Below are 72,089 nucleotides of genomic sequence, written 5' to 3' on the forward strand. Positions count from 1 at the left end.
AGAAAAATCAGAACAGAGAGGAGAGGGAAAAAAAAAAGGAAGAATTAAGATAGAAAGAAAAGAGGGGAGATATGAGTTTAAAAACTAATTTTTTGTGTTTTTCATAAGTAGACTAATTTTTCAACTTGATTTTGAGTTCATTTTTAAAAAATAGTCCTATCAAACCAGGATTATTGACTTGAGACTCAAAAATTGTGTTTGAGTTTAAAAAAAAAAATCAGATTCAAGTTAAATACCAAACATATCTTAAATATTTTATTTAAATTCAATCATAGTCTTTTTGTTTTTATACCAATAGTTAAATAACAATCGAGGTTGTCCATTGTGAAAATAGTGGAGCTACACTGGGCACATTGAGTGCCTATGACTCCAACAAATCCAATGTAACCCTCTTGTTACTTTGTCCATACCCCTATAAGACGTTCAATAAAAGCAATGTTTAGTAGGTGATTTTTAGCATTTTTGGCCGGCCTACTACACTCCAAGCTCTTCCTATCTTAGTTGTTCTCCTCCTTGTAGCAACCACCACTTTATTCATGTATTTTCTTCTTCTCTCCTCTATCTCTCTTCCTCTCGAACTTAAATTAAATCTCAATTTATTGATATTTCTGATTCGAATTGTGATGTATTTCATATTTTGAAAGCCTTATGGGAAGGCATATTTATACATAATACAAAGAAAGCTGAAAGCTTTACATCCTACACACTTGTAATCTGACAGCACACATGCACTTGCACTTTCCTTGCTGTGATGTTCTTGCTGTGCTGTCTGAGCACGTTCTGTCTGTGATGACCTTGCTGTGATGTTCTTGCTGTGCTGTCTGAGCACGTTCTGTCTGTGCACGCTGTGCACGTTCTGTCTGTGCACGCTGTGCACGTTCTTCCAATACTCCCCCTCAAGCTGGATCCAGTAGGTTGATGGATCCAAGCTTGGAGAGGAGTCTTTGAAATTGATGAGAAGCCAGAGGTTTGGTGAATATATCAGCCAGCTGATCGAGGCTTTTTACATAATGTGTCTGAATCACCTGCGACTGCACTTGTTCACGGACATAATGACAGTCGACTTCAATATGCTTCGTCCTTTCGTGAAAGACGGGGTTTGATGCTATGTGCATGGCAGCCTGGTTGTCACAAAATAAGGTCATTGGTTGAGCTGTGAACACACCTAAGTCACATAAAAGTCCTTTTAGCCATATCAGCTCACACGCGGTTGAGGCCATTGCACGATATTCAGCTTCGGCACTTGATCTTGCGATGACAGTTTGTTTCTTGCTTTTCCACGTGACCAGGTTTCCACCAACAAAGGTACAATAACCAGTGGAGGACTTGCGATCGATTGCGTTTCCTGCCCAATCAGCATCACAGTACCCCATGATTTGAGTGTTGTCATTCTTTGCCATGAGGATGCCACGACCAACAGACCCTTTTAAGTAACGTAAGATTCTTTTGACAAGGTTCAGATGCTCGATGGTGGGAGAGTGCATGAACTGACTGGCAATACTTACTGAATGTGAGATGTCTGGTCTGGTGATCGTTAGGTAGATCAGCTTGCCGACAAGCCTCTGATATAAGCTGATATCCGAGAGTGGCGTGCCTCCCAAGTCAAGCTTGAGCTTGCTATCAAGAGGGGTAAGTGCAGGCTTGGCATCACTCATATTGGCATCTTTAAGTAGGTCCATGACGTACTTTCGTTGATTAAGAAATAGTCCCTTGTAAGAAGATGCCATTTCGATTCCAAGAAAATACTTCAACACCCCAAGATCTTTAACCGCAAATTGTTGTTGAAGTGACTGTTTGAGTGTGGTGATTTCAGCAGCATTATCACCTGTAATTATTAAGTCATCCACATATATCAACACAACTAATTTGCTTGCAGCTCTTGTGCGAACAAATAATGATGAATCTGCATTACTCCTTTTGAAACCAATGCTATGAAGAACGGTACTTAGTTTTGCATACCAAGCACGTGGTGATTGCTTCAGTCCATAAATTGACTTATGTAACTTACACACCAAATTAGGCTCTTGGCTTTGAGGGTGTCCTGGTGGCAATCTCATATAGACTTCTTCTTCAAGATCACCATGTAGAAAGGCGTTCTTCACGTCCATTTGATACATAGACCAACCTTTATTGACGGCAACAGACAATAGAACCCTTACTGAGTTCATTTTTGCAACAGGAGCAAATGTTTCCTTGTAATCCACCTCAAATGTTTGAGTGAATCCTCGAGCCACCAGCCTGGCTTTATGCCTCTCAATCGAACCATCAGAATTAAACTTGATCTTATAGATCCACTTACAGCCCACTGCCTTTTTTCCTTGTGGAAGTTTGGTGATGCTCCAGGTTTTGTGTTGGTCTAGTGCTTTAAGTTCTTCTCTCATTGCTTCTTTCCACACAACTTGATTATTAGCCTCATAAAAGTTTTGAGGCTCACTGTGACTTGAAATGTTGTTAAGAAAGGCAGCATGAGATGGAGTTACCTTTTGATACGACACGTAATTTGAAATTGGATGCCTCGGTTTATATGTGACAAAATCTTGAAACCTTGTGGGAGGTTGTCTATCACGCTGAGGATTGCGTCGAGGTACTAGGAGGTTTGTCTCATCCTCATTCAAATTGTCATCCACTCCTTGAGGATTTTCTATGTTGCCATTGTCATCATCATGCACCGAGTCATCATCATGCACAGAATTATCAGGATGAGTACCTTCATTATTGACTTCAATGGGAGGTGTAGAAGTACAGATTCTTGGTAGAGGAATTAGGTCTAAGATGCACTCCCCCTGACTTGTGGCTTCATGTGATTTGCTGAAAAAAGGGTTAGCTTCATGGAATCGTACATCTTTAGATACAATTATTTTTCTTAGTTGAGGATCATAGCACTTATATCCTTTTTGTGTTGATGAATAACCAAGAAAAATACATTTGAGAGCTCTAGGATCCAACTTATCTCGATGGTGTGACTGTATATGAACAAAACAGACACAGCCAAAGACTCTAAGATGTGAAAGGTCGATTTTTCTTCCTTTCATGACTTCAAGTGGAGATTTAAAACCCAAGACTCGGCTAGGAAGTCTATTGATGATGTACACAGCCGCCATGACTCCTTGTGACCAAAATCTCTTTGGTACGTTCATTTGTAACATTAATGCTCTCGTTTTTTCCAGAATGTCACGATTTTTCCTTTCAGCTACACCATTTTGTTGAGGTGTGCCGACACAACTTGTTTGATGCATGATACCATGCTTGCTCAAATATAATGACATGATATGGGACATATATTCGGTGCCATTGTCAGATCTTAAGGTTTGAATTTGAGAGGAAAAATGGTTCTTAACAAGATTGTGAAAATCCTTAAAAACTTCAATCACTTCACTCTTAGACTTTAAAAGGTACAACCATGTGGCTCTAGAGAAATCATCAACAAAAGTTACATAATACTTATAACCATCAAAAGATTCAAACGTTGGTCCCCATACATCTGAGTGAACTAGTTCGAAAACTTTACTAGTCCTAGATAAGGATGATGTAAAAGGCAATCTGGTGGCTTTAGACAAATGACATGTTTCACACGAAATTAAATCATTACCTAAGTTTGGAAACAAGGAAGACAAAACAGGTTGGGAAGGATGAGCTAAACGTTGATGCCATAATTGACTATCTTGGGATGGACTGGACTTGGCTTGAAATGCTCTGGGACTGTTTTTTGATATGTAATAGAGGCCATCAAGGTAAAACCCTTCACCAATCGTCTTCTTGGTGAGGCAATCCTGAAAAATGACATTGTGAGGAGAGAAAATGGCCAAACAATTTAAGGTATTGGTGATTTTACCCACAGATAGAAGTTGAAATGGAAAAGAAGGAACAAATAAGGCTACTGACTCAATTTTGTCCGATATTAAGTTGACATTTCCCTTCCCTAAAACCTTAGAACTCTCACCATTGGCAGTTGAGACTTGAGACGGTTTTGAAAAATTTTCAAACTTGTGAAACTTAGAAACATGGTTGGTCATATGATCTGTGGCACCCGAATCAACAATCCACAAATCATGCATCATATTTACATTAAGAGCAGTTTTAAAAGCAGTCATGATACCTTGCATGTCATCTTGGGCCATGTGTTGTGTTTCTGTCAGAAATCCAGCAAACTTGCCTAGCAAAGCTTTTGAACTTCCATCTTCAAAGCCAACCGTTTGGTCACTCTTAATCCTTTCTTTCTTGCTTTGAAGATACACTGCAAACTCATTTATAAGTGCAGCTGGATTTGCAGTGAAGCTCTTGAGTGCATCAGACCTATGAGAGGTTGAGGTAGTTGCATTGTTGGCTCTATGTGGTGCACGGTTCAGTCTTTGTGAGCCCTTGTTATCCTTCATGAACTCTGGCTTTAATTCTGGATGTAAAATCCAGCATGTCTCCTTAACGTGACCAGTATAGTTGCAGTGTTGGCACTTTAAGTGTGGATTCTTCACTTTGTATTTTCTTTCGTTGGCTAGATAAGCCCTTGCTTCAGTTACACTGGTTTTTGTGCCAGTGTTCATGACTTTCCTTCGTACTTCTTCACGTTGGATTGTTGCACATACGCTGGTGAATGAAGGTAGTTCGGGGTTCATGAGTATGTGGCTTCGTAGGTCTTCGTATCCTGGATCGAGACTTGACAAGAGTTGAAATATCTTGTCTTCTTCTGCCCTTTTCAGTAGTAAAGACGCCTCAGTGGTGTGAGGCCGATACATTTCCAGCTCATTCCACATGCTCTTCATGCTGCCTAGAAGTTGAACAAAGGGCTTTCCTTCTTGTTGTATGTTGGAAATGTTCTTCTTCAATTGAAACACACGTGCAGCATTGTTCTGGCTGCCATACATTTCTTTGACTGTCTGCCATAGTTTGAATGATGATTCAGAATAACTGAATATTTCAGCTAGTTTACGTTCCATGGAATTTAGGAGCCATGACATAACTAGCTGATCCTTGCAAAGCCAGATTTCATAAGTTGGTGAAGAAACATCAGGAACTTCGATGCTTCCATTTATGAACCCTAGCTTGGACCTTCCACCTAGGGCAAGACTCACTGCTCTTGACCAAGGTAAGTAATTAAACTCATTTAACAAGACCGAGCTTAATCTTTGATTTGGATTGACATCCACCTCAGACATGGTTGAGGAGGAAGATATCTGGGAATCTCCAAACGAATAAGAATTCTCTTCTGCCATATAAAGACCTATAAGAATAAAGAAAGATTTTTTTTTTTTTTTTTTTTTTTCTTTCCTTTTTTTTTTTCGGATTTTTTTTTTTTTTTTTTTTTATAATTTTTTTTTTTTTTTAATTTTTTTTTTTTCTGATTTTTTTTTTTTTTTTTTTTTTTTTGAAAACTAATATAAAATTAAATTAAAAAACTAAGGGAACAGAAAATCAGCTTAATTCCCACGCGTGCTCGATGAACTGCCCGGATCAAATCTTCTCGAGCTTCTCGGCTGGCGATCTCCTCCCTCCCGAGGGTCTTGAAATCGATCGAGCAAGCGTGCTTCTCGGGGTACCTGTGAAACCCCACAGAACGTGGTCCCGCACCTGCACTTGAACCTGGTCAACCCAACCCGTTTCCTGCAAACGGTGCACCGGTTCGGCTGCGACACCACCACGGAGTTAGTTTGGATCTGGCTTTTTCAGAATGCCCATGTACGCCGAGGCTTTGAGCAGCGTCTCGAGTTCTAGCTCCTTTGCGCCGTCGACGGTCACCAGTCGTTAACTACCGGCGTTGACTACCGGCGAAGACGAAGACAGCTCTCTCCCCATTTTTCTCTGGTTCATTGACTCGGCGTGAATGCGAACGACATGGATAAGATGATGCAGAAGCAGGTTATTTTTCCTGCTCTGATACCATATTGATATTTCTGATTCGAATTGTGATGTATTTCATATTTTGAAAGCCTTATGGGAAGGCATATTTATACATAATACAAAGAAAGCTGAAAGCTTTACATCCTACACACTTGTAATCTGACAGCACACATGCACTTGCACTTTCCTTGCTGTGATGTTCTTGCTGTGCTGTCTGAGCACGTTCTGTCTGTGATGACCTTGCTGTGATGTTCTTGCTGTGCTGTCTGAGCACGTTCTGTCTGTGCACGCTGTGCACGTTCTGTCTGTGCACGCTGTGCACGTTCTTCCAATACAATTAAATGCAATACTCGAGCTAAAGAACATACAACTTGCTACACTTTTATTAAGGTCGTTTAAAATCAAGTTCCACCTTTGATAAAAATAATTCCCCCGTTCTTCTTTATTGTGTCGTGACTCGTAGTCTTCTTTTGGCTATATAACATTAGTAGTTTTTCCCCATTTGTCTCTTGGTTTAATATGATGTTTCTGAATTATGATAACATATCAATGACAATTTGAATGAAAGTGTCATCAATTTTTTAGAGCTTATATTATAATCCCATTATTTTAAAATCCTAAATCGTCAACCCGTGAAAGCAATAAGTAAATCAGTTGATTGGTGGTAAAATGTTAAAGTCTCATATGTTACTTTCACCACAATTTTAAAGCTTATAATTGTTTCACAACTTTTAATCATGGAAGCATTTGTCTCTCGATAAGGCATTATAAGCTGGTTTGGTATTGCTGTACTTTTTGAAAAAATTGTTTTTGCTATGCTATGAGAATAAACAGTTGTAAAAGTTGTTGAGTGTTTGGTAAACTTTTTTATTTTTTTGTAAAGTGCTTTTAAGTTTTTAACAAAAAAAGTGTATGAGTGTTTGCTAAGCTTTTATATAAATTGCTGTGAATATTTTAAATGACTGAAAATGAAATGATATTTAATGTGATATAATAATTGTCAAAGAGAATAATGTAGGGGTAATGATTGTAATTTTGTAAAATATGAGAGGGTATATTTGCCATTTTGAAAATTTTATTAAATGGGCACTGATTACTACGCTTTGAAAAAAAACAATTTTTTTTAAAGAATGGTATACTCTACTTCTGCTTTTCTATGTTTTTCTACTATCTTGGCAGCAGTTTTTTTAATAAAAGCACTTTTTTGTTTTACCAAACATATTTGGTGTTCCAAATTTTTTTAATAAGTTGTTTTTCTTTTTAAAGCACCACAATCTCAAACCGACACTATATTTCATCAAAACTTGGATTTGCAACATTGTTAGTAAAAGAGGTGAAAGACTTTTCTGGTATTGGCAAACAATATACTATTGATATGCTTTTATGTCTAAATATTTTTTTCGATTTAAACTTCCCACCCTATCTCAGTTTACCCTGAAATATTTTTTTTTGGCACCTAAATTTAAAAAAAAAAAAAAAAAACTTGGAAAAAACCATGCATAACCCCTGTGAGTGTGATACCCTGTCCTAAATTTTTACGTATTTGTATTATTAAATGAGTGAATTTACCAAATTGCCTTCGTGGCATGAATGTGACTTTCGTTGATCATCTCGTCATGACGCGTATAACTAATTTTCTTAATTTATTCTTTTTGTACTCATTGCCAAGAACATTTGGGAAGCAGATTTGAATTTAGAGCTAGAACGTAGTTTTTATGAATTTCGAAACGTCGAACGTACTTCAGTAATTTCACGTTTCGTCTTTAGTGGCCTTAATTTGTGAGCCACTGGGACCCACTTCTACGCCTTTGTTCCCCGGCTTCCCCTTCTTTCTTGTGTGACCCCTCAATCCCTTAAACTGTCATTTCTCTCTCTCTAAACTCTCACTTTTCTCATCTCTCTTTCATTTCTTTGTTCTCTTTGTCTCAACACTCCCCGAGGGCACACAACACACAACAACAACAAACAACAATGACAGCACCCCCCACCATCAACCACCCTAGTTGTGAACCTAGAACGAAGGAGGAAACCCATCAAACTCTCTATCTTTCCTCTGCACCATCATTGTTCACCAAGCTTCTCCGGCGAATGTAAGCCTAAAACCTCGTCCAAAACTTATAGATCGTGACTCGATGTATGTTTGGGAGTAGTTTTGAGAAGTTTTGGTAACCTTTGGATGTAGGAAACTCATAGGGAAAGCTTCCCCAGTTTTCTGACAAAGACAACCAATTTGTAGCCATTTTTTGGCCAACTCTGGCCACCACTCGGTCTCAAATTGGTATAAATCTCTTCTCCTCGTGTCAAGCTTCATTTTGGCTTTTTTAACATAAAAAATGGTTGAGAAACGAGCTCGAACGAAGCTCGGGAAGTTGAGCCTAGAAACAAGCTAACCTCAGGCCTCGCGAGGAAGGCGAGTAGGCCTATACTCGACAGCAAGTAAGGATGCGCGTGGTGCAATGGTGGCCAGCATGTGGAACACACACGCCTCCTTGGAGGTACCATGGAAAGCAACACCGGCGATTTTTTTGGCCAACTTTCCGGCGACCCATGTTGGCGCATAGGGGAACCAGAGGTCCTTCCTTAGGTTTTTTGACGTCCTGAATTCGAATACGACGTCCATTTTCTCAAATTCAATCCTCTTGTTAGGGTCTACTAATTAGTCCTCTTTTGTGCTTAGGTGCATCATTAAAGGTGATCTCGTCCTCCCTATTGTTGAATGACACTTTGGTAACGGAGTCACTGTGAGTGGACCCTTTCCAAAATGCATGATTTTATTACTAGAAATGCATACATGAAAAGCATGATTTTATGAAACGTTTATGAGTTATCGGATTTACACTTTGTGAAATATTATGCTTTATCGAATTTACGTTTATTGAAATATTTATGAACATGGATTTATGTTTGAGCTATTGAGCTCCAATGATATATATATATATATATATATATATATATATATATATATATATATATATTGAATAGATGTTCATGATTTTCTATGCTTACTTAGCGGGTGTTCATACAATGTGCCTTCCGAGGGGGAGTGATGAATGTGCCTTCGGGCAGGTGATGTATGTGCCTTCGGGCGGCGATTTATGTGCCTTCGAGCAATTATGATACCACTACTAAGACCATATCCAACCCTAGCCTAAAACCTATAATTGCCCTTCCCCCCCCCCCCCCCCCCCCAAAACCAACCCAACCCATGGCCTAAAACTAACCTAAAACCTAAAACTCATCCAGGGGCTAAATATCGGCCCAAGTTTAGGCCACAAATTGGAGTGAACCCCAGCCGGTGCGATTGAAACCGGGGCTGTGAAGCCCAGACGCGAGTAAGACTTGCTCTACACGCAGACGACCAGAGACTCAGCTGAGGCGGACCCTACCCATGTGGGCATGTCCCCCGGCTGTCAGCAGCTGTCTGTAGCCGTTAGGCTACCTTTTTCAATCCAACGGCTGTGTTAATTGGACCATTGGTTAATCCAACGGTCCACGTTCAAATGTTTTTTTTTTAGTTTTATATTTATATATTTATTGAATCCAACGACTTAGATCGAATATAATCAAATTTAACGGTAAAAAAAAAAAGATCTAACGGTCCAAATTTAAATCTAACGACTAAAATTATTTTAAAAAATTCACCCAAAAACTCTATAAATACCTATGTATTTGTTCAAACATCCACACAAAACTCACTTTTCTCCTACAATTCTTCCAATTTTTCTTTACAGTTCTTCCAATGTTTCTTTCTACCATTTCTTCTCATTTCCAAATTTTTCAAGATGGCAAAAGAGCATGCTAGAGTTCCAAATCCACCACCCAACTTTAGGCCACAAATTGGAGTGGACCCCAGCAGGTGCGACTGAAACCGGGGCTGTGAAACCCAGACACAAGCAGGACTTGCTCCACACGCAGAAGCGCCAAAAACTCAGCTGAGGCGGACCCCACCCATGTGGGCGTGTCCCCCGGCTGTCAACAGCTGTTTGTAGCCTTTAGGCTACCTTTTTCAATCCAACGGTTGTGTTAATTGGGCCATTGGCTAATCCAACGGTCCACATTCAAATGTTTTTTTTTAGTTTTATATTTATATATTTATTGAATCCAATGGCTTAGATCGAATATAATCAAATCTAACGGTAAAAAAAAAAGATCTAACGGTCCAAATTTAAATCCAACGGCTAAAATTATTTTAAAAAATTCACCCAAAAACTCTATAAATACCTATGTATTTGTTCAAACATCCACACAAAACTCACTTTTCTCCTACAATTCTTCCAATTTTTCTTTCTACCATTTCTTCTCATTTTCAAATTTTTCAAGATGGCAAAAGAGCATGCTAGAGGTCCAAATCCACCACCAAGTCAAGATGGTGGATATCATTATTAAGTTTATGCAGTTTATGAGTTTTTGATTGTATTAAGTTTATGTGGTTTATCATGATTTTCATGTATTGTTTTAGTGATTTTTCAAAATTTATCAGAATTTAAATATTGTTAGGCTAAAATGTTCATAAAATTAATTTAGGATAGTCTACATAATTTTTTTTAAATTAATTTAAAAAAAAATTAGCCTAAATTCATTCTTTAATAATCTCGAGCTAAAATTTTATGCCATAAGGGTTGGAGCAGAAAAACTATTTCTAGGCTAAAACCTAAATTTTCTGGGCTAAATATTTTTAGGTTTTAGGTTAGGGTTGGAGATGGTCTAAACACACTATATATGATATATGTTTTACGAAAGTTTTATGGCTGCTAGGGTTTTCGGAAAACCTATTACTTATTATGCTATATGAGTTTTTCTAAAACTGGGGGTTAGTACATTTGAAGGGTAATTGCTTTTAGTATTATTTTATATTAAACTTAGTATGCTCATGTTTTGTTTTGCACCCCCTTCAAGCAGTGGCGGATCCAAAAAAAAAATTGTCTGGGAGGTCACGTGATTTACAAACATTTTTTCAACAAAAAATAGCCGTAAAAAATAAATCATAACTCCATCATTCATAATTCATAAATAAACAACATTACAAACTACAAGTGTTCATTATAAGCGACAATTGTTCACAACACGGTTTCATATTTTGAAAATATCATATTATAGCTTCATAATTATTATTATTTAACTTTACTACTATTAATGGAAGGGAAAGCGATTCGAAATTCTTACAATAATTTCATTATTAATACAATGAATATTAGAATTTTATAGATCGTGAATTTGGGTTGTGAAGAGATAGAAATTCAGATTTTAAAGATTTGGATTTATATATGTCTAGATTAATTAGAAGCTTAAGTTTTTTTTTTTTTTTTTTTTTTTTATGTGGCTAGGTCTTATTTTTAAAAAATATATCAAATGACTTGGTTTTGCTTCAAAAGCACACTTCCAAATGAGGGCCAGCACTGCATCAAAGTGAATAGGGTTTGGTAGGAAGTGGCAGCTTTGGACTTGAGAGTAGCAATATTCTAGCTCGAGGCATCAAATATGTATCTCCTTGTTATCCACTTCTCTTTAGGAAATTCTTTGGTGGGTTGAGGCAAGTTCGAGAAATCCTAGAGGTGGAAAAACAGAGGTTGCAGCACCAAACTCTGTTGTAGTACGTAGTAGTATCATTGAAGCCAAGGGCACGATGCAGCCTTCACCCATGTTGTACACAATGCCTACCTTTCCTTGCCTTGCCCATTCATTGAGGCATTTCATCGAGCAGCTGGAGGGTATATCTCAAGGACAACTCTAAATATCAAGGGGGCATCATATAGGTCTTCCATGGAGGTATGCCAAAGTTGGGAGGGTCAGCTGACCCCTCCTGCCCCTTAGTGGATCCGCCATTGCCTTCAGGACCTAGGAACAAGGCATACGATCTGAGCTTCAAGGCATTCCCATATCAGTGACTTTGTGTCATCCCCTCTATGTAGGGCATTTCTTGTAATCACACTTTTTAATATCCCTTTTGCTTATTTTTCAAATTAGTAGTATGCTCTGAATATGTCCATGCATTATCACTTTTTAAACATTAGCAGTTGAATATGTTTCTTCAATCAGTGATCAGTACCTTATTATTATTATTTCGTTAAGGTGTGTATTTTGATTTTACCTTGCGTGGTTGGGCGCGAAATTTATATGCATGTTTTACATGTTCTCGGCATATGCATTAATTAAGTGGCTTGCGTCATCCTTGGGTGTCGGCTAACTCGTGGCCATCCCGTTGTCCTTCGAACACCGTGATCGGGGTGTGTCAGTGAGACCATGATTTTCTAAGGCCAGAGTAAACTGCACAAAAGGATCAATGGTGCCCCCATCATCCTTTGTTCCAAAAAGGTAGGCGAAGTCCCCCGACTTCGCCGAGATTGACTATTCTTATTATGCAAGACATGGAAGACAAATGGTAGACCCTGCTTCTACTTTTCTATGTTTTTCACTGTCATTAACATCATTCTTTTAATAAAAGCATTTTTTTTTTTTGTTTTACCACACATATTCGATGTTCCAGATTTTTTAATAAGTTATTTTTTTTTTGTTTTAATAGCACCACAATCCCAATCCAACCCTATATTTCATCAAAACTTGGATCTGCAACATTGTTAGTAAAAGAGGTGAAAGACTTTTCTGGTATTGGCAAATAATATACTATTGATATGCTTTTATGGTATTGGCAAATAATATACTAGCACCTAAATTTCAAAGGAAAACAACCTAAAAAAAACCATGCATAATTGTTGGAAGACAATGATTTTCCAAGGCTAGAGTACGTTGCACAAAATGATCAATGATGCAACCATCATCCTTGTTCCAGAAAGGTAGGCGAAGTCCACCGACTTCGCCGAGATTGACTATTCTTGTTCTGCAAGATACAGAAAACAAATTACCCTGTTTTTCCTCCCACCTCCCTCTCTCTTCCACATTTTCCTCCCATTGGTCTTTCTCTCCTCTCCTAAACTTCCAACTCATTAAAAACAAATTACTACTCTCGCAAAAAAAAAAAAAAAAAAGTCTGTTTCTCTCACACATTGAGTGTGTGGCATTTGCTAGTAAATAACAATCATTACCATATATTTAAGATTGAGTAGCCTATTATTATAGGGGTAGATTTGTCCGCCAATAAAATATAAAAATGATTTATTTTCTTAAATTCTTAAACCTTGATTATTTATAACCTAATAAAGAGAAACGATTTTCACACACTCTTATTTAATTTTAATTATTGATTACTTATTCACTATGATGACCTTAAATAATGAGATGTGTTTGATAAACTAAAAAAACTAGTGTGAAAATCACAATTCCACATAAACAATCGATACGACATAATTTTTGTACTCCAACTACAATTTTTTGTTAGATTTGTCGACCATGATTGGTGTTGGTCAGAGAAAAATGCATCATTGTAGAACAAGTCTGATTTTTGTTATTTAACTAATTTCACCATTCGGTTGTTTTCTTTAGTGTTGCAACTTCGGCAGCAGTTGGCATGATTTTTGTGGTGGTAACCATGGCAGACGCTGTTTTCTGTGGTTGGAGATTATGGATTTAGGTTTTCATTTTTGCTTATTTAACTGAGCTGGGCTTTTATGTATTTGGTTCCCTTTAATATATTTAGGTTATTTTGTTTTCCTCTATGTTGGCCTATAACCTTGTTTCAATTTGATGAAGTTTACAATTCAGATCCAAAAAAAAAAAAAAAAAAAAACTAATTTAATGCATAAAGAAGAGGAAGATAATAGAGGACGACATTAAAAGTCTATTATCTTGTTTTTAAGGCATTGTTGAAAAGCACAAGTATATGCACCGAAACACGTTGGGATGAGATGAGATGCTCTCGTTCTACCTAAATTCCCCGCAACTAATTTTTTGAACCATTTCTTCGTTGTAAGTGAGAGGTTTTAAATTTAATTCTCGTCAAAGAAGAATTTGAACCATGTTATTATTAGTCCATTGTGAAGCTGAGTCCACTCTCCCACCCCCTTAGTATAAGTACTATTGTTTGTTAAAAAAAATCATCACAAGTTTTAGCTTTCATGGAGTACTAGCCTCTCGCCACACACATGTGGCAATTTGCTCGTTTACAATTATTTTTTTCTTTTTTTGTAATTTTATTCTTTTATTTTTGTTTTAAATAATTTTTTTTTACAAAATTAGAAGAAGAAAACTGCCCACTACTGCACTACATGGGTAGTTTATTCTATTAGTTTGAAATTTTAGAAATTAAACTGTTTTATTATAAAATCCTAATTAGAAAAGGGTATTTTTGGAATTACGTCTGATTCACCTTTTTTGCCTTCTAGCTTCATATATATATATATATAGATAGATACTAGAACTCCATTAAATGGAACTAGCTGGGTAGTCAATTTAACATTAATTAATTTTAAATTTATATTTAAATTTCTATGCATGCGTATTTGTTAGAGACAAATACGGTAATACATTAGTTACAACCACTTGCATTTAACCATATAATTTAGCAAAAATCAGTACACCATAATACCGATGAAAGTAATTAAATGGAGAAGATTAGGCGTTGATCCATGTTAGTTCAACAACCTGAAATAACTTGTAACCTCATGTATTAATATTTTGTTCGAAGAGAGACGATAAACATAAAAGGATTGTGCTAACATCAACCTACAAGTGATTTCAAACATCTTACTCATCATTTATTTGTACAAACTTCACACAATGTCATAATAATTGACTCTTGCAGCGAACAATCATTAAAGGCTATAATAACCACAAACACTTAGCATGTTGTACAAGCTAGCACAATTCCATCTAAAGATACAAAAAATATTTACTTTTTCCACAAGTAATGCAAAGCTAAAAACTTACATAACGACATGACAGTTGAGAACTCACAGGGTAACAAAAATTTAAAGACTCAGAAGTGCATGTAAATTTGCCTTGTGAGATCTCGTCCCCAGAATTTCATTATTTATTTTACATACTTCGTATCTGTTAGATTTTATTAACTACATTTTTGTTAATATTATAATTTAATTATTTAGTTACAAAGTTTTGTTTTTTTTATAATTAGTTAAAAAGAAAAAAGAAAAAAAAAAGGAGAAGAAAGACTAGAATCTGCCAGATGGCAGTGGGAGAGAGAGGGAGAAAAGGAGAGAAAGGAGGGAGAGAGGGACCAATCAGAAAGGAGGGAAAAGAGGGGAGGGAGGAACCGGCCAACCTGGACCCCCCTTCGACCTGAGTGACCCGACCCAGTCTTGCCATCTGACGAATCACAGTGTTTCTCCAATGAATCACGGAGAACCACCACCACCAATTAACTCGGCGCTGTCCCAACTTCCATCCCACCCAAACTTGATGACTTTGGTCGTGATTTCACCACAAACGAACTTAATCTTCTTCGGCACATCAACCTACAAATGATTTCAAACGTCTTACTCATCATTTATTTGTACAAACTTCACACAATGTCATAATAATTGACTCTTGCAGCGAACAATCATTAACGGCTATAATAACGACAAACACTTAGCATGTTGTACAAGCTAGCACAATTCCATCTAAAGATACAAAAAATATTTACTTTTTCCACAAGTAATGCAAAGCTAAAAACTTACATAATGACATGAAAGTTGAGAACTCACAGGGTAACAAAAATTTAAAGACTCACAAGTGCATGTAAATTTGCTGTGTGAAATCCCGTCCCTAGAATTTCATTATTTATTTTATGTACTTCGTATTTGTTAGATTGTATTAACTACATTTTTGTTAATATTATAATTTAATTATTTAGTTACAAAGTTTGGTTTTTCATAATTAGTTAAAAAAAGAAAAAGAAAAAAAGAAGAAAGACTAGAATCTGCCAGATGGCAGTGGGAGAGAGGGAGAAAGGGAGAGAAATGAGGGAGAGAGAAGGACCAATCAGAAAGGAGGGAAAGAAGGGGAGGGAGGAACCAGCCAACCTGGACCCTCCTTCGACCTGAGTGACTCGACCCGATCCTGCCATCTGATGAATCAGCACGTTTCTTTGATGAATCACGGAGAACCACTACCACCAATTAACTCGGCACCGTCCCAACTTCCATCTCACCCAAACTTGACGACTTAGGTCGTGATTTCACCACAAACGAACGTAATCTTCTCCGACACATCAACCTACAAATGATTTCAAACATCTTACTCATCATTTATTTGCACAAACTTCACACAATGTCATAATAATTGACTCTTGCAGTGAACAATCATTAACGACTATAATAACGACAAACACTTAGCATGTTGTACAAGCTAGCACAATTCCATCCAAAGATACAAAAAATATTTACTTTTTCCACAAGTAACGCAAAGCTAAAAACTTACATAACAACATGAAAGTTGAGAACTCACAGGGTAACAAAAATTTAAAGACTCACAAGTGCATGTAAATTTGCCTTGTGAAATCCCATCCCCAGAATTTCATTATTTATTTTACGTACTTCGTATCTGTTAGATTTTATTAACTACATTTTTGTTAATATTAGAAATTAATTATTTAGTTACAAAGTTTGGTTTTTCATAATTAGTTAAAACAAAAGAAAAGAAAGACTAGAATCTGCCAAATGGCAGTGGAAGAGAGGGAGAAAATCAGAGAAAGGAGGAAGAGAGAGGGACCAATCAGAAAGAAGGGAAAGGAGGGGAGGGAGGAACCAGCCAACCTGGACCTCCTTCGACCCGAGTGACCCGACCCGGTCCTGACAGAAATTCTGACGCATTTCACGGCATTTCTCCGACGAATCATGGGGAACCACCACCACCAATTAACTCAGCGCCGTCCCAAATTCCATCCCACCCAAAGTTGACGGCTTTGGTCGCGATTTCACCACGAATGAACGTCGTCTTCTTCAGCACTCACGGGGCAATCTTGTCGTTTTGGCTTTTCCCGATGCTCACTACCACCTCCACTCATCTCTCCTCGAACTCAGGAGCAAGACTCATTCATGGTTCGAGGCATCGGAGTCCAAGTGATGTCGATTTAACGATCACCCATTCTAGGGTTTTCTGGTGAACCGTGTCGGATTTCAAGCATTTCCCGGCCGAATTGGACTTCTGCTCAGGTATAAAAGTTCTTCCCCTTGTTGTGTTCTACAATTCTGTAAAATTTGGTAATTTTTGGAGTTAATCGGAAAATTGGGTTTCCGTTCACTAGAAACCGCTGCATATGGCGGCGCATAGCTAGTCGGTTAACTTTGTCTTTCTAGGCTAAATTTGATATTCTGAATTCAATTTTGACAGCTGTTTGATATGATTTCATTGTTTAAGCCTAGTTTCGGAGATTGCCGCCCCTTGATCTTTGTAGTAAACGATGAACCGACCGTTAGATCATCACCAAATCTTAGTAAGAATTTATACGTATTATTTAAGGACCTTAGAAACTTATGGATTGGAAATCCGGTGGGCAGATCTTCCTGATTGATTTACTAGGGTTGATTTTGATCAAAATGTTCTTATTTGTTCTTAAATATTAAAATTAGTATTACTAGAGACTATGTAGGCTTAGTGGGCCTATATTGGTTAGTGAGTTATCCCTGACATTATATACCTCAATTTATGTGTATGGGATGCCTTATTGTGATATATATGTATATGTGTATTTATCTTCTTGAAAATATGAATGATAGGTATGATGACTGTTATGACAATGTGAGCCTAGAATTATATTAAGGGGGCGTTTGTTTGCCTTCACTAAGTTGGACTGGACTGGACTGGACTAGCTATTAGTCCAATACTGTGTTTGTTCCATGCTGGGACTAACATTAATGAGACTAAAGGGGACTAGTATGGACAAAACTTTTCACTAAGAGGTCTTAGCGAGACCCCCCAATAACCATGGGACTAGCTAAGACTATCCTCTCTTTCTCGTCATCGTCATGCTCAACGACCACTCCCGACAGATTCCTCGTCATCTCCGGTCACCTAGATCAATCATTAACTTTCCGACTCTCTTTCAGATCCATTTCACAACCAACTTTCATATAAAATATACCAAATTGAAGCTGGGAGTGACAAGATTACGATTTTATCTGAATCGAGGCTAAAATGTGGTTGAATGTGGCCGGAAAATGGCCTGGAAGTCTCGGCCTGTATGGGCTTCTTCAAATCCATGACAGATTCGAGCATTCAAAGCTAAGATCTCGGACCAGGGAAGGTGATGAATTTTTTGGCGGTGCTAACTTCATCCAATTTAACGAGGGTTGGCCGGAAAACACATCGGGAAACCTGCAACTCGTCGGGAAAATTGAAGCCGTGAGGTTCCGTTCGAACAACGCATAGCTAGAAAGAGGGGGAGGACAGAGAAATAGAGACTGTAATCAATAAGGAGTTTGACCAGGAATGAGAAAGAGACATGAATTGAGAGGTCTAAGAGGAAAAAAAGAGGGAGAGGGTGGGACGATGAGAGAAGAGGAAAAGAGTGGGACGGAAATGGTAGGAAAAAATGGAGAAAAAGATAAGATCATAATAAAATATTAATAATTTATATATTAAATAATATAATATTAGAATTTGTTATTATCCAGCTTCTTAGTCCAATACTGCATCAAACGCTTCACTAAGTTAGTCCAGTTTAGTCTAGTCTAAGCCAGTCCAGCTTAGTCCTTGAAGCTAATCCAGTCCGAGATAGTCCGGCACAACAAACGCCCCCTAAAAGTATTATGTAGAACTTTTATGCTTGTGTGACATGTTACTGGCCATGAGAAGTTCATAGTGCAAGTTCCTATGTTGTAACTCCTAAGGGTAGGTTGTGTGTTGAACTTACTACACCATGAAGCAGTGGTACATGGATGGTCCTGCTTGGTATATCCGTGATAGGGGACCATACATATTACATGGGTGATCATGCTTGGTATATCCGTAATGGGTGATCACCGACTACACGATTATACTATGCTTATGGTTCTGCTTGGTATATCCGCAATAGGGGACTATATGCATTCTAGGAGTGATCATGCTTGATATATCCGTGATGGGTGATCACTACATAGAGCTATAAGATACAGTCCTGCTTGGTATATCCACAATGGGGGACTATTAAGGGTGATCATGCTTGGTATATTTGCGATGGGTGATCACTGCCTACGTTATTAGACTATGCCTATGGTTCTGGTTGGTTTATCTATAATGGGGAACCATACACATTCTAGGAGTGATCACACTTGGTATATCCGCAATGGGTTAGCACTACGTAGAGTTAGGATGTGGTTCTGCTTGGTATATCCACCATGGGAGACCATACATATTTCAGGGGTGATCATACTTGGTATATCCACGATAGGTGATCACTGCCTGCACACTGAGATTATGCCTATGGTTCTGCTTGGTTTATCCGCAATGGGGGACCATAACCAGGGGTGATGAAGATTAGTTATACGTAGAACACTTTGATAGGCGACCATATTTTAGTTTGATTCCGTTAAGTGGTTTGGAATCATTACTCTTGCTCATTTCCATAAAGTTAGACTGGAACCCTAGATTCAAATGAATGGGAATTACCCACAGTAGACGTTATGAGTATAAATTAGATTTGCCATGTTATTATTTATAATCCAAGTAAGGAATTGTGTAGAGTTCCTTTATTAAATTTTGTGAAATGATTTGTGATCTTTTTGATTGATTAACATAGTTAAATGTTAATATTGTGCATCTTTGATTCATGGAATTGGTTAATTAAAGTGATTGTGGAATGATGTTGGATATGATTGTTATTAATATGATTAGATTAGGTGATCAATGTGACTAGGGAATAATAATGTGCTTTGTTGATTTTTTAGATATGTTACATGTTATGGATTGCGGTATTATGTTGAAAACATAGTGATTTATATGATTGATGGAATGGAAATCTTGAATATCATGGGGTTCGTTATGTAACCTGAATCAAATAATTCATGCTTGTCAAGTCCCAATAATTGATTGAGGAATGCTATGCCTTTTTGTTAAAACGTACTAGGATAAACGTCAAAGTGTAGTGGATGGTGAACTACGAAAGGCTTGATCCCTTCTTAGGGTATGTAGGTAGTCTAACGCTAAGGTTAGATGCATTCATGAAATAAAAGAAAATGATTGCGTGGTTGAATCATTGATTGAGTTTTGGTTGTTTTGGAGGCAAGACATGATGGATAAACAAGGATGTGGTGATGTCCTGTGTCGATCTTAGACATATGTTGGGATCGGGGCGTGACATGCTGAGTTGGTCAGGCCAATGTCTATCTCTTTGCACCTGAGTTTAACCTATATCACTTAAAATTGTAAGAGCATCTCCGACAGAGAAATGCAAATCTAAGACGTAAAAGTTAATTTACATCTCATTTTATATTTTAGGGAGATGTAAATGTTAATTATACTCTCGATGAAAGAAGATGTAATTTGAGATTCCATTTGTTGTTCTCTCTTTGATTGTCAAATCCCACCTCCAAAAAATTGTAAAGAAAAGTGCAAATTTTCATTTTTATTTAAATCTATTAGCGGAGATGAATATTTTACATTTGGCCATTGTAATGTTTTCCAGCCAACAAAAACTGTAAAATGCCAATTTTACAATATTTTGCATCTTTTATCGGAAATGCTTTAATAGTTTAAGGTAGTGCTCCACACACTCATATTTACCTCTCACACCCCCTCAATTTCCGACCATCAAATCAAATAAATTGAAGAAAATCAATGGACAAAAATAAACAAAAGTATGTTAAAAGTAAAAATGAGTGTGAATGGTACTACTCGTAGTTTATCCATCACAAACAAAACAAACACACAAAATGATTAACAATAATGAGTTTGTTTGAATGTGTTTTAAAAATGATTGAAAATGTTTTTAAAGAATGTTCTTGGGTTCCAAAAACACTTTAAGTGCTTTTTACAATAAATATAAGTTATGTACTTCTTCCAGGAAACACTCTAAGTGTTTTCCCAAGATTTATTAGCATTTTTACTAAAAATTATTTCCAAAAAAATTTTCACTAAAAATACTTTCGATCATTTTAAAAGTACATTAAAAAAATAAGCTCAATATTAATTTTGGCCACCGCAAACAGAACAAACACAGTAGACTAACAATAATATTAATTTTGGCCTCTATATAAACTTGTCCTAAACGGCCGGCCACAATTATTCCCGCTCATTCTCAGCGTATTTTATTTTTCAAAGTCCCCTTTTTAATTCACAATACGCGCGGTTGCCCATCCTCCAAATTAAAATCCCCCGCCACGTCACCACAGTAATTAATTATCTATTCTTTTTCAAATTTTATTTTTCATCCACTACCGTCGTTCTCACTCGTCCCCCCCCCCCCCCTTTTCTCTCTCTCTGCAACTCTCACTTTGCCTTTAAGAAGACGAAACACTCTCTCTATCTCTCTCTCGCTACTTTCTCTCTCTACTTTCTCTTTCTACAGTCGCACACATTGCAGAAAAATAGTAGCAGAAAGATTTGATTAATTTTAAATAATTAGTAAGTAAATAAATTAAAAAAGGGAAAACAATGTTCTTCGCTTTCGGTTCGCGAGCCATGTGACCGCTCTGACATATTCTCTTTGTTCTTCTTTTACTTCTTCTTCTTCTTCTTCTTACTTCTTCCATTTTTTTTGTTTTTTAATCGCTGCATTTTTCCAAATCTCTGTCACCGAGTCACCGTCCGAGTTGACTCAGCTGGATGGCCTCGTCCTCACGAGCCCGCAGCAGCTCGCCTTTCTCTTACCGGAAGCCATCCAGTCCCTACTCCTCCACCTCCTCGTCTGCCGCGTTGATCAACGGTCGGATGATTCCGCGCTCCTGCTCGACCTCCGCCTCCTCGTTCTACAACTCGGGAGGTGGACTCGGGTCGCGATCCATGACGCCGGGTAGCGGCCGCTCCGATTCAATGCAGTACGCTTCCGGGGGTTACAGTGCTCGCTCGCCGGTCGGGTTCGCGTCCGAGGAGCTTTTGGCGGAGATGCTCGAGGCGCCCAAGGGTGGGGATAGCATATCGGTGACGATTCGGTTTCGGCCGCTGAGGTAAGTGTTGGTAGATCTGAGCGTATTGGATCAGATCTATGAGCTCTGGGATTGGAGGATTTTGAAATGTTGGATTCTAGGGTTTGGTTTTGAGGCAATGTGATTGAATTGGTTTCGTTTTTTGGGGGTTTTGGTTGCAGCGAGAGGGAGTTTCAGAGAGGGGATGAGGTCACTTGGTATGCAGACGGCGATAAGATTGTGAGGAATGAGTATAATCCAGCTACGGCCTATGCATTTGGTAATATATTAGTTAGTATTCATTAAATTTGAAAATTTTGATGTGGGGTTCATTTCGATTTCAGTTTGTTTTGGGAATGAAAAAGAAATTGTGTTGGAATTAATCTGCATTTAACGTAGAAACGTTTTGAAAACTGATTGGATTTGGGGATGATTTTGTTGCGGCAGATAGAGTTTTTGGACAGCATGCCAATTCGCAAGAGGTGTACGAAGTTGCCGCTAAACCTGTTGTCAAAGCTGCCATGGAAGGTGTCAATGGTATGACATACTTCTCTTGTTGATCACAAATGGAGAATTTGATAATCCCTAACAAGAAATGTTGATATTGTTTCTGTAGGAATGTGTATAATTTTTTTAATGAAAAGTCGAGACTGGTCCAAAGTCCATTAGGTTTAGTCGAAAACGGATAGATTAAGTAAATTATGTTCAATTCTCTTGTTAGTTTTCCATTTCTTACGGCTTGAGTATTGACAATGTAGGTACCGTTTTTGCTTATGGTGTGACAAGTAGTGGAAAGACACACACTATGCATGTAAGTTCCGCTTTCTTTTCTTGGGATTATGCTACTGAAAGTTAAAGAATATTGAAAAATCATGTTCGCTTGTTTTTTCAGTAAAGCTCTGTTTGTGAGTTGTGCAGAAAAGGTTATAATGACCAATGTTTACACTCTGTCTCTTTGATCCCACACTAGGAGACTAGATTTAAGGTTGCCTTCCATGGCCCTGAAAATATTAATGTCTAATGATTAATGAGAAACTGCGTATATGGAAGTTATTATACCATAATGATAGGGGTTGTTTTCAATGTGAATGCTTTATCTGTTTTTTTTCTCCATTACAAGGATTTTTTGAAGTTGAAATTTGATGGCCATGTGCTCATTTTGCTTGGATTTGCAGTAATCCAACATCTAAACAGACCTAGCACCCATCTAAGATTGATCTAGTTGTTGTTCACAATAAAGGAGTTACATACTTGGAAACCCTTGTATTTGCTTGTAGATTGTTAGTGGGGGGACGCAAGAGTGGTCATGAAAACCTGATAACAAATGGGCACGTTGTTTGTGCTTTCTAATCTTTATCAACCCTTTACAAAACTATCTTCGTTTAACTCCAGTAAAAATCCTGCACCAGCACTTATATCCCCTCTTCCCCTTTAGATTCAATGCACATTAATACATAATGTAAAAGAACTTTGTTAAAGGCTGAAGGACAGAAATTTAGCATAGATGTATATCTGGTAAACTAAAATGACAAGCCAAACCTCAAAAGCCATCTAAACGATGGAGCCTAAGCTTCATCATGGAGTGTTCCACTCCCTCAGAAGCTCTTCATGTCTCAAGTCACAAGAACCACATAAAACTTAAAGGATGTCTTCTCCAAACAGCTTTATTTTTACATTTCTACCATATAGTAACCCAAAAACAAGACCTGGGCCTGACATACCCAATTGACTCCAAATCCCCAAAAGCTTGACTTGGATTCTTTTCTGCATTCTTACAAATATATAAAGAGATGCACTCTCAGGCATGATTCCATTGATCATCAAATTATCCAGAGTCATTTGGATCTATTTATTTGAGCAAGTCAAGACATCACTGGTAGCACCTAAGTATCAGTATCTAATTTAACTAAGCTATAATGATTTAATGAAGCCATAAACGATTAAAGATTTTTAAGGTGCAGCTGGGTAAGTCCTAGGTTTGGTTTGTGATTAGCCGAAATGTAGATGAACAACTGTTCATGCACTGACATATAGCTATGTTTAACTTGTTTACTTTGGAACATTGTATGTGTCGTATGTCCCTAATACCATTCTATCTGGCAAGGTCACATTAGATTCTGCCAGAATATGATCTTTTGAACTTAGTTTGTTCATCCATAATTTTCATCATATGTTTGTGTTGTACCTTACTTTTGTTCTTTATGAAGTTTTTTGCCATACTTCATATTGTTTGTTTGGGTTCCCTTACTGTTGTGTTTACTCATTTCTAATCTACACAGGGTGATCAAAATGCTCCAGGTGTCATACCGTTGGCGATAAAGGATGTCTTCAGTATTATTCAAGATGTAAGAGCTCCTAAGAGTTTTGTAGTTCTGAAGTATGACTGTTAAATCTTAGTTTTCCTTTATTCCTCCCCCTTCCTTCAGTTTAACATTACACTAGGATATTTCTTGCCATTTTTTTCTTGTACATTCTCAGAAAGTAAATTTATTTTTGTACAGCCACTACTCCATTCCCTCCCTTCATTCCCACACTGGTTTCTTAGTATTACCTTGGGAGTTACATATATGTTGCATCTATTTTAATAGTTTGATTTTAAACATACTAGTCCAGATGTGATTTGTTTTCTTCAGCAATGTTATTGTGATAATTTACTTCTAAGTGCTTTTATTGCATATCCTGTCTGTCTTTCAGCATCAAGGTGTCTATTTGTTTTCTGTTTCTGTTGATACAAACACTAGAGACAGACTTGAGTTTCCTGTTTGGTGGCTAATTCATAGCTGCATTCATTTTTCAGACCCCAGGAAGGGAATTTTTACTGCGTGTCTCATACCTAGAGATCTACAACGAGGTCAGTGGAGCTATATGTATTGGCAGTCACATTTTAGGGCTTGAGATTATATGGTAGCTCAGTTTTTCCTGGGTATAATGTACCTGTCATTCCTCTGTGTTTTGAAGATATTTCCTAATAATTTAAAGGGACTTTTGCATCTAGGTCCAAAAACATAGGTAGTTTTTGGGACTGAGTCCAGTTATCCAATTAAATATTTTGATATCAATTTTGCCCCTTTAGATAAAAATATTTAAATTCTTTAAATTTTTTAATCATTTATTCAGTTTTTAAATTTTGAATATTTAAATACTCAAACTAAAATATTGTCTAGTAACTACTTACTATTTATGAAGAAAACAAAACCAATATAATCTAGTAACTACCTATTGTATAGGAAGAAAGATGCTTTATACCTACAAAGCAGATATAATCTACCTGCAAAACAAGAATAAACTACCTATTGAATTGGAAGAAAAATGCTGGGAACCTACATGGTGGAACATAGAAATATAAATATGATATAATATACCTCCATTAAAGGAACGAATTTGGAGGGAAAAACAAAAAAATATAACCCATGAAAAGAAGAGACAAAAAAAGGAGGATTGATTCCATGATCTAACAGAGGGAATTGTTTGGAAGAAGGAAAAAAAGGAGGGATGAAACGGATTGGGGTTGAGGTGATTATATGGCTATAACTAATCCTACAATTAAGGGATTAGTTAAACCACAAATAATCCCATATTTAAGAAATTTTGTGTATTTACTACAATTCGTAAGCCTAAGGGGTAAATATGGTACAATCCACAAATAAGCATACGTGAAATCTTAATTATTGGACCTATTTCAATGAAGTGGACTAATCCTATTAATGGTTCACAAAATTGGATCTATATCAAGTTATTCCTAATTTAAACTCTGGGATTTCTTCCAACCATCATTTATTTGTATATTTTCATCTTCATGATCTAAGTTTTTACTTGACAGATGTTTCTTGATATCCTTTTTAGTTTTTTCCTGAGTGAAAGTTTTTTCTTTTATGTTCAATATTCTTATTTGTATTGATTTAAGGTGCTATTTCTGCATCTGGTATCAGGTGATAAATGACTTGCTTGATCCAACAGGTCAAAATTTGCGTGTTAGAGAAGATTCCCAGGTTTGTAACTCATCTTTTAATGGCTTCCTGATTTAACTGTATCTATTTTGTTTTATTTTTAGGGCCTCTGAAAGATTCCCACTTATATTGTTTTAGGGGAATAATAAATGTATATTTTTATCTTGTATTCATAAGCACATTTAGTTTTTGCTGGCCTTATCATTTTTCTCTGTTTGTATCCTTGAATTTTCAGGGTACTTATGTTGAGGGTATAAAAGAAGAAGTCGTTTTGTCTCCTGGGCATGCACTTTCTTTCATTGCTGCTGGAGAAGGTACTTGCAGGGATGACATATTTGGCTTTTCTGTTTCTCCCAGTTTTATTAGGTTAAAAATGATTTATTGACTGCATTTTGAACCGATGCATGGGAATGGCAGAGCATCGTCATGTTGGATCAAACAATTTTAATCTGTTCAGCAGTCGAAGTCACACCATATTTACACTGGTAAACCTTCTTCATAACATACTTCCCTGATAAGTTTTTATATACTCAATCTGTATTTAATGTTTTATCTTTAAATAATGTTGAGGAACCAAATTCTGAACACATTGAGACATGCATCAATTAAACATAGCAACAGTTTTAAGTCAATTTTAAAATGCAGAGTTTTGTTGTTACTTGTTGGAGCCTTGGATATTCCTTATGGAACGTAGCACAAATTTTTTCGAGTTCATTTGTCAATACAATATTTGCCTGGGGAGGTACAAGGCTTTCAGATAAATTTGTAAATATTTTGACTGTTGTATTTGTTATTTCCTACTTTTCTCTGTAAAAATTTCTTCGTATCAGTATTTTTCTGTTTCTTTATATAAGCACATGACATTGTGACTTTTGTGAAACATTTGTGCTAATCATATTTAATTCACCGGATGCATTTGCAGATGATAGAAAGCAGTGCCCATGGTGATGAGTATGACGGAGTGATCTTCTCTCAACTTGTATGATTCAAACGGATTGTCATCCCAAATATTAGATTTTTAGTTTCATACATGTTTTTAATCTTATTATTTGTTTGTTTGTTTTCTTTAGAATTTAATTGATCTAGCTGGATCTGAGAGCTCGAAAACCGAAACAACTGGACTAAGAAGAAAGGAAGGATCATACATAAACAAGAGTCTTCTAACTCTTGGGACTGTAAGTGCCTTACAATTTGATTAACATTAACTGCATAATTTGTGTTATCTATGGTCCTAAGGCTAAGTAAAGCCTTAATGCACACCATTCTAGCCACATGAAAGAATGTATATAGTGACAATTTTTTCTGCAACATGATGCTGATGCACTTTTCATTTTAGTTGAGGAACTTCATGAATGATCAAGTTTTACTGTTTAGAAAACAAAGTGGCCACCATTTTTATAAATCATGATCAGGTTTCTAATGAACAGAAAAGCAATATGATATTTAATTCATAACTTGATGTTATGGTTGCAATGAAGGTAATCGGAAAGCTGAGTGAGGGAAAGGCATCCCATGTGCCATATCGAGATTCTAAGCTTACCCGTCTTTTACAATCTTCGTTAAGCGGGCATGGACATGTTTCAGTGAGTTCCAATACTACAACTGTTAGCCCATGTGCTTTGAAATTTGCTTTTTGAATCAATTATTCTGAAAAAATTATGCAGTTAAAAGTTACAACTATCATAACTTTGCTTTTCATATTTATTTATTTATTTTGCTTTTTTTTCCTTGCCCATGTTTCCCAGCTTATTTGCACGGTGACTCCTGCATCAAGTAGCATGGAGGAAACTCATAATACATTGAAATTTGCAAGCAGGGCAAAGCGAGTAGAAATCTATGCATCGCGTAATAAGGTGTGCAAAGACTCATAGCATGAATACAGTTTTAAGTCAATACTCAACATTAAACACTTAAGACTCACTATTCTGCCCTTTGGCTTTTCTTTGAAATTATTTCTAGCAGATTATTGATGAAAAGTCATTGATTAAGAAGTATCAAAGAGAGATTTCGGTCCTGAAAACAGAACTTGATCAACTAAGGCAGGGGATGCTTGTTGGCATCAGTCATGAGGAGATTGTCAGCTTAAAGCAAAAGGTTTTGTTCCTAAACTGAAATAAGTTCTTTTGGCTTAGTAATGAGTTTATATTAAGACTTACTTATGATTGTTTTGGTTTGGAAATAGTTGGAAGAAGGTCAATTTAAGATGCAATCAAGATTGGAGGAAGAAGAGGAAGTGAAGGCTGCTCTTATGAGTAGAATCCAGAGGCTGACGAAGCTCATCCTTGTTTCTTCGAAAAATACCATCCCTGGATTGAGTGATATTCCCAGCCACCAACGCGGTTTTTCTGTTGGTGAGGATGAAGTGAGTTCCTTACTCATTTAAGCTGTATATGGTCTGTACTGTTTTCTTCTCCTTTTTTTGACGTTAGTTGTTTGAGCTTGAATGTTGATTATATTTATGCCAAATGTGACAAGTCAGTACAAGGAGAAACTGTGTTGAAAGTTTGAGAATTTATTTTTGTTTTGCAAGTTATGCAGACAAGGATGTTTGTTTCATATTACTGTTTGGTTGCTTAGCTTTAGCAAAGAAAAAAAGGATTTATTTCTGATCACTTAACTTCTAATGTTAATTTTATGTTTTTCTTTCCTTTCTAGTTAATATTCTCTTAAAAAGGTTTATAGTGTCGTCAAACTTGATCTTTCCTACTTGTTTTCTGGAGTGGAAAGCATCGTACAATGTTTACTTTTTGTGTGGCTTTTGTATGGCAGAAAATGGAAGTAATGCGAGATGGACCCTTGCTTCTAGAAGGTGAGAACCAAAAGGAGTCACCGTCTTCCGCATCTGCTGTTCCATCAGATATGGCTTATGATTTTAGACACAAGAGATCTTTGAGCAGGTGGAATGAAGAGCTCCCACCAGCTGGCAGTACAATTACAGATTCAACTCAAGCGGGTGAACTTATCAGTGGTTCAGGAGTTCCAATGGTAACTACTTTTCATATATTTTTGTTCTGTTTCCATTTCAGCATATAAAGCTTGGATGCATTTGTCGAATTATCACAAATACAGTTGATTTCTATTTTAAGTCTTGGTAATAATAATTTGAAATATATATGAGGAAGCACTTTAGTCTTTTGGCTAAGTTAATTTTGCGAAACATTTCTGAGGCCAACGGTCTGAGGAAGAGGGAATTGGAACTTGCTTGTTTCTTTCCCACATGTTCGCGCTTGCGTGTAACAAACATATATATATGGGCTTATGCACGCTTATACAAGCATATACACTTGTAGGAAATTGCAAATAAGATACATGAGGATTTATCTTGTCTAGTTTTCAGAGTTCTTACCATTCTTCCTTCAAATACTTTTCCTGTTCAGAACTCTTATTCAATGATCAAATCAGGATATGCCATAAAGTTTCTTGTATGTACTATTTGATTTTGCCACATACCACATAATAACTATTATTTCTTATTAACAGACTTATGGTAAGTAATAATTGCCCTTGGGCAAGTTCTATATATAATTTACTTAGACACTTCAGTATGAATTCGTTTGTTGGCTCCAATATTCATTTATTTTAAAGGATTTATTATTCAATATTATGATGTAATTATGATTGCTTATTTTAATATACTTTAGGGAGGGATGACAATGTCAGATCACATGGACCTGCTGGTTGAGCAAGTTAAGATGCTTGCTGGAGAGATTGCACTGGGTACCAGCTCCTTGAAACGATTGGTGGAGCAGTCTGTAGATGACCCTGAAAGCTCCAAAACTCAAGTATATATTCTATTCTTATCAATCCTATTCTGCATACTTGGAAGTCCTAATTATTGTCTCTGGAATGTTGTGAAAGCTTGGTTAGCAAAAAAAAAAAAAAAGACAGTGGCTTGCACTTGTTAGTTGAATGTTGGTAGGGCCTATTTAACACAATATTAATTGACAGTTGGAACTAATTGAATATATCTGCGGAGTTTGTCATTTGGATCCATCTTACTGTGGTATTCTGGCTAGTGGCTATAAATGAGGTCATGTTCATTTGAATCTGATCAGTTTTTACAAGCAATAATGTAAAATTTACGGGCCTGTCTAGTTCATGATCTCCATTTAACACTCAACATCCTAAGTAGTTTAACAGTTTACAGCTTCATTTGAGCAGCAGCTGAAGTATGTTTATTTTACTTAAAATGATTGTGATTAAAAATCCATGCTTACAGATTGAGAACTTGGAATGTGATATCCATGAAAAGAGAAGGCAAATGAGGGTTTTGGAACAGTGCATTAATGAAAGTGGTGAGGCTTCAATTGCTAATGCATCTATGGTTGAGATGCAGCAGGTAGTTTTGCATTCTCATCATCTTAGTTATTATTATTCATAAGTAGTACTCCAATTTTGTTTTACTATTGTCAAAAAATTGCTGAAATTTTGTTTTAATCTGCAACAGACAGTTAAGAGACTGACAACCCAGTGCAATGAGAAGGGATTTGAGTTGGAAGTGAGTGCATGCTTTATATCAGTTTTTGATGTACACAAAATGGGCAATGTTTAATTTTAAATTTTTCCTATTGCTTTAGCTGTTATCTGTGTTTGGGGATATAACCCTTGCTCATTACATTCTAATTGCCGTGGAACTCATCTTTAAAGTGTACCTTTCATGCAGATAAAATCAGCAGACAATCGTATTCTCCAGGAGCAATTGCAAAATAAGGCTAGAATGCCTTCCTTAGTTCCTTTTGAGCATTATCTTTTGTTAACTTTTTCTTCCATTCAGCTGATCATTTTATGTTTTACTTGTATCAGTGCAGGCTTTTAAATCCTTAAGTATATTGCTGAGCTTTCTGTGTATTTGCAGTGTGCAGAGAACATGGAATTGCAAGAAAAAGTGGATCAGTTAGAGCAGCGTTTGGCTTCGGTATCTGGTGAAAGATCATCACTGTCTTCCGAGCAGTGTGTATCTGAAGAGTATGTTGAGGAGTTGCAAAAGAAAATTCAGTCTCAGGTGGTTACTGAAACTTTCTGGCTCATCAATCTATAGAGCTTAATGGATTAATAAATGCTAGCTACCACCTTTAGTTCAAGTATATTTACATACTATTGACTAGCACCCTCTCTTTTGTTTTAGTTTATTGTTCTTGGTTCATGTGTACTTTATGTAGAAGTTATAGTTTCTCTGTCATCATTACTTGGCAGTTGAACTTATATTTATTTATTATTTAGAATGGTGAAATCCATAGGTTTGTTTAGTTATATTTTCTTTGTACTTTCACGTGAATTGGTTAATATTAGGAGTTCTCTTTCTTGTGTGCTTGAATATATTGTTGTGGCAATGTAAGATGTTGAAGAGACGTTGCTTCAACTTTCATGCTATACATCTAACTAATTGATGCTTTTGTTCCTTCTCATAGGGGATTGAGAATGAAAAACTAAAGCTGGAGCACGTGCAGTTCTCAGAGGAGAGGAGTGGGTTACATGTGCAGAACCAAAAACTGGCCGAAGAAGCTTCTTATGCAAAGGAACTGGCATCTGCTGCTGCTGTTGAATTGAAGAATTTGGCTGGTGAAGTGACAAAGCTCTCATTGCAGAATGCAAAACTAGAAAAAGAGTTGTTGGCTGCCCGGGAGTTAGTCAATTCTAAAAGTTCTTCCTTGCAACCTGTTAATGGCATTAATCGGAAGTACAATGATAGACCAAGAGGTGGGAGGAAAGGGAGGCTATCTGGTGGTGCTGATAACTTTGAGGCATGGAATCTTGATTCGGATGATTTAAGGATGGAACTCCAAGCAAGGAAACAGCGAGAGGCAGCTCTTGAGACTGCCCTTGCTGAAAAGGAATTTACAGAAGAGGAGTACAGGAAAAAGGTTGAAGATGCAAAGAAAAGGGAGGACGCTCTAGAAAATGATTTAGCAAACATGTGGGTGTTGGTCGCAAAATTAAAGAAAGAGGGCGGGTCTATCCCTGAGACACACACAGAAGAAAGGCATAATGATGTGATAGAAAATAGTAATGGTCTAAAAGCAACTGTGAATGAGATTGCCACCATAGAGAGACAAGTTTTGGATGCTTCAAAATCCGCTGATGATGAAAGTCCTAAGGAAGAACCTCTTGTTCTTCGCCTTAAGGTAACCTGAGAATCTGCATTCTCTTTTGAAATAAATGTTCTAGGATTGTTTCAGTATTCCTCTATGATTTGGATTGGGGACATTAAAAGGCTATCGGTTCTGTTTTAAGGTTCCTTTAGTTTTGTAAAACCAACAAGTCAAAAGCACAGTTATGTTTGAATGGCGCTGAGGACATGAAAAAGAAGAGTCAATTGGTACTTTAATTTTAGGGCGTTGCTTTCTTAGGTCATAGGTTTGGTTTGGAAACATTTTTGCATAGAGATTGTGTCCTTCTTGGCTCAATCCAAATGGTTCTGTTTCATATGCTTGGCTGTACTATGTATGTACAGATCTTTCGATGAATTCACGATGTTATCATATGCTTATTAGTATGAGGGGTCAACCATTTTTTTGTTCTTGTGAAAAGCATGCGGATGCTTAAGTTAAAGACATAAGCATTAATGAATTATCGTCAAGTTGTGTGGTTTGAAGTAGAGGAATCCTTTTGTAATCCTAAAAATGTTATAATTGGAGGCCATTTATAATATACCCCACTTTTATGTTTTCAGGCTCGAATGCAAGAGATGAAGGAGAAAGAGCTCAAACACCAGGGAAATGGAGATGCCAATTCCCATTTGTGTAAAGTATGTTTTGAATCACCAACAGCAGCAATTCTTCTCCCTTGCCGGCATTTTTGTTGTAAGTCATTCTGAAGTTTTGTGTAACAAAAGTTTCAATTCAACCCTAGTTACTCAATCATTTCTAATAGTAACTCTGGTGTACCTTTTGCAGTGTGTAAGTCTTGTTCACTTGCATGTTCTGAGTGCCCAATTTGTCGTACAAAGATTTCAGATAGGCTTTTTGCATTTACTTCGTGACAGTCTATTATTCCCGGAAATGAAGGTAATGCAAGTTTCTCATTCTTTGATCAATTCGTTGCTTGGATCACTTCGATCAATTTGCAGTATTGGATGTGTGATCTATTCATATTTTAGCGAGGGCGACTCTCAATTTGCTTTCCTGCGTTTCTATTTTGCAGGGCTTTTATGAACATTCTTTTTTATGTGAAATAGTGGGTGAGATTCTTTAATTAGTTTGGGTGTATGTAAGTAACTGTGTAAAAGAGTGGGTGTATGTAAAAGAGTATATCGGTATGTTGTTTGTGTCGCTCTCCATTTGGGTCCTGTGAAATAACAAGGGACAAAGATGGGGAAGAAAGAAATGAGCACATTTGGGAGTTTGAGATGCAGAAGGGATGATGTTGCTTTGTTTTTTTAAGTATGCAGCAAAATGTTGTGATTGAGGGGTCCTGTCCTATATAAAACATTTCTTTGCCGTGTATAGAAAACAAAGTACGCTTAAGAAGCATTATTCTTCCACCTGTTCAGGTGTTTTCTTCATTATTTCACTGTTTATTTTCTTCTGAATTTTGGACACGCAACACTTCCTAGCATTTCTTTTCCCTTTTGCCGCCACGGTGGTGTTCCAAGCCGTTAATACAAGCCCAAGTGGAGATACTTTGACACATGGTCTTGTACTAGTGGTTCGGTATGCCACGGTGACCGTGAACTTGAGTCCATGTGAGTAAATTTTAGTTGTCCCTAAGAAAGGGCGGCATGGTTGGTGACTGCTGCTAACAAAATTGGTATTACGTTTAATTCTCTGGACACATTTAGTTGGCTTTCTAAGACAATGATGTAGTGTGGATGCAAATATCACATAGGTTGAGAACGGAATTGATAATCACGTCTTTTTTTTTTTTGTCTTTTTTCTCTTACACTCTTAATTTATGGATATCAAAATTGAATAAAATGAACGGAAATAATGGACAATGTTTTATAAGAGTGGAGAGGGAGAAAACAAATAGGGGTTCATATAGGGTCTTTTGTGTAATCTGCGCCAATCCCTGTGAAAGCACAAGCATCATTGTTTGATTCAAGAAAGAATAAGTTTTGTATTGCTTATGTATTGAACGATGCACATGAGGTTAGTGCGAACGGTGATTATCATTTTCCATGGGTTATTATTAGCTGGTGAACTATTTTTTAGATATGTAATGGTGGATGTTTTCGCCGACAGGGTCTCCTTCTTCAATCTATTGCATTTTGAGTCGAAATTCTTGTCACTCTCTAATCTAGCCTAATATAGTAACCCCGCTTGTAATTTTTGACAAACGAGAACATTAGTAGATTAAATTCTTAAACAATAGCTTAATATAGTAATGCTGCTTGTAATTAAAATTAATTTTTAAATACGCAATCAATTTCTCACACCTCAAAGATGGAGTACTTGCATGCATGATTCTCTCCAGCACATCATTTTTTTATGAGTGAGTGTATTTATTGTCTTTTGATGTTTAGGAGAGCAATGCTCGCACTTTCATAGTTTGGGTATAATATCCCGTACTCATGATCCAATATCATGTATAGTACTTTCATGCATGATTCTCTCCAGCACATCATTTTTATGAGCGAGCGAGCGTATTTATTGTCTTTTGATGTGGAGAGCAAAGCTCATACTTTCATAGTTCAGGTATAATATCTCGTGCTAATGATATAAGATCATGTATAAGTTTCTCTTTATGCGACGTTAATTCATTTACACATAACACAAACGGTGCCCTTTGTGTTGTGAGTTTCTGTTTCTAATTACATAAGTTGATCTCCACTAAATGACATAACAAATGTTGGTGAGATAAATGTTGAGTAGCATTAAATCTCTCCCATCCTGAGAGTCTCTCCTTGCCTAGTTAGGGTTTCTACCAGTTTGTCTGGTTTTCATCCTGTTTGTCGTCTTTTGTCCCCAACATAATTGGTTCTCTCCCATCCACTAGTTGTATGAGATATTTTGCCTTAGTCCCAACCTTCCACCCATCACATCAAATAAGTTTTCCCAGTATTCATTATGGCCACCTATTGCTTTTAATCCCATCTTGTTGCTGCCTCCTCCATCTACCAGTTCAAATCCTCCAAGATCTACCATATATTTTTGTTTCTTTATCTTTCTTCCTTTTGGGTCTTTTTCTATGTTTCTACTTCATGTCTAAGTTTAAATCTGAAATTCCATGGGATATTTTTCTCTTTTTGGGGTTTGACCTCCTGTTCCCAACACCACAATCCCTGGACACGTACTCCATGGAGAATTTAATCCCCTTTATGTCAATGTTTCCTATAGTATCCAGTTTGCAGCCCTAGCTGGCGGCTTTGCTACCTATGTTAGGGAACAGCCCTTTATTCCCACTTCCGACTCTGTCATTTTCAACATGTTCACATCTCAACCTTCCCTAATTAAACCCTACATCCCTTATCAGTTTTCTTATTTTTTTAATCCCAAGTTGCAAAAATGGAGGAAAGTCCCACTCAAACCAACAACTTTCTAGTTAATCTAGATAGAACTCTTGAACATCCCATCATCAATACTGGTACCCCCGGAGTACTACTATCTGTTTAATCAACTGTTTCTAGGCCCCCTATGGATACTTCAAAGTTTCTTCTTATATCGATACTGCCTTCACCATCACTGCTCCCTCGGAATCTGCAGCAAACAGGATCATCGATAACGGTCTGTGGAATATTGCTGAAGACTATCTGGCTATCTATAGGTAGTCATATCACCTCACTTTTGAGGAAATCCCTGCTCACTGGATTTACTATTCGGTTTAAATGCATGGGGGTGCCTTTAGAAGACTTTTCTATTCAAAATGCTCGTAAGTATGGGAACCCCTTTGGCGAAGTTATTGCTATTGACGACTCCTTAGCTTGTCCGGAGGGAGTTCGTGATTTCCTTCGTGTTCATCTTAAAGTTGATGCCAGAAAACCATGATCTAATGGATTTTGGTTCCAGCCCTATGACAGGGGAAGAACTAGGGTGGTGTTCAAATATGAACGACTGTCCAATTTTTGTTTTAGATGTGGAAAACTAGGCCATTTTGACAAATATTGTGAGCATGATGCGCCAAATGTGTGCAAGACTGTCCATACTCTTTAGCCATGATTGGGGAACAAGTCTATCCGCCCTATATTACCTTGCTTCTCGCTCTAACAATAGTTCTAATGGAAGGAAGAGATGGAATTCCCCATCCCCTAAGGATTCTTAAAGCCTTCCTTGGGTTCTTGGTACCCCTCTACCAAAACCGTCAGCGCAGGGAAGGGGTAGGGGGTGCCTTAGCCACGGTGATCTCTACCAGGATGCACGGAATAATCTTTAAGAGGTGACCATCTTTGTCGCTTAGCCTGCCTCCTACGGAGCCACAAGTCTCACCTATGCCTATGACAGGTATGACTACCTATATGGAAACCAACTCAAGCCTATCTAGAAAAAGTTCCCTCCACCCATAACCGCTTCTACTGCCAGTTGGCCTGTTGAGTCTTTCCAATCAACCTTGCTCTTTCTGTCACCCTCAAAGTTAACTGCCTTTTCCCCTTATACCTTAAACCCCACCACACCCTAAGCAACCACGTGTTTCCAAGAAGGGGATCATTTTCTTTCCTATCATTATTACTCAAATGGAACCCTATCCATTATATGTAGCTTAATGAGACTTTCCATCAGTAACAGCTCTTAGTCTTGATCTCCACATGGGACTCCTAATCATGCTAGCAGTGGCCCCACCATGTCTAGCATTACTCAAAGTCTTTTGTTGGGAAATCTGGGGAAACCTTGTTTGGACCTTATGCTAACTCGAAATGCTCAGAAACGGAAAGTTCACAACTGTGATACTGATGTAGGAAAGAAAAAACAAAAAACTATAATACTGGATAATCAACTATCTCATTCTCTGGCCCAGAAGACCAAGCTTCCCAAGGTTACTACTGTGGCAACTTATATGCGTAACCGTGGCCAACCCTCTGCCAGTCGCAGTAGATCAGGTATTCCTTGTTTGGCAACAACCAAACCAGTCATTTCTATTGAAGATTCCAATGACATGGATACTACCGCTTCTCCACACTCATCGGATGGAGTCGACAGTGGTGCTATCAAGGGTGTGGAGAACCCCACAATTATTCAGGGCACTGGTGGTTGGCCTGACGCAGCCAGGGGGAACAAGTGATCTATCTAGCTTTGAACTGTTAAGGGATTGGGCAAGACTTGATAGTGGATGCTCTTAATTTGTGAGCAAGTAAGATTAAATAAGCCCTTGTTTGTTTTTTTATCTGAAACTAAGTGTAAGAATGATGTCCTTTGAAGGTGGGTTGCTCTCTAGGTTTTTGCAATGCTTTTTCTTTTCCTGCAGTTAACAAGTCTGGTGGATTAAGTCTCTGGTGGAAATATGGTACTGTTGTCCAAATCTTATATGTATCTAATTTTGTTATCGACATATGTGTCTAAGTGCAGTCCGAGTCGCCTTCCATTCATATCTCTTGGTTTTATGGTCCTCTTCACTGTCATAAAAAAAGTTCTTTTTGGGAGAATACTGCATCTCATTCTCTGACCTTGGTCTCCCATGGCTATGTGTTGGTGACTTTAACGAGCTCTTATGGCCACATGAAAAGATGGGAGGTAGAGAATGGGATTACAACCGTACCAGATTCGTAAAGAACTTTATGCATCAGAAAGCTTTAATTGATCTTAGGTACATTGGTCCAGTGTTTACCTGGGAACGTGACTGGAAGAATTGGGGTAAGATTGAGGAATGTTTCGATAAAGCTGTTGTTAATGTGCAATGGATGGATTGATGGCCTTAGGCGATGATTTCCCATGGTCATTTGATAGGCTTTGATCATCGCCCCTTAATCATTCACTATTCTCCTCTTATTGTTCTTGGCCCCATGCCTTTTTCACTTGAAGCATTTTCGCTTAGGAATCTTGAGTTTCTTAATGTTGTAAAGAAGCTTGGAATGATGATATAAATAATTCCTTTGGGTATGCTTTGTCCAATAATTTACTTCATTGTTCTAATGTGTTGTCTTCTTGGAGTAAGAAATTCTCTAACAATAGGACGAAAATCAACAATTTGCTCAAAATCATCAAAGATAATGAATCTCAGCCTAACTCTACTACTAAGCATGAAGTGCACTTATCAAATACCAAAAGCTAGTTGAGGTTTGGAGAAATGAGGAACTTTATTGGCTTCATGTATCAATTGGCTTCGGGAGGAAGATAAAAATACTGCATTTCTCCATCAATCTACAGTTATTAGGCGGTAAAAAAGTCGCATTCTAAAATTGAAAAATAAGAATGATATCTGGTTGGAGGAGGAGGGCCAAATTCGCAGCCACATTGAAGACTATTTTAGAAATCTCTTTTTGGCTTCCCAACCAAGAGATTTTCAGGTTGCTTTGTCGGGTCTGAAACATGTGGTTTCTTCACAAATCAATGATGATCTCCTAAAACCTTTTACTCTTGAGGACATCAAAGGTGCGGTGTTCTAAATGGGAGATTTGAAAGCTACGAGTCATGATGGTTTTCACGGGAACTTTTATCAATCTTGTCGGGAGATTGTCAATAATTTATTTTTGGGGTCATTTCAGAGTTCTCATCTCTTAGGCACCATCATCCTGATATGAATCATACGAACATTGTTCTCATTCCAAAAGTGGAGACGCCTGAATCTATCTTTCAATTTTGTCTTATTAGTGTATGTAACTTTGCTTATAAGTTCTTTTCGAAGTTGATGGCTAATAGATTGAAGGCTTATCTCCCGGGTCTCATTTCTCATCATCAAAGTGCTTTTGTTCCGGGGCATCAGATTCAAGACAATATTTTCGTTGCTCACGAAGCCTTTCATTTTCTAAAGCATTAAAAAACTAAACACGACTTCGAGTTGGGCCTGAAAGTGGATATGAATAAGGCTTATTATCGGGTTGAGTGAGGTTTTCTGGAAGTTGTTCTCCTCTAGCTGGGCTTTCATTCAAAGTGGGTGGCGATGGTTATGACCTGCATCAAAACAGTATTTTTTTTTCTGTCATTTTCAACGGCAAAAGTAGAGAAATTTTTTTCCCTTCCAGGGGGTATTCGCTAGGTAAACCCGTTATCTCCATGCTTGTTCCCTTTCATGACGGAGGCCATTTCTTACCTAATATGTGAGTACTGTGAGGTGGGTGCTCTTTCTGGTATTTATCTGGCTTCATCATGCCATGTGTTGTCCCATATGTTCTTTGCCGACGACTCTCTCTTCTTCATCAATGTGGATCGTGATAACTATTAGGCCCTCCTAAGATTATTGGATATTTATCGTGAGGCGTCTGGCTAAACTATCAATCTGCAAAGTCCTCCATTTTTTTCTCGGCCAACTTCCCCCAAACTATCATCATTGAAGCTTGCAATATTTTCAACATTCCCCAGACCTCAGACTTGGGTAAATATCTTGGTCTCCTTACTGTTTGGGTGGTTCTAAAAAGGAGGCTTTTTCTTTTGTGAAAGATCAGATTTCTTAGAAAATTCAAAGTTGAAAATCGACTTCTTTGTCTTTGGCAGGGCGTGAAATTTTAATTAAGGCAGCTACGACGGCTATCCCTATTTACCCTATGAATTGTTTCCTATTCTCGGCTACTTTCTGCCATGACATTGATGGTCTTCTAGCCATTTTTTGGTGGGGCCAAAAGGAGAACGAGTGTATGATTCATTGGCATAATTGGTTGGCCGTTTCTGCTTCTAAAAGCGTGGCCTGCTTAGCTTCAGAAGTCTTTTGGATTATAATATTGCCTTGTTGGCAAAGCAATTATGGCACCTCAATTCCTATCCAATTGCCTTTTGGGCACGAACTCTCCAAGATCGATACTTTCCTTCAAAAGACGCTCTCAATGTTTCCAATGGTGGTCGGGCCTCCTAGGCTTGGAGCAGTCTTATTCCAGGTCAGGCCCTTATTGTGCAAAAGGCCAAATGGCAAATTGGCGAGGGAAAAAAATGTGTGTATTTGGCAAGATAAATGGCTCACTTCCACCCCTGATGGTCTGCTTCACCTGATCATACTTGTTCCGGATAATGTGGCCAAAACGTCTATGGATGTCATTTTGATTGTTGATCGTAAATGGAATCTGGGGCCGGTATAACATCTCCTCCCCCATCGAAATTTGCCACAATTGAGGCTACCCTTCTTGGAGATCTCTCCCATTCAGATTGTCTGATTTGGCATTGGTCTTTGAATGAAGATTATTCAGTTAGTCGGGTTATGCTTTTAGCCATGCTCTGTCTTTGAACAATCACTCATTGGCTAGCCTGAGTGCTAGCAATTTTGTTTCTGTGGATCTAACCTTCTGAAAGCTAATATGGGGAATGAAGACTCTCCCAAAAATTAAAATTTTCTTATGGAGGATAACTAACATTTGTCTTCCAACTATAGAGGGTATCTACCATCGTCAGGCTCTGAATGACCTTCTTTGTCTTATTTGTAAATCTTCACTGGAGATTGCTGAGCATGTTCTTTTCCTTTGCCCCTGGATTTCGGTGATTTGGTTTGCATCTGGTTTAAATTACCATGTTGATTACCAATCTATTAATACTCTTGATAGATGGTTGTTAGCTTTATCCAAGGTGGTGGAAGGTGGAGATATGTCTTTATTTACTGTGTTATCTTATGTTTCCTTCTTTTGCTGGGAAATCTGGAAAGCCAGATGCCATGCAAGCTTCAACAATGTTCTCCCCTCTCTTTTCAAAACCATGAAACTTACCTCAGATTCTGTCAAGGATTTCCTCAAGGCCACCCCAACCTCTGCCGAGTTGCTGGTTCCACTGCCTTCCCAACCCCTGTGGATCCTTCCCCCACATAATTTTGTGAAAATCAATTGTGATGCTTCGTGGTCTAAAGCTTCCTCTTCTATGGGTTTGGGAGTGGTGGCTAGAAATGAGACAGGGACCCTTAGCTCTGGTGCTGGTAGTAACAGTACTAATGCCTCTTCTTTAGAGGCCGAGGCTAAATGTGCACTTCTGGCAATGGAATTGGCTGTTCAAAATAATCTTTCCAGATTTTTTTTTCGAATCAGATTCGGCAGAACTTGTTTAAAGTATAAATGGCTCCAAAAAGCTCTCTTGTTGGGCTATCTTTCCGATCCTCAACCAGATTCGTCATTTAAGTCACAAATTTCAGTTCCTAAAGTGGTCCCTCGATTCCTCGCCAAGCGAACTCTGCAGCTGACTAGGTTGTATTGCAATGTAAAAGAGGGATGTGTCCAGAAGTCTAGGTGACCAGATCCCCTTTCGCTCTAGTCCACATTCCATCTATCAACGGTCTCCCTTATCCTCACTAGGCTCAGGGTTGTCATGCTCAGAGAAGGTGACTAAAGCTTCGCTTTAAGTCATGTTCTTATCCTTCCCTGGCCATGGGTTGTTCTTTTTTCTTGTCTTTGCTGGCCTTAGCTGTGTGCAGTCTTGTGTTTATTTTTGTCTCTTCCTCGTATTTATTTTTGAACTCATCATCCTATTTATTTTTGGCCACACATCATCCATGTGAATTAAAAAAATACTCTTCTTAAAAAACTTGCGTAGACTTGCAAAAGCAAAGCATCAATATTGCCATAACAAGATAAGGAATGCTCTAGAACAACCAACATCATATTAAAACTTTAAGGTTATTAACTCTTTTTGTCATTGTGTTTCTATCGAGAATCTATTTTGGTAAATGTATTTTCAATTTAGCCAATATGATGAATGTGTTGTCGTATGCTGCAACTTCAGCCACTTAATTATTAGAGAACTGTTATTGGCACTCCAAAAGTCTTATTCTACACTTCTCACAAGTGTATTTTTCTTTCCTAATTAAGTGTGGAATGAGATTTTTGAAGTGCTAATAATAATTCCCAATTACTAAATTAATTATTGACCCATTGAAAATTAACAGAATTAAAATACTTATTTAGAAATTCGTATGGTTTTAAATTCTTAGGTATGCATGTAATAGAGAAGAGAATCTATGACAATCACAAAAATCAAATCAAATGCAAATGGGGTGCGGCTCGGGATTTGGGTATTTACTTTTTGGTGTGGGAGGTGAGGATGGACGACGGGATCTTAAAGATCCCGTGATTGCGACCATTCATCGTATATCATGCGATCAATTTTTGTTAGGTACTATTTATGTTTAATTTTAAATTTTAAAATAATTAATGTTTGCACGATGTACAATGAATGTGGTGAAGGGAGATGGGCCTAGGGATTTATTGTTTTATGTTTCTTGATTTTATTGTTTTGCAGATTGTGAACAATTAAGGCATTTGATAACTATTTTATTTTTAGTTTTTAGTTTTTTCATGCTTTCGAAAACTGAAAAATGAAAGTAGTTACCAAATATGTTTTTAATTTAAAAAAAACAAAAAAAACTCAAAACTGAAAAATGAAATGATTACCAAACAACCTTAAGTAAATTCATTTGAAAGCCAAGTTTGGTTGCATGAATTTGTAACTAAGTATAACATTAAAGTAATTAGTTGTACGAAGGTAATAAGTAAAGTGAGTGAGATATTCATTATCACCTTATATAGAGGCCTTAAGCCCTTAGTAGGGAAGACCTCGCCCTCAATATCTGAGGTAGCAAATCACCTTAACAAAGTAAAACCATTTGCCAAAAAGTTGCCAATAACAAGTGAAACCTCAAGTACCCAGATGGCCAAATCATCTGATGAGAAAAAAAAAACTTATGTTGTTTGGAAGATCTTGTTTCACTAAAGGCAGCAAATCCCACAAATTACATAATCAAAATTGGCCATGACAACTGGCAAATATACACATCACCAACAAAATGGCCTTCTACTGGTTTTTCAAACAAAAGACCCAAAAAAAAAAAAAAAAAAAAAAAAAAAAAAAAAAAAAAAAGGAGGAAGAAAAAGAACCCCTCTAGAGGTAATTGTTGGAAATTCAAATCAAAACAGGTTGCTATTGTTGAAAATCAATGTCAAAGTTAGGCATTGAAAGTTAGGCAATGTTAGGTATGGTTGAATAAAAATTATTAGGTGCAATTAATGTGTTTTGTGTGGTAATAAATAATTTTAGTTTAATCATTTGGTTTGCTATAAATACCCAAGTTCTCAAGCATTGTAAATCATCCCATCCCACTTCCAATTGTGAAGAAGCTTGTAAGCTTTCTTATTCCAATAGTTTGTAAACCTTTTTCATATATCAAAGTCCAAGTGTTTTGCCAAAGCTTGTTGCTTCCCTCCTTTCTCTATTTCTTTCTTTGTCCGATTTTATTTGAGAGTGCAAAGTGAAAGAGGTGTGATAGAGTTTGTAAACTTATCACCCACATATTTTGGTATTGAGTTAGTAAACTGTCAAATACCAACAATTGGTATCAGAGCCAGAATACCACTCTAGCAGGTGCAGCAGTTATGGCGTCCAACTTAGTGCAACTCCAAATTCCCACATTGAAGAAAGAAAATTATGAAAGATGGTGCATCCAATTCAAAGCATTGTTTGGATCACAGGAGCTATGGGAAGTTGTCAGTAGTGGGTATGTTGTACCCACTGCCGAGCAAGAAGCCGTATATACTGCGGATCAAAGGAACACTTTCAAGGACTTACGAAAGAAGGACCAAAAGGCGCTGTATCTTCTATACCAGGGTTTGGAAGATTCAACGTTCGAGAAGGTTGCAGAAGCAACAACGAGCAAGCAAGTATGGGATACACTCAGTACAATCTACAAAGGAGTAGATCGAGTCAAGAAAGTGAGGTTACAATCACTTCGAGCAGATTTTGAAACTGCTCATATGAATGAAGGGGAGAGCATCTCCGACTATCACTCAAGGCTCATTGTGATAGTAAATCAGATGAGGAGAAATGGCGAGAGACTCGATGAAGTACGAGTTGTGGAGAAGATACTCCGGTCACTCACATCTAAGTTTGAGCATGTGGTGACTGCCATTGAGGAATCCAAGGATTTGGAGGTGATGAGCGCAGAAGAGCTACTAGGATCCCTCCTAGTTCACGAGCAACGCATTCAGAAGATGCAAGCCCCACAACGCTAGAGCAAGCTTTGGAGTCAAAGTTGAATATTGACAAACCAAAGAAAGGTCGTGGGCAGTGGAACTCACGTCGTGGGAGCTCATCCAACCGTAGCCGAGGACGAGCCCGAGGAAGAGGTCGAGGCTATGCACAAAATCAAGGTCAGTCTCAGAAGTGGAGATCTACTCGAGGAAAGGCGCATATCCAGTGTCACAACTGTAAGCAATATGGACATTATGCCAATGAATGTTCACATAAAAATGGTGAGCATGTCAACATGGCAGAATCAAGTGGAAATACTGATGAAGAACTTACAGTCTTACTAGCACACCATGATTCCAGTAGCCAACAAGATGTTTGGTATTTGGACTCTGGTGCAAGCAATCACATGTGTGGAAAGAAGGAGTTTTTTGCCGAACTCAAAGAAGGGGCCTATGGATCTGTAAGTCTTGGTGACTCCTCAAAGTTTCCAGTTGAAGGCAAAGGGAAGATCAAGATCATCCAGAAGGATGGAAGAGAAGAATACATCTCCGATACCTACTACATACCAGGTATGAAGAGCAACATTCTGAGCATTGGTCAACTGCTCCAGAAAGGGTACATTATACATATGGAGAACATGCTTCTCACTCTCAGGAATGCAAGGAGAAAGCTTATTGCACGTGTTCGAATGTCAAAGAACCGGATGTTTCCGTTGAATTTGAACACAAAGATTGGAAGCTGCAACATCGGTGTAATGGAAGATGAGTCATGGAAATGGCATCTTCGATTTGACCATCTTAATTTCAATGGCCTAAAGTTGCTGTCAAGTGGAGGAATGGTTCGTGGTCTACCCCAGATTGAAGCCACACGCCAAGTATGTGAAGGTTGTGTGCTTGGCAAGCAAGCACGACTATCGTTCCCTGTTGGTGATACATGGAGAGCAAAGGCACCACTGCAGTTGGTGCACACAGATATATGTGGTCCATTGGATCCCATGTCTTATGGAGGTAATAGGTATTTTATTACCTTCATTGATGATTTCAGTAGAAAGACTTGGGTCTATTTTCTCAAGGAGAAGTCAGCTGCCCTAAAAATTTTCAAGGAGTTCAAGGCACTCACAGAGGCAGAAAGTAACCACAAGCTTGTGGCTGTGAGATCAGATAGAGGTGGAGAGTACACCTCCAATGCTTTCCAAGCATACTGCAATGAGCAAGGAATTAGGCATCAACTTACTGTTGCCTATACCCCACAGCAAAATGGGATAGCCGAAAGAAAGAATCGAACCATCCTTGACATGACAAGGTCCATGCTTAAGGAGAAGAATTTGCCAAAAGAGTTATGGGCAGAAGCTGTAGCTTGTTCGATTTATTTGTTGAATCGATGTCCAACAAAGAGTGTCAAGAGGATGACACCACAAGAGGCTTGGAGTGGATACAAGCCGAATGTTACACACCTAAGAATTTTTGGGTGTGTTGCATATGCTCAAGTTCCAGAAGCCAAGAGGAGGAAACTTGATGATAGAGGTGAGAAGTGTGTGTTTGTGGGCTATAGTGAAGAGTCCAAGGCATACAAGCTCTACAACCCACTAACTGGCAAACTAGTGGTTAGTAGAGATGTCATCTTCAGTGAGGAAGAGACATGGACGTGGAACAACAAAGAAGTCAGTAAAGAGAAGATCGTCTCCACTGATTTTGAAGAACCAGAAGTTGTACCACCGATTGAGCAACAGCCTGTTCAAACAATCACAACAACTCTAGTGCACAGAATTGCAAGGAGTGGTCCTACATCTAGTGAGGAAAGCAGCTCCTCAACTCCAGTGAGGTTAAGGAGTCTCACAGAGATTTATGGACAAGAAGAAGAAGAAGAAACCAACCTTTTCTGCTTGTATGCAGACCACGAGCCTTTCTCATTCAATGAAGCTGTGGAAGAAGATTGTTGGAAGAAAGCCATGGAAGAAGAGATCCATGCCATCGAGAAGAATGACACTTGGGAGCTGACAAAGCTCCCACCAAATCAGAAGGCTATTGGTGTCAAGTGGGTTTACAAGATCAAACGCACTGCAGATGGGAGTGTGGATCGATACAAATCAAGGCTTGTAGCAAAGGGCTACAAACAGAAGTATGGAGTGGACTATGATGAAGTCTATGCTCCAGTTGCGAGACTTGACACAGTAAGATTGCTAATCTCTCTTGCCGCACATCATAAATGGAAAATTTATCAACTAGATGTCAAGTCAGCCTTCCTTAATGGAGTACTTGAGGAAGAAGTGTACGTGGAACAACCGGAAGGCTTCCAAGTACAAGGAGAAGAAGATAAGGTGTATCGTTTGAAGAAGGCTTTGTACGGCCTCAAGCAAGCACCACGAGCTTGGAACTCAAGGATCGACAACTACCTTCACCAAAATGGATTTCAGAAATGTCCATACGAGCATTCAGTTTACATGAAGAATGGTGAAAAAGGGGAGTTCTTAATTATTTGTCTCTATGTAGATGATTTATTGTTTACAGGAAACAATGAGGCAATGTTCCATGAGTTCAAGCAATCCATGTTCAGTGAATTCGAGATGACTGACAATGGATTAATGTCATACTTTCTTGGCATAGAAGTGAAGCAAGAAAGTGATGGTATCTACATCTCTCAACAAAGGTACATGAGAGACATATTGAAGAAGTTCAATATGGATAAGTGCAACACTGTCAATACCCCAGTCGCAACTGGATTGAAGCTGTCCAAAGGAGGAGAGGGTGAGTTTGTAAACTCAACAGTGTACAAAAGCCTCGTTGGAAGTCTAAGGTACCTTACAATCACAAGACCTGATATAGTTTATGGTGTTGGACTCGTGAGTCGATACATGGAAACACCAAGGGAGTCTCATTGGCTGGCCGCCAAGAGAATTTTGAGGTACATAAGAGGTACTCTAAACTATGGTCTATTTTATAATTTTGGTGAAGATGCAAAATTATTTGGTTATTCAGATAGTGATTGGGGAGGTGACCAAGATGAAAGGAAAAGCACAACTGGCTATGTGTTTTTTCTAGGATCAACAGCTTTCTCATGGACTTCAAAGAAGCAATCAATTGTTGCTTTGTCATCATGTGAAGCCGAGTATGTTGCTGTAGCCTCAACCGTGTGTGAGGCAATTTGGTTAAGAAATCTGTTGAAGTCAGTGTGTCATCCACAAGTGGAATCGACTGTGATTCACGTAGATAACGTGTCTGCAATCAAACTTGCAAAGAATCCTGTTCAACATGGAAGGAGCAAGCACATTGATACCAGGTTCCATTTTCTAAGGGACCATGTGAAGCAAAAGACAATTGAACTTGTCTACTGTCACACCAAGGAACAAGTGGCAGACATCTTCACAAAGCCATTGCCAATTGAAACATTCCGGCTACTGCGTGAAATGCTAGGAATGAAGGCGTTTTGATTTGAGGAGGTGTGTTGGAAATTCAAATCAAAACAGGTTGCTATTGTTGAAAATCAATGTCAAAGTTAGGCATTGAAAGTTAGGCAATGTTAGGTATGGTTGAATAAAAATTATTAGGTGCAATTAATGTGTTTTGTGTGGTAATAAATAATTTTAGTTTAATCATTTGGTTTGCTATAAATACCCAAGTTCTCAAGCATTGTAAATCATCCCATCCCACTTCCAATTGTGAAGAAGCTTGTAAGCTTTCTTATTCCAATAGTTTGTAAACCTTTTTCATATATCAAAGTCCAAGTGTTTTGCCAAAGCTTGTTGCTTCCCTCCTTTCTCTATTTCTTTCTTTGTCCGATTTTATTTGAGAGTGCAAAGTGAAAGAGGTGTGATAGAGTTTGTAAACTTATCACCCACATATTTTGGTATTGAGTTAGTAAACTGTCAAATACCAACAGTAATGTGCACTTCCAACCTCACAGAAAGCATTGGAATGATCATATGAAAAATCAAGGTCTTCCACATGCCACCCGGGGAGCTTCTCCATCAAATACTCTGATATGCTGCTCGTCGAACCCGAACCATAGTCATTGAAACAATAATTCTCTTCTACCTTCTTGCCTGACGAAGATGAGATTGGTTGTTCCAATAACGAAGGAGAAGGAGAACTCAAGATTTTGTTGGGCGAAACTGTTCTCTGTCTCTTTGTGGATGACTTTGAGGCTCTTGCATCATTAATTTTTGCGGTCATAACTTCGGGGAAGTTGGAGCAGGCTGATGAAGTTGGATACAAAGAAGAAGCCGCAGAAAGCTTGACACCCGGCAGAAGAAACCTGCTGTGTTTCTGTGTGTGTTCGTTCGATTTGTGAATCGAATGGTCACACTCCCTGCAGAGAATTGCTCTATCTTCTTGACAAAAGAGAAATCCTCGCCTTTCCTACAACCAAGCACAAAATATTTAGGACTCAATATAATTTGGAATTTGGATAGTGATTTTCAGACTCTTGTTTTCTCCAACTGCGCCCTTCCCATACTGTAGTTCCTCGATTATCTTTGATTTATTCAATCCAAAGGCTTATATCAAATTGAAAGGCTAGAAAAATAAGGAGTGCATGGGGAGAAATGGGAGGGTGAAAATCACTTCCCAGTAATTTTATAGAGAAAGAATGCATCTAGTACTAACCTGACAGATATCACAAAGAGGGGAATCTTTGAAAGTTGGGTGGAGAACAGAGAAGCGCTTGTGTTTGCTGGCAAGTTTGTTTGTATGGTGAATTTGGCAATCGCAGACGTCACAAAGAGCGGCTTCATCGGCAGAGCAGAAGACAGTTGCCTCTTCTTTGTCACACACGTCGCACTGGATCTTCATAATCTCTATATTAATTTTCTCTGGAAGTGCAGCCGCTGGATATAGCTGAGCGTTTGAGTTGTTGTTTTAACTGAGTTGGTGATGGGGTTGGAAAGGAAATGTTATGGGAGACAATGAATGGAGACAAAGAACAAGTATGGGCTTTTGGGCATTTAGCTGATGAGAAAGTGAGATAACAGCTAAGAACTTCTTTCACAGAACTGATGTCTCTTTCTCCCCACTGTATTATTGTGTGTGTTTTTGTTTCTCGATTCTTTGAGTAAAGACTAATGATATTACATCAAAGAAAAGAAAGAATATTTGGAAGCTTTTGGAGATGGGAGGGGAGGCTTTACACACACACACACATTCATCCTAACCTCTCTCTTAATATAGTAGAGTGAGAGAGAGAGAGTGAGCGACAAGAGCCAGAGAGGTTAATCCCCCCTTTATCCTAAAGAATATATTATATGCAAGAAAAGAGAAGGAGAGGTGATGTGGATGGAGCAATATTGTTAGCTCATGGGAGACCAGAGTTAATTTTCAATTAGTTAGAGGTTTGCTTTTTCATTTGTTATTCGTGCGTTGATGATTGTCAATTTTTGATACATGTAGAGTTTATAGTAGAACTTCCCTGCAATAACAATTAACTGTATAATCACCATTTTTAGAGCGGGAGTTACAATTTCATATTCTTGATTATATTTAATATTTTATGAGTGTACTTGTCTACTCACTTGTAATTTGTTTATAAGGCTAATTTTCAAACACATTTTTGGACCTCTCATGCATCATTTTTTATATATTTATAGACATCAGACTAAATAAATTAAACGAAAATAAAAGACATGATTAAGCTTAAATGTGTAGGAGAATAAAAATGATGTGTGTTTATCATTACCATGAACTGCCATGTAATGTAATTTATAAAATATAATCTAAAAAGTATGGTCATCCTAGTGTTTTCATTATCATTTTTTCTTATTTATTTTAAAGTACTAATGTCAGGACAAAAGCCCTTCATAGTCGTTATCATTGTCTAATAATCAACTTTAAAAAAAATAAAATCAATCAAATTAGAAGCCATTCAGTTATCATTTGCATTAGTTCATCATAAGGATGAACTGGTTGGACAAATTTGAAGTTATTTGTTGCAACTTAATTACTAAATGATTTTCAATTTGATTACTTGTGCATAAAGATAACTTTTTATTTAAGATAAAAATATGAACAATTTTGATTATGACGCATGTATTGTAAAACCCGATTAATCATAATAAGCATATGAACACAAGTATTTTTCCATTTAATATTAGCAAAAAGTGCAAAAGGGAGAAGAAACCATAAAGACGCAATACTAAACTGGATATAGATATGCACAATCTGGCAAGTGGCATTGAATCAAAACGATGAAAGGCGCTTTGTTGGTTCCCACACCATCTCCAATTGTTGGGTTAAAAAATATTTTTAAATGACTGAAAGTTTTTTTAGAGAGATTATTTTGAAATTTAATTACAATTTAATTCTAAAAGAGCATTTTAAGTGTTTTCAACAAATTTATTTTTTAGAAAATGCACTTCAAGTACTTTCCAAACAAACTTTATATCAGTAAATGAAATAGACTAGAAAACGAAAACGCATTCCAAACTAGAAGGGAAATGGTATTTTATTCCATACACGAATTAAAAAGGCATGATTTTGAAGCAAACTAAAGCCTAGTTTTTATTTAATTTTTCTATCAGCATAGGGGATGAGACGAGTGAGACTTTTAAAACTAGAATATGTTAAGAGGTCGATCCCTTGTAATACAATAATAAAAGAAACTTTAACTTTCTTCATTATGAGCATCTGGTATTTTTTGGGTAATTTGTTGTAAGATAAAATTTCAACTTTCTTCATTATGAGCATTCTGTATTGTTTAGACAAATGCATTTCTTGAATAGACGCTCGAAAATTTTATAGAATTTAGCGTTTAATTATAAGCACTTAAATTGTAATATATACTATAGATAATGTGATTTTGTGAGGAAGTTTCAACTAGAACTTCAGGGATTGAAGACACAAAAGAGAAGTGAAATGGTGATGGTTGGCAGCTCTCCCACCACCCCCGCCACCACCCTATCGTGCATTGACCATATGCACGTTATAGCATGATGGGAAAGCAGAAAACAAAGTTCTGGGAAAGATTTGCAAATAAATAAAGAAATGGGAAAATCAGTAGAGGACAAAATAACACTTTGTCAGGCTTTGATATGGATGATCTTGTCTGAATCATTAAACTTAAAGAACGTGAAAGACATGCAACTTGTAGTCTTGTATTTCTCTTTTATCACCAAAAGATTTGCGATTTGTATGTAAGCATCAAAATATGAGAGAGAGATCAAACATAATCTCCGCATCATATCTTTGGTCATTATAATCATCGTTTTCTTGATTGTTTGATAATAAAATATTTAAAATTTTCAAGGTACGTTTTAATTTGTGACTTAACAGTTAAGTCATGCATAGAGAGATCTTATGTAACTGTACAATAATTAGATTGTATAGAAGTGACATCATTAAGTGAGACATACTGTTATAGCTGAACTATAAAAATTCATTCATTCTTGAATTTAATTTCAAGATTATATAACAAAAGTGAGTGCACGCACTCATTACTCTCCGCATTTGATCTCAAATTCATTAGCGAATGACAATATTTCTTGATTTACGAAGACAACATTTCTATATAGTTATTATCATCATTTTGATAATCGAGTATTATTATTTTCTGGTTGTAAAGTTCCAATACGTCCTCACATGGATGGTATTTTGGAGCATGAATAATAAGGAGATACCTTATTTTACAAAATTGTTTAAAGTTTCTTCCCCCACTGAAGAAGAGACTGGGTGAATGACAGAATGTGTTTGTGTTTTTGGAGTCTGGATTCTAGCCGGATCCTCTTTGTGAGGATCTCAAGAATCTGTTAATCGTATCCGTTTATCGTACATCGTACGGTCAAAAATCATTTTAAATATTTTTATTTAGAAATAAACATAAACAGTATTTGACAAAAATTGATCACACGATATATGATAAAAGGATGTGATTCACAAATCTCTAGGATCCTCACCAAAAAGATCTGGAGAGGATCTTGTTGGGTGTTTGTTAATGACATACCATGTGAAAAAGTACTCACTTACTCACCACTCAAATGTGTGCTTGTCACAAATTTTTTAATATCTTAATTATACACTTTTAGCATTGTAAAACGAAAAATACTATGAAAAATTAATTTTTAGAGATTATGATAGATAACATAATGTTTCAGTTGATAATTAGTAAATAAATCAAATTGTTATTTATCATGTCATGTAATTTACATAATATAATTTAAATAATAATTTCTCTAGTTTAACACTGCAAAACAATATATTTTGTGAACTTTTTGATCACTTTGGGTGCACTACTTTTGTGACCCCCATAAAGTATTAAAGTTGAGCAAAAACTTTACGGACCTCCAAAAACAGTATACCATGCAAATTGTCTATTTGGGTTGGTGTGTCGTCAGTTTAGGTTTATACTTAAAAACAAGGTATTTTGGTGACGAGGAGAACGGTATACGAATAATCGCGTTCTTAAGTACAAACTTTTCTTTTTATCTTTTTGGTTTTTTCATCATCTTGTAACTTTGTATAATGACTAGATTTACAAATGATTTAACCATTTAGTTACTATTTAAATGTCAACTATGCGAAAAACAATCTAATCAGAAAGCGTTTAACCATTTGGTTACCATTGTGAAAACTTTAATGTTTATTGAGCAACATTTGAATTGGATAACAATTAGATGACTAAATAATTTTGTATGTGGTTGATTTTTGCATTGATATATTAGATTATCATGCAACTGTACATGATGAGACCGAAAGCGAGAAAGTTTAAATGAGAGGGTTCTAGCTCAAATACCTTCTAATATATTAGATTAGGTATGGACCCCATGATACGTGTAAGAGATTTAGCTGGTCGAGCACCTTAGATCATCTCCAATGGTGACCTAAAACCTAAATTTTCCTTCCCCCCCCCCCCCCCCCCCCCAAAATTCACTCCAATCCAAAACCTAAACTAAACCTAAAACCTAAAACCCAAAAGGAAGACAAATACCAGCCACAATTTAGCCCACAAATTCAAGTGGGACCCATGGATGAAAGTGAAATCTGGGCTGTGAAGCCCACACCCCAAAACCCACTCGCCCAACGCGGTACACACGCCAAGGACCTTTCCAGCCGAGGCCCACCCACGTGGGGCTGTCCCCCTTGCGTGTCAACATCACTGTAGCCCAACGACTACTTTTCTTCATCCAACGGCCAGTTTAATTGGACCGTTGGTTAATCCAACGGTCCACGTTCAAATTTTTTTTTTATATTTATATATTTATTGTCTTTTTTATTTTTTAAGTTTATGTGGTTTATTAAATGTCGTTGGTATTAAGTTTATGTGGTTTATGTTGATTTTCATGTATTGATTTAGTGATTTTTCAAAATTTATCGGAATTTAAATATTTTAAGCTTAAAATGTTCATAAAATTAATTTAGGATAGTCTACATAAATTTTTTTTTTTAAAAAGTTAATTTAAAAAAAAAAAGCCTTAATTCATTCTTTGATAATCTGGGGCTAAAATTTTAAGCCAGAAGGGTTTGAATAGAAAAGCTGTTTCTGGGCTAAAACCTAAATTTTCTGGGCTAAATATTTTTAGGTTTTAGGTCACCATTAGAGATGGTCTTAACGAAGTAAATGAAAAAATTATTATATTTTGGAACTTGTGTTTTAGTTTCCCTTCTCCATGGAAGAGATTTGAAGCTCAGAGCTGCACCGCCAACTTATATGCTAATCTGATGGTGATTTCATGTATAGAGGTGACGCAAACCATGACAAAGTTGAAAAACTGTGAGTTGTGCGATCATCCTAATGACCATGCCTCCATGCCTTCACCACCAATTCGTCCTCAATTAAGTACTCACATCACATGTTAAGATTTCCACACTACAAAAATTTAAAAGAAAAAAAATTCTGGACTAACTACACTATATGATTTTATTATGTATTTTAGTATATGCCCACACACATACTGTGTGTGAAATTTTTTTTTCTCGAGTGAGAGAGAACGTGAGAGTGGATGAGAGAGAGAGGTTTATTTTTAAATTTTTTTAAAATTAGAGATGCTAAAATCACATGTAGATGAGGCTTAAAAAAAAAAAAAAAGCAGAATTTTGTTCTGAGAATATTATGTTACTGCCTTTAACTTTTTTATTGTGATAGAAGACTAAATAGTCTTTTCACATTCTTTTGGTTGATAAAGATGGTTCTAGTAATTGTACCAAGAAGTGGATACATTTTTCAAAACCACAAAAAAAAAAAAAAAAAAAAAAAGAAGATATTAGGCTTAATAACATTATTAAATTTCTTCGATTATACTTTACATGGATACATTCTCAAATCAATGAAATAGAATGTATCCATATAAGTTAAAAAAATAGATTAGAAAAAAATTGAATGGATTTTATACAAAAAAATGAGTACATTGTATATTAAAAAAATGATACATTTTACATATAACAATTTGGTATATCTAAGAATGGGTACATTTAAGACTAAAAAAAATTTAGACTTCAATTTTCTGACTAAGTGACACACCTCAACCTAGATCGAGGTGTGCTGGCCAGCACGCCTCGATCTAGGTTGGGGTGTGTCAGTTTGGTATCAGAGCCAATCCCTGGCCGGATGTGTGCCGATGAGGACGTCGGGCCCCTAAGGGGGGCGGATTGTTACATCCCACATCGCCTAGGGATGAGGATTCTATAAGCCTTATATGTATATTCTCATCTCTACCTAACACGAGGCCTTTTGGGAGCTCACTGGCTTTGGGTTCCTTAGGAACTCCGAAGTTAAGCAAGTTTGCGCGAGAGCAATCCCATTATGGGTTACCCACTGGGAAGTTCTCGTATGAGTTCCCAGAAACAAAATCGTGTAGGTGTGGTAGGGGCCCAAAGCAGACAATATCGTGCTACAGTGGAGTTGAGCCTGGGATGTGGTGGGGGCTTAGGCCGGGATGTGACACTAAGTGTATGAGTTTGATTCCCAAATTTTCAAGTCCATAGTAGAAAACCTAACTATATGTTTGCCCCTTGAACTTTAGGTGTTGTTTGATTTGTGATGTAAGACAAGACATGGGTCAATTCTGATGAAAAAAACAAAGAAAATAAAATATTTGATTGGAAAAGAAGAATAAGTTCAGAAATATTGGATTCAATCAATATGGCGACATAAAAGGTAGCAAGAAATATTCTGATGTTAGAAAGGCAACAAGACTCATTAATGAGTTTTTTGTGTTTAATGCCAAAACTATTGCTTAGACTTCCAAAACCACAAAATAAAGTTTGTAATAAATTTTGAACTTTTTAATTTCCGTCCCAATGCATGTCTTTTAATTTCCTAAGATCCCTGAGCTTCCACAGAGGCTGTGATTGAGTTTATTTAAGCCGTTTGGCTCCCAAATTAATGCATCATTAAAGAATTATTCAAATAAACTTTGTGATTTTCTCCCAAAATTTGGTGGATTCCAAAACATTGTTCTTCAAGGGCTTACCCTAGTATCCCTTCTACGCTCGTGCTGCGTCATTTTGATTCAATGATGACAACACTAGAGATGACTCTAGTTAATGTGAATCGCCCGGAACTAAGTCGACTGACCTCTCATCAGTTTTCTACTGATGCGAGCTAAGCCGAGTGCACTCTCTAGACAACGACACCACTGAGCTGATTAGCACAAAATTTTCTTCTTTTGCAGTTCAACTCTTTTCCTTGCCTACTACTCCAGGTGTTTCAACTTTGACCCATCCAATGGTCACCCGCCTTAGCAATGGAATCTCCAAACCCAAAACTCGCACTAATGACATTGTGGGGTATCCTCTTTCACATGCTCTTTTAGCATCTATTAATTTTGATGAACCTAGTTCTTATTCTTAGGCCTCTAAACATCACGAAATCATGAATGGCGTTTAGTTATGAACGAGAAAATTAATGTTTTTCTCCGCAAATAAACTTGGTCCCTCATTCCTCCTCGACCTGGGCAAAACATTATTGGTTGCAAATAGGTGTTTCATATTAAACAAAAATTAGATGACTCTATTGACCTCTATAAAGCTTGCTTAGTGGCAAAGGGTTTTCATGAACGTCCTGACATTGATTATATAGAGACCTTTAGCCCTATTGCCAAATTGACCAATTCAGAATGTCTTAAGCCTTGTCTCGAAATTGGCCTTAGCGTCAATTATATGTCAAAAATGCTTTTTTACTTTAGTTTCTCTAGGAAGATTTTACATGGCCTAGCTTCTTGTCTTTGTGGATCATGCTCGCCCTCATTTTGTTTGTCTTCAAAAGTCACTTTACAGTCTGAAGTTGGCTCCTTGAGCAAATTAGCTCTTTCTTATTTCATCTTGGCTTCACTCAAAGTCCTGCAGACTTATCTATTTTTTTTTTTATCAATGTTTATACACCATTTTCTACTACTTGATGTTAATGACATTCTGCTCACTAGCAATTCATTTGACTTACTTGACCAGTTTATTGCTATTCTTGTTTATAGGTCTCACGTGACTCCACTAGTCTTCATATTCATTAACCGAAGTATGCTCATGATCTTTTACAAAAGTTTGATATGGCTTCCTACAAACCTGCCTCCACGCTTCTCTCCAACAATGTATCTTAAGTTGGTTGGTTCTCTCTAGCATCTCACTTGTCCTGATATTGCCTTCTTTGCCAACATCATTGCCAGTATATGAGCTCTTCCCGGACTACTCATGTCATTACTGCCAAGCGCATATTACGTTATGTCAAAGGGACTCTTGACTTCAACATCCATCTTCGTCCACAACATTCTTTTGCTACTTGGTTGCATATTTCGATGTTGATAGGGCGGGCTATTCTGACTCATGTTGCTCCACCATTGGCTATCTTATCTACCTTGGTTCTAACCTTACATCGTGGTGTTCCAAGAAGTAGCCTACTATGTCTCGCTCTAGTACTAAATTAGAGTACTGCTCTCTTGCACATGCATGTGCCAAGATGACTTTACTTTGCTTTTTGGTTGGTGAGCTTGTTGTCTATCTTTTCATGTACTCTTACATTGTGCTAACCTCAGTGCCACCTATTTAGAGGCTAATCTTGTTCATCATGCTTGTACTCGGCATATTAAACTTGATTACCACCTTGTCTGAAAAACTAGCCCTTGGCAATCAAAGGGTATGATACATCTCTTCCGCTTATTAGCTTGTTAATCTTCTCACCAAAGCTCTCCAACCTCGTTATCATTAGCTCTGTTCTGAACTCGTCAGATCAAGGGCATCCAGTTTGCGGGTGGTTGGGTGTGGGGAGTTAGATTAAAGAAAATTAATCCCGAATCGTTTTCCTTTTGATTGCATATATTATAGGAATGTAATTTTCAGTTGTCACTAGTGAGTAGGTTTCCTACCTAAATAGAAATTAGTAGAACCCTTTCTGTATTGTAATATTTTTCACACATCAATACAAAGAGTATTATTTCTACAAGTTAAAATTTCACTTTAAATATATATAAAATGATTGGAGATACTCTAAGTGGTCATTTGCTAGTAGATAAAATAGGTATTACATATATTTACATGCGCTTAAAAATGGGCACATTTTATTATGTCAACTTTGAGTGTCGAGCGCCACCATTTGTCATCGTTAAAAACACCTTCAAAAGTTTAAAGACTAACTTTGGTGTATCACGCAGTTGTCCTATTTTTTTCATCCGCCTATGTTGACATCCCCTATGAATTTCTTTTCTACAAGAGATAGTGGGTGGGGGAGAATTGAACATAAGATCTCGAATGCAAATATAAATGTTCCCGCCCACCATTATTCCTTGTTGTGGCAAACATTTTGAGCCGGAAAATGATTTATGTACACTTTTTTTTTTACCTTACACACTCTTTTGTTGTTTTCCGAGTCATTGGATTGAGAAAATTGAGAGAGAATTAATAACCATAATTAAGACAAGGAGTAAGTCGAACCCACTAAAACTTTCCACTTACAAATACAAATGCATAAGCATATCACTAATTTGCCACAATAGCTTCTTATGAAAATGGTTGGTTTGGATACTTTGGTATAGGCCCTTTTCAAAGCTCGGGCTTGATGAGATGGGCGATTAATAAAGCATTCTTTAATGGTAATAGGCCCAAACGCTTCTTATCCATTCAACCCCACAAAGCGATAACATAAGAAAAATATTTTTGTTTCTTGATATACAAACTTGAACGGCCATTAATGGCCCCTCCTCTCTCCCGCCACAGTCCGTACCATACGAGCTTCCTTCATCACTATTCACGCCCGCGCCTTTGTCCGTACAATTTCACCGATGCTCCTCTTCACATTCTCACTCCTACCAGGTAACTTCTTTTTACAAAGTCTTCTTTACTTTTTGTTTTTCCAAAACCCATTTCCAATCTCCTTGTATAAAAGCTAATAAAGCTTAGATAAAATGTAGTATAAAGAATACATGAAGCTAACTGTTGTATGTTTTTTGCTAATTTTTGTCGTTTTTGGTAATTTCTCTTTCAATATTTGATGACAGTTTGTGGGTTTTCTTTTTCTGTAATATTTTGAGTAGGTGCTTTGCTACATTGGTTTAACAACATCATTTCTCAAGAAATGGGATGTTGTGGGGATGTTGCAGAGGCCAAAGCCATTCGGTTCAAGCAATCATACGGGTTTGAAGAAAAGGTAATTAGTTTTTCTCCTGGCCTTCAGTAATGATTTTCTTTTGGTTTTCCATCATTGCATTTTCATTTGCATTTGAACTCATGCTCTTACTTTACTTGATATTTGAGTTGATAATTTAATGGCATGCCCCAACAGGAGAATAGAACTTGTCATTATAAAATCATCTTGCAAAAGATGTATGATAATTTATAGCACTTATGCTAACATGTTCTTTTTTTTTTTTTTTTTTTTTTTTTTTTTTTCAATGTGGGAACTGTGAGATGATAATTGACTTCACAATGTGGGACATTTGTAAGAAGTTGATAATTGATAACCCGCCACACTTTGATTTCTAATATCCTCATCGTTATTTCCGTAGTCATTGCTTTTCTGTGTGCCTCTAGAATCTAACATGTTTTGTTCCATTTTATAGTTCCACTGTCCAGGATTCTGGCTAATGGAGCGAACAATACTCAACAGTAAAATTGTGTGTTTCGATCTAATAAAACAGGAGAACTTTGATCTGTGCAGCGAATCAAGATGTTGAAGAAGCATTCAGAAAGACTGTAGAAGTGGATAGGCTAATAGACAAACTGAGGGATTTAAATCCAATTGAAGTACGTAGATGTCTTGTTTAAATTACTTCTATCAATGATTTCCTTTTTAGCAACAAATTAAACTTATTTGGATTTGTTTACTTGACATTGTCCTGTCTCTGTGGTATTGAGACTACAAACTAGTTATAGAAGTTATTCTATCATCATCTTAAGTAATACTAGTAATGAGTATATCTGAAAATTTGAAGATACATAGGATGAGACCAAGTTAATATTATAATTTTAAACGCACAAATAGCAGTAGTAAGAACAGGTCTTTGTTTCAAATTTTTAAGATTCGTGAGATAAGACCGTAAAGGCAATTCTTTCAATAGCCTTTTTTCTGGTAGTGTCTGTGAAGGCCTAAGATATGTACTTAATCAATTTTGTATGTATGATACGAAAAAGTAAACCTGTGAATGCTATTTGAATTATCCTTTGAATTTCTATGCAGTTTCTAGTTTTCATTTTATGTATGATAATATAAAATTTTAATCTTATAGAGCGTGTGGGGAAAAAGGGGTTTTGGGATATGCCTTGTTTGATTAAATATGGATTTCTTTACTTGAGACTTCAATGCAGCTTTCATTGACTTCCACCAATAAAGTTACCACTGAAATTCTTATTTGGTTATGATTTGTGAATAGCTTCAGAAGCTTGTTGTTGAAAATGTCTTGGCGTTTAACGAGGGTTTTTGGATACGGCTTGCGGCAAGAACTGATACCTGTAAATCGGAGGATGATAAAGCACGGTTTTGAACTTTGTTATTTCTATTTTTATGCTGATATTTTTGTTTTTGCTGCTTTCCTATTCAAGTTTGTGAAAGAAGGCTTAATCTTTTGCATTCTTTTAGAAAGACTATAAGGAGTTGGCAATATCTATAATGAGCATAGTGGATTGCCTTGTCCATAAGACTAATGTGTGTATGTGTGTGTGTGTGTGTGTGTGTGTGTGTGTGTCTATATATATATATATCTCTCTCTCTCTCTCTCTCTCTCTCTCTCTCTCTCTCTTTCTCTACACACCATAATCCAAGGGGGATTATTCTTGTTTTGGGTTCATGCTAAATTGTAATCTCCAGTGTTTCAAATGCAGTACAAGTTTTTATTCTATTTTTCCTTTGCTTGTAGGAAAAGATAAATTCAGCTATTGATATCCTTAAAGGGGTTCTGAAACCTGTAGTGGATGATGTAGAAGAAATACGATGGCCTCCTAGAGATCCTAAGGCTCTTAAGTTAATGGAGAAAGTGAGTTTTTCTTTCTTCTGTTTTGTTTTAATTTATTGCTATGTTTTTCTTTTGGGCCAATACTTACTGTTGAATATGCAATTGGGTTGGAAGAATTTGATTTTTTTTTTTTTTTGCAACCTTTTGTGTACCTTTGGGGTAAATTTTAGCTTTACTTGTACTTGCTTCTCTTGCATTATTGCTTTGGCTTGATAATGATTGTATAGATGTTTACAATTTTTCCATATTTAGGAAGATGGTTTTTAGAACTAAACAAGCCTTCCTGCCTGTGTAAATTCGTCATCTGCTTTTTCTGAAATGGCTAGGCCATTAATTTAGTTTCAAATCATGTTTCATCAATTCTATTTTGGAATTAAAAAGGGCACATGTGATTGCATCTTGATAAAAATCTTTGGCATCTCCACTCCACCTAGAATCAATTGGTTTCGTTTCGTGCTGCAACTCTAACATAGTATTGGAGTGGACAATTCATCCACGTCAAATTCCATTGGATTAATATAATTGATCTATGCCTTTGGCTCTTTCTGGTCACACGTGAGGGGGCGACAGGGCGTGTTGAAAATCTAAACCACCCCCCTCCCCACATTAGGTATTTTAAACATCAATATGCAAAGTTATGGATCTCTCCACTGGTATCAAATTGGTTGGGTTCAATGCTCAACAAAAACAAACAGTAATATAAAGTTGTTCTTCATTATATTGTTTGTTCAATGTGTTTAATCTTTTTCCTTTTTGATCATCAGGAAATATTCCAAAGGGAGCAAGAAGGGCAACTAGATAAAGGCTTTCTTGCATAAGTGATAGGAGCATATTTATGCGACTTAGTTAGCTTATTTCCTTGCATTTAGTGAGTTAGTTTCTATTTATTATAGTGATTTAAGCTATTTTCGTATGTTTGTAGGTCTAATTGACTAAAGTGGCAAGAAAGTGCAATTTGGAGTATTTTGGAGCAGTTTTGGCCTTGGAATGGATAGCACATGCTTGGAGCAAGGTCAATGGACGAAATTGAAGTTCAAGAAAGGCTAGGAATATGCTAAAGAGATGGAAGAAATTAATTCAAGACTTGGAAGACAAGGAATCAGCTACAAAGAAGGAAACATGAGTCAAACTTCCTTATTTTGACTTAGTCAATCCTAATATTTTCCTACTTATGTTCCAGCTACCAAAGGGATTCCTAAATATATTGGGACACCTAAATATATGTTCTAGAACCCTAAATCCCATTCCTAAACTCAATGCCGCACCACCTTTCCTTCCCCTTCTTCTCCTTCCTTCCTTGTCGTGCAAGGAAGTCCCTTTCCCTTTCCCAATTCCTTGCCGCACCCTTCTTCCCTTTTCTCTCTTGGATTCTGATTTAATTACCCTTTTTCCTTGAGGATTTGGGGGATCCGAATCTTTCCCAAAAACATTTAATTAATGCCTTGTCTTTTCTCTTTATTTTTCTACAATATGCTGCAAAAACCATATTCATTCACCCCAAAAAACCACCATGCACCCATTCAACCATTGAGCCATCCCTAAACACAATTCTGCACCATTCATTCATCCCTTCACCATCCATTCAACCATTCATCCCTTCCATACACACAGCCGCACCATACATTCATTCTTCCGTCACCAAATTTCGAACCACCTATCCATCATAACCCATTATCATACACACACACACACACACACCTTGTGTCGCAGATTTGCAAAGAGAAAGGAAGGAAGACCCCTTGGAGCCGTGCCTGCCATTCAAAATTGAATTGTTGGAACGTTCTTAGGTGTATTTAATCTTTTGTTTTCAATGTTTAATTTGAGTTTTCTTTGTTTGATTGCGAACATGAGGAACTAATTTCGTTTTGGATAGAGGAGAATTCAAAGCCATGAACATATATGTGATATGAATTGATTTCATCCAATTATTGTTTCGTAAAACATGAATGTGATTTGCTTAACTGCTTGGTTGACAACTTATTCTTGTATGTTGATTAAGGGTGCATACTTAGTTTGCATGCATGAATTTGATGCTAAAATATAAGGGATTTTCACCTAATCGTTATGAACTTATATTTGCAAGCAGTGGAGGTCGCCAGTCACGATCATGTTAAGTAAAATCCATGGCAGAAGTATCATGCTATTCATAGTTACGAATGTCTTGTCAATGCTTATGATTTTCACAAAGCTTAACGATCTTTGATTGTATCTCTATTATGTTGTTCATGTAAGGAACTATTGAAGAATAATTTGGTTGCCGATGCGTATTCCATCCAATTCAATGACTTAAGGAAAATATAAGGTTTAATTAGTGCTGTTCATGGTTAATCTGGGGTATTGTCATTCATGGTTTATTGGAATAATAATTGGAAATCAATTTGTATGCATATATGTCATGTGTGGAGAAGAACCGTCTAGCTAGCCTATCACCCATCAATTCACCCAAATTCATATCTTTTTACTTAGTTTTTGCAGTTTGTTTGCTTTTACTTCAAATTCGTCAAAAACCCAATCTCCTTTACTTTATTGTGTTAAACTAGTTAGAATCTGTCCTAATTTGTGTTTTTGAGTGTTTTGAGTCAAAATCAATTCAATTTTCATCCAAAGTAAGTCTTAGTGTCTGTTTTGAGTCCTTTTGATTGTTTTATGCAGTTTTGAGTTTGCTTAGCTTGTTTTGAGTCGTATAAGTCTAGTTAAGAGTCTTAGAGTCTAGTTTTTTGTTTTTAAGTTTAGTTTTGTGTTTTTAAGTCAGTTTAGAGTATATTAGCAATCCCTCCTAATCCCCGGCCTAGAACAATCCCTACTTACATATACACTACAATTGTCAACAAGAGGGTTTAATTTGTGTGCTAGTTTATATCACATCAATAAGTTAATGCGCAACTACGACAAGTGAGTATGTTTTAAATTTCTAAATAGTTAACTCAGAAACTCTACTTATTTCGATCTCATGTCTGTTGGATCTATCTCATTCTTGGACATTTCATTTGTTGCAGCTCCTGAGGAAGAATGGAACAAGTTGCTGATCAATGGATTAACAATTGGAAGAGGGGAAATTTCTCCACAGGAACTCTATGCTATCATTAAGAAAAGGGTTGAGCGGACTCTGATCTAAACAGTGAGAAACAACCTTGGTCTTTGGTAACATGTCAACTGTTGTTTCAATTTCTATATTTTAGATGTTGATTGTTTTGCTTTTTGGTTCTTCTCCCTTCGTCAGGAGGGTGGTTCATACCAGTAGCGTGTTCTTACAGAGTATTTGAACATAATCTAATCTAGAGCATTGTCCAAGTACTTCAAGGTAATCTGCAATAGTACATGTTCATGATTTAAAGATACGAACTTGACATTTGGGGATCACAAGTCATTGGATATGATCTAAAATTTTTACATGCACATTCATGCTTGAGTTCCCGGATAAAAATATCTGGGGATTTCGTTTTGAGCAAGCAATTATATTTTGGCTGAATTGAAGCTTGGTCCAAAGTTCATTTTACTGCAATCCAGTAGTCTCCCTTGTTCTTATCCAGAAGAAAGATGGAATTCTCCTCTTCTAGCTTTTAAAATCAGTTTATTAAAGAGGACTCCATGCTACGATTGTGGGATATTGCTAGTTGAGAACATGGGGCCCTTCAAGATTGTTGACGGGCTAAGTCTTCATGAGTTTCCGGTATTTTGAATAATTCCATCGGGACTAGGGACTTCGACTTTATATATGGCCATACCACCCCCACCCTCCCCCTTCGTATGCAGAGGGAGTTACGGCCCTTCTTAGGCCCCTAAAAAGAAGTAAAAAAATCCGTAGGAAAATAAAAGGTGAAGTAATTCAGGAAAAGTTTCTAGGTCATTGCACTTATTTGACACTGCCCTCCAAATGTTCGACATAATGTCGCAATTGGTTGTTGAGCAATTGTGCACAGCTAACATGTGTTTGAGTTGCTTCATGTTCGTCAATATGGCAACCGTGACCAATGACGCCCATCTTTAGTAGTGTAGTTTTTTAGTTTGATCTATTTTACATAACTAATATGGTGCTTGTACATTGCATATTAGATGGTGTCACTTTTGAACATTGAACATGCTCAAATTTGCATTAAAACTTCGGTCAAATTGGATCATTGGTCATTTAATTAATTCGCGAGTATTAGTTTATGAACTTGTTATCACATGGAGCAATGAACATTTGAGATAAGTTTAGAGACTAAGTATCTTTTCCTTTGTCGGAATAATAGGTGCATTACTAAAAAAAACACCACAGGACCACTACTACAAAAGGGCCTTATACTCAACATGACGTCAAATTTACTGTTACTTGTAAGCGTCATAAACTGCCTATGTCACTTTTAACTGACGTAAACATTTAATGTCGCTTATAACCGACATACATTTTAATAATTTTTAAATAATGGTGTACCTTTTAAGCAACATACATTTTAATAATTTTTTTATGCTTGTTTCTTGTCACTTTTAGCCAACACCATATGTCATCTGCGTCGGTTAAATTGAAACATTTTGGGCGGGAATTTTCCGGCTTTTTTTTTGCAAGCGCAAGGTTTTCTTGTTTCGACGCCACATCCAATCATTGATTCACTGACATGTCTCTCAGACATACGTCGGTTTGAACCGACGCAAAATTTTCCTATTTCGACGCCACTTGCAAAGATTGTGAAGTTTGTCAGGCTCACATTGGTTTGAACCGACGCAAACTTTTCCTATTTTGAGGCTACCTTAAGTCTATCAAGTGCACGTTGGTTTCAACCAATGCAAACGTTTCTTATTTCGACGCCACTCAAATCTGTCATGCTAACGTCGGTTTTATCTGACACAATATTTTCCTATTTTGACGCCAATTGCTAATGCTTTTGAATTCATTGTATTAATTCCACTTCCTACTTGCAGTATGCTCTTTATGATCTCGGCTTTGCAACTGTCGGTCTTAACCGACGCTAACTTTTTATCCATATTTGAACCCCATTCTTTCCCATTACTTCCGTGCTTTCATTTCCCTTTCTCGTTTACTTCTTCGTTTTTGCTCTGTGAGTCCTTACTCCCTCTCCTTCTCCCATTTTAGACTTACTCCTTCCCCCATTTCAGCCTTACTCCTCCTTCCACTAACTTTTGGTATGGATCAACAAAGTGAAGATCAACATTTTGAGGAACTTCATTTGGAAGAGGAAGAGTTCAAAGCTGGTTCTTTTTTGAATTATTATTAATTTCAGTTTTTGTTTTGTGTTTAAACTAGTTTTATGCTTAAATTGAAAATTTACATTTTTTTCCTGGTTTTTATTTTTTATTTTGTATGGACAAAACAACGGAGGTGCGGACCCTCAATTCCCAAATGGACAAAACAACTTTGTTCGTTTGATTCGTCCGAAAAATGCAGTAGTGATAATTCAAGCGCTTTTTCAAAATATGTAGTAGCGAAGGTTAGAGATCACAGAAATCTTTTGTTGACGAGGGATTGGCGTAAGATTAAGGAAGAAGATAAGGAAGTTTTCTGGAATAGAATAAAGGTATAGTTTTTTTTTTTTTTACTTGAAAATAGAAGAATAAGTCAATGATTGCAATAATAATTAATAGCTTGATTTTTTTTTTTTAAGATGCAGATATAATAAAAATGCCTATAATCCGCCATATGACGCTTCATGTTGCGGAGCATGCGCACAAAGAGTATAGAAATAAGTTTTTAAAAAAATATATTATACTAAAAGAGCAACCGAGGTGTGCAGCCACCCTCCTCCTGATGTGAATCCTGCACAGTGGGTTGAGTTGGTGGCATATTGGAATAGAGAAAAAACAAGGGTAATCGTTATAACTTTAAATTTGTCTAATAAATTCCTTTATTTTTTAGGAGGTTGCTGAAAAAAAATAAGATTAATCGGTTGTTGAAAACAATGAACCATAAACTGGTTCAAAATCTTTTGCAAGAGTGCGGCAAGAATTTGTATGGATTGTACATTTTGGCACTATTTTTCTTGTTAATTATTTTTATTAATGTTTGTTTTGGCCTATACATGAAATTTATTATTATGTTTATATAATTTTTTTTTAGTTACAATTAATTGAAAACGAATGCAGAGATAGATCTTTACGTATTTACATTATTATTAACAAAGGTGGTGTCGGTTAAGACCGTTACTAGTTTGCATATTTTATTTATTTAATTGTTATCTGATGTCGATTAAGGGATATTTTATTTGTTTAATTTTATTACGATGTCGGTTAAAACCGACAGTGGGTTGGATATTTTATAGTTTAATTGCTAGTACACGTCGCTTTAAACTGACGACATGTAGAAGTACACGTTGCTTTAAACCGACGTTAAGATCGATGTCGCTTTTAACTGACGCTGCTTCGTAATGGATTAAGTGGACAAACCGACATTGAAGCCCTTTCGTGACGCTAGCATTGGTGTTGCTATTCCAATCCGACATTACATTGTTTTATTTCGGATTTTTGCCAAATTTTCGACGTAAATTGGATTTGTTGTTGATTTTTGCTTCTCCGGTAATAGCCTATATTGTAGCAGTGGACAATGCAAGGGATGGCCAAAAATTGAAAATCCAAAATTCAACGTAAATACGAGGAATGTAACATCCCGTCCCGAAACTAAAGAAACGTACATTTAAATTTACGTTATTACCCCTAGTTCGTTATTTTACGGGTAGTTTTGTGAAGTGTGGTGTTGTAGGACCACACACACACTCACACATCACCCTCACTTTCCCGGGATTCCCTCCCTCATTCCCTCACTCTGTCTCTTCTCTCTTCTCTCTTCTCTCTTTTCTCTCTCTCTCTCTCTTCCTCCCCGAGTTCACCTTCTTCTTCTTCTTCTTCTTCTTCCTCTACACACGGACACACATACAAACCTAATCAAATCTTCACCAAACAAGAAACCAAGACCACCATCGTGTTCGTGGAGCTGAGAGGAGTTCAAAGGTGCCATTTTCAGGTAAGGAAAACACCATTTTCACGTCGATATCACGAGGTCCGATTTGAAACACTGTTCATGCAAACCTAAACTAGCTTGTTTTTGGATTTTCTAAGCTTGTAGATGTGTTTGTGAGGTCCCAAGGAGGCTCGGAGTGGTTCGTTGGGTGAATTTGGACGTTGGGAAGGCTAGGTTCGAAGTTGGCCGAACTTTGAAGTCGTGGACAGGTATGATCTAGCAATTTTTAGGCCTTAAAACTAGTCTAACGTGATTCTACTAGTCCTAAGCTTCATTTTGGTATAAAGAACGTGAAAAATGGTTGAAAAACGAAGGAGAAAACAAAGTTAGAATTTTACCCAGTTTTCCGGCGCCGTCGCCGGCGCCGGCGTCTCGCCGGAGAAGAAAGGAGAATATTCCGTTAAGTCTAACGGAATATTCCTAACGGCAGTGACAGAATCCGGTTAGATTTGACGGAATATTCCGTCAGTTAACGGAATATTCCTGACGGCGTCAACTGACGCCGTCAGTGTGCAGTGCACGTGGGCCGCGCGTGGGGGCGCGTAGGTCCGTGCGTGTTCAGGCGCGTGGGGGCGCGTGCGTGGTCCAAAAATTTTTCTAAAAATATGGGCGTGATCCTGAGGTTGTGTAGGTCACGTTGGTATATTCATATGTCCAATTTGAGCAATGTATGAGAAGTTATTACGAGAAGTTGCTTAGGTGCTTTTAAATTAATGTTTTCGTAACTTTGTCGCGTATAGGTGATTCGTTTTCCGAGGACGAGCGTACGCACTCGAGGCAGGGGGGCTACGACCCTTCTAATTACCAGTGAGTGGGCTTTTGTTTTCCGTATATACCTATATACCTCTAAATTCCCAGAAATAGAATAGAAAAGGTTATATGTTTTATGCCATGCATCATTTGAATATTGTTTACGTATCATCACGTGCATTGGTAATTGGCATACATATATATAAATGTGTATTTGGTGCTGTGGACGCACAGGTAAGTGCCAGGTAAGCGGTATTCATGTGGTTATGCATTCCTGTTTATTATGCAATCGTAGTTTGAGATGCTTAGAGAGCTCATAATCTGCACCCCCGGTGTTAGTGCTCCCGCCCAGAGAGGGGCAGAGTCCTTCACGTGTATGTTCACCAGCACCACACGCTCGCCTTGGATCCAAGTTAGGTGCAAGCCTTGTCGTGCAGACCACATTAGGTGGTTCCGACTCGTAGGTGACCCGCGATTATTCGCATAGTCTTCACGTGATCGTAGCACTAGAGCGTATATATATTACACCCAGTCTTGTCGTACAAACCACGTTAGGTGGCTCCGACTTGTGTGCAGATTCAGATGTTGAGTTGAGATTGGAGCTCTATAGGCAGCGGTACATGTCACGTTAAGTGACTCCCGGCTGTCAGATTATATATTATTGATGTGAATTACGCTTGAGCATTTACATTTGATTATGATATTCTGTTGTAGTACATTCTCAAGCATGAATGGCATATTGTGAGCATGAATGGCATATGGTGAAGCATGATTGACATATCTATACATACGTATATATGTTCATTTTCTGGGAAGTATACAGGTTTTACGGCGAGGGGTTAGAATGTGTTTTGCTAAAGAGTTTTCAAAGAACTTTGTTTTTGCCCACTCACGCTTTTGTTTTTCGCCCCTCCAGGTTCTAGTGGTCTAGAAGGTTCGGTGGTTTATCCCAGAGGGCGTCCCGGCAATTTCTGACAGACATTCACCATTGTAGGGTCACCTTCGGGTGTAATTATGTCGTATCTTTTCCTTTCGGACTGTCGTAGACTTGCTCTGAAGTGTGTCTCACATACACTAGTATTTGTATTAGTACTTTGTATGCTTTTAGGTTTTTAATTATTCGTACTTTTATATTACTATCTTAATAGCTTCCGCACGCGCACATGGTTACGTCACCTTTGCGTGACGGCCAGCACGCCCTGATCTCGGTCGGGGTGTGTCAAGGAACAAAAGTTGCATGTTACAATTTTACAAAGAAACGTAGCTCGACAGGCATAACGAGGAAAACAACAAAAAAGAAAGAAAAACTTGTCGATGAAGGCTGCATGGGATAAAACTTGTCGATGAAGGCTGCACCAATAAGACGAGACGACTTGTACGCGCGGACACATCATTCTCTACGTGGACCTCAGATTCCCCCGACTCAGCCTTCTGTATATAAAAGCTCAACTCACTGATCCAATCCCACATAATTCTTTTCAAAATTCATAACAAAAAAAGAAAAGAAAAAAACAAGACGGAAATGGATTTGGGAAAACTTTCGAATGCAAACTCCATGGACGAACAATTCGAATTCCTGGAAATCGAAGACGGAGAAGAACTCTTGGGTCTCACACACTGGGAATTCATCGACGCCTCCGACGCCCACTCAGAGCAAAACCACCACCACCACCACCGCTCCGACTCCGAACAAACCGATAAAGACGAAGAAGCAAATCGGTTTGATAGGCTTATCATTGGGCCCGCTTCATTTTCCCCTTCGGTCCCTCCGCCGGTGGCCGATCCGATCCCCGCCCACCGTCATCGCCGCCCCCGTCTCGTCCGATTTGTGGATGTGGGTCTCAATCTCAAATTCCATAGCGATTGGGACGACAGCGGCGATGAGGATGAGGGCCATGGTGAGGAGGAGGAGGAGGAGGAGGATTATGGGTATGGATTAGACGACGAGCTGGTGCCGTTGTCGGTGAGCGACAAGTTGGGGCGGCAGAGGATGAGGAAATTGGGGAAGAGGATGTTACCGAAGATGAACAAATCGAAGCGGTCGCCGTACATGGTTGCGAGGCCTGGCTGCGTTCGCGGGAAGCATGGCCTGGGATTGAAGCATATTTACTGACAAAGATTGGAGATTTGGAGATTTGGGTATCTTTTTACAACTGGGTTTAGATGTAATTAAAATATAAATTCGTAGTTGGGTGGACCAAGTCTTATGTTAATTAGGTAAACGTGGGGGTTCGGTTTTACGTTGATTCTGTGTCTCTGTCTGACTTATGATGTTTCATCATCTTTTAAGAATCTAATATATGTAGTTGATGACGTGACTGTCTGTTTATTTGTTCTACATTGCTTCTTTGTCTTTTTGTCTTTTTGCTTTGTCATTCTTTGGTTTTTTTTTTTTTTTGGAACTGGTTTACTTTTGATCAGTCTAATAGTCGCCTTATTCGTTCATATTCCAGAGCATTATAGAATTTTCGATCTTCGACTTTACTCTATGATTTGTGATTAAGATCTTGAATTTTGATTCTTTGGTTTTAGAATTGATAAGAAAGGATAGTGCTGCTTGAAGAATACTTGAGATGATATTGGTGAATCTAATAAGTATAGAGGGATTGGCACAACCATTTTCTCAATTGCTCTTTTCATTTTGTTTGCTTTGCTGCTAGGCTACTAGTACTGGTTTTGGAAATACACTGGTTCTACAAACATCTGTAGTTATGGTACGGCTTCAATGCTATGTAGCATTTTGCGAGACGAGTTTTCCCGCTTCCATGTCCATATAACAGTATAAGGAAATCCAAGTGTTAAAAGGAAAGCATAAGCAGTACCAACTTCACACGTAAGCCTTATATTGTTGCGCTGATGCCTTGATGAAACTGGAGAGATTTGATCAGTAGTTGAAGAGATTTTTCAGTGTGACTGTCACACGGGGAGGATACACCACATGTCATTACATAAATAGTAGGATATGTGTGTCAAAAAGTTAATAATTTAAAAAATAAAAATTTTCACTACTTATATAAAAACACGTGATGTATCACCGTGTTCCCGTCACAATTAAAAATTTCTCCAACAGTTGAGATACTAACATCATCAAATGTACTTGTGTGGTAATAGTTAATAAATCACAACCATTCCACTGCAAAACTGGGGTGTATCCAAATAAGGACTTAAAAGAGTATTATGTTCCTCCTCCTCTGCATCAAAGTTCAAATTCCTTATTTCGAGTAAAAATAGATTACGTGCCACTTTATTTCGTATTAAAATAAATTAAGATATCGCTGGAATCAAGACCGTCACCGGTTTTCTTTTTCCGGTTTATCCTTTTGGAAAATTTTCCTGCCAATTTTTTTTGTATTTCCATGAAATCCAATACTAATACTTCTTCAAGACCAGTGGAGCTTGTTGGGCTTTTGAAGGATGCTTATTTATGATCAATCCCGGAGGCTGTACTGTTGCTCATTCGCTACCCAACCATGCCCTTACATCTAGTTTTCAGAGGATGGGCTTTTGTTCTTGAATTCATGATAATGCAATTGAACATTAGCAGACTCGAACTGTTGACATTCATCATAAAGTAAATTACCGTCTCTAAGGCCTCCGACTGATTCTATTGTAGAGACCAACGATAGTCGATAGACAATAACTCCCCCCTAACCAACCAATGCATTTCTTTTATTGAAATAAAAGGTCATCTTAATTTGCTTAAATTCTCGCATCGATAAAACACATTATAAATGTTTTATCGTTAATTATCTAGAGACATTTTGAAATAAAACACATTATAAATGTTTTATCGTTAATTATCTAGAGACATTTTGAAATAAAACCCTACCGTTGCTAGACTAGGAAGTGATTAAGTTGAGGCTGATCATATAAATGTTACACACTGACAGTCTCTCTAATATTTAACCGGCTTAAACAAATGGTCTCCCTCCTCTTTGTGTATGCTTAGCTTGCTACGTGATCTGCCTAGTTGTATTCAGTTGTGGCATGTGCTAAATGAGCCATAAACATGTGTCGTGCTCATGTCTGCCTAACCCATCTTCTGCTCCTACTTTACTGTATTTACTTTTATCTGTTTCACATATTTTCTGCTTTTACTTTGTCTCACTTTTGAAGGTCGAGCCTACTCAAATTGCATGAAATGACACCGTTCGGCGCTGAAAGTTGGCCAATTCTATCATCACATAATTATGTCCTACTGCCACTAAAATTTTAAGTCATTTTTGTCACTTACTAGAGGCAGTGCCATCAGCCATCAATTTATTTTCAACGGCAAAGCGTTCTTTAGAGCAGTAAATCAACAATCCCAATTTGTTTTGAGTACAGGAGTCTAGATTTGTATGACCACCTAATAACAAGCGATAACCATGG

At 37.3% G+C, this 72,089-nt stretch overlaps 4 protein-coding genes across 4 annotated transcripts; 3 read left to right on the forward strand and 1 right to left on the reverse strand.

Annotated features, from left to right (window-relative positions):
• Positions 1 to 21,185: 21,185 nt before the first annotated feature.
• Positions 21,186 to 33,212, forward strand: LOC137725551 (kinesin-like protein KIN-7D, mitochondrial). Its single transcript, XM_068464276.1, has 25 exons — positions 21,186 to 21,806; positions 21,947 to 22,044; positions 22,212 to 22,301; positions 22,523 to 22,575; positions 24,044 to 24,109; positions 24,562 to 24,615; positions 25,694 to 25,753; positions 25,947 to 26,025; positions 26,129 to 26,196; positions 26,634 to 26,690; positions 26,782 to 26,886; positions 27,190 to 27,294; positions 27,457 to 27,564; positions 27,674 to 27,805; positions 27,894 to 28,073; positions 28,481 to 28,696; positions 29,353 to 29,493; positions 29,931 to 30,050; positions 30,159 to 30,209; positions 30,375 to 30,422; positions 30,567 to 30,713; positions 31,120 to 31,833; positions 32,382 to 32,511; positions 32,605 to 32,715; positions 32,852 to 33,212. Exons 1-24 carry the CDS (start codon positions 21,466 to 21,468, stop codon positions 32,688 to 32,690), a joined length of 3,249 nt encoding a protein of 1,082 aa, XP_068320377.1. The 5' UTR covers positions 21,186 to 21,465; the 3' UTR covers positions 32,691 to 32,715; positions 32,852 to 33,212.
• Positions 33,213 to 47,516: 14,304 nt separating this feature from the next.
• LOC137725015 (B-box zinc finger protein 20-like) lies at positions 47,517 to 48,452 on the reverse strand. The gene is made up of 2 exons (XM_068463630.1): positions 48,267 to 48,452; positions 47,517 to 48,020 (listed from the first exon to the last, which is right to left on the reverse strand). Exons 1-2 carry the CDS (start codon positions 48,450 to 48,452, stop codon positions 47,517 to 47,519), a joined length of 690 nt encoding a protein of 229 aa, XP_068319731.1.
• A 9,542-nt stretch (positions 48,453 to 57,994) lies between these two features.
• Positions 57,995 to 60,934, forward strand: LOC137725016 (uncharacterized). Its single transcript, XM_068463631.1, has 7 exons — positions 57,995 to 58,009; positions 58,106 to 58,218; positions 58,709 to 58,814; positions 59,441 to 59,539; positions 59,647 to 59,712; positions 59,924 to 60,040; positions 60,784 to 60,934. Exons 1-7 carry the CDS (start codon positions 57,995 to 57,997, stop codon positions 60,835 to 60,837), a joined length of 570 nt encoding a protein of 189 aa, XP_068319732.1. The 3' UTR covers positions 60,838 to 60,934.
• Positions 60,935 to 69,034: 8,100 nt separating this feature from the next.
• Positions 69,035 to 70,029, forward strand: LOC137726880 (uncharacterized). The gene has a single exon (XM_068465832.1). It carries the CDS (start codon positions 69,241 to 69,243, stop codon positions 69,829 to 69,831), a length of 591 nt encoding a protein of 196 aa, XP_068321933.1. The 5' UTR covers positions 69,035 to 69,240; the 3' UTR covers positions 69,832 to 70,029.
• Positions 70,030 to 72,089: the final 2,060 nt, after the last annotated feature.

This window comes from Pyrus communis, chromosome 2 (genome assembly GCF_963583255.1).
Source record: "Pyrus communis chromosome 2, drPyrComm1.1, whole genome shotgun sequence".
NCBI lineage: Eukaryota > Viridiplantae > Streptophyta > Magnoliopsida > Rosales > Rosaceae > Pyrus > Pyrus communis.

What these genes read in the sequence shown, in the direction of transcription:
- LOC137725016 (XM_068463631.1), top strand. An exon ending in GGGATTTAAATCCAATTGAA is followed by an intron (nt 58,815 to 59,440) that starts GTACGTAGATGT and finishes ATTTGTGAATAG; the next exon opens with CTTCAGAAGCTTGTTGTTGA. An exon ending in CTCTTAAGTTAATGGAGAAA is followed by an intron (nt 60,041 to 60,783) that starts GTGAGTTTTTCT and finishes TTTGATCATCAG; the next exon opens with GAAATATTCCAAAGGGAGCA.
- LOC137725551 (XM_068464276.1), top strand. Translation starts at nt 21,466, where the DNA reads ATGGCCTCGTCCTCACGAGCCCGCAGCAGCTCGCCTTTCTCTTACCGG. An exon ending in GCGGGCATGGACATGTTTCA is followed by an intron (nt 27,295 to 27,456) that starts GTGAGTTCCAAT and finishes CATGTTTCCCAG; the next exon opens with CTTATTTGCACGGTGACTCC. An exon ending in TTTCTGTTGGTGAGGATGAA is followed by an intron (nt 28,074 to 28,480) that starts GTGAGTTCCTTA and finishes TTTGTATGGCAG; the next exon opens with AAAATGGAAGTAATGCGAGA.
- LOC137725015 (XM_068463630.1), bottom strand. Translation starts at nt 48,452, where the DNA reads ATGAAGATCCAGTGCGACGTGTGTGACAAAGAAGAGGCAACTGTCTTC. An exon ending in CTCTTTGTGATATCTGTCAG is followed by an intron (nt 48,021 to 48,266) that starts GTTAGTACTAGA and finishes GCTTGGTTGTAG; the next exon opens with GAAAGGCGAGGATTTCTCTT.
- LOC137726880 (XM_068465832.1), top strand. Translation starts at nt 69,241, where the DNA reads ATGGATTTGGGAAAACTTTCGAATGCAAACTCCATGGACGAACAATTC.